This window comes from Aegilops tauschii, chromosome 3 (genome assembly GCF_002575655.3).
Source record: "Aegilops tauschii subsp. strangulata cultivar AL8/78 chromosome 3, Aet v6.0, whole genome shotgun sequence".
NCBI lineage: Eukaryota > Viridiplantae > Streptophyta > Magnoliopsida > Poales > Poaceae > Aegilops > Aegilops tauschii.
The window spans coordinates 393491569-393563657 of NC_053037.3; positions in this window are offsets into that span (position 1 = coordinate 393491569).

A 72089-nucleotide genomic window follows, 5' to 3' on the forward strand; every position below is an offset into this window, starting at 1 on the left:
ATAAAGAGACAATCATCCTACAGAGCACATCGATTTTTCCCATTATCTTCACAAGCTCTTTCTCTCCTCATTGTTGTCAAGGCCATTCAGCAGCTGTTGCTTGGCCATGATCAGAGGAACTGCATCTTTAACCTTCTGCTCTGCATCTTCCTCTTCTGTCGTTCCTTCAGTTACTTGTCCAACACCCCAACCTGCTGGTATTGGGATTCCTCGGCTAACCAAACAATCAACGTAGTTGCATTCCCCCACATCAGCAACTTCCCAGAAATACAAATCACATGAATCTTCCCTTTTCTGCATGAATCAAATTCGAAGATCATCAACCAAACTATTAAAAAAATCAGCAACTGAAAGCACCAGAACAACACTTAAACATATTATTACCCCATGATTTGGGCATTTGTAGAAAACTCGGCCAGGGTTGAGGATTGTGGTTGAGACGCGACGGATGACTCTGTGTGATTTGCAGCAGTGGCACTACACCAACGGCAGCGGGTTGCGATGAGCAACCGGCTGCGGTGCGTGTGCCGGCGGGGGTGTGATGAGACCCACAGGCGATGGTACGGGTGGCGACTTGGCGCATATCTGGTTGTTGCCTATTGAAGAGTAGGTGGACGAGCAGCCAATGGACATGGTTGCTGCGGCCAGAGCTTCTGATGCTAGGCAAAGTAAGTAGAGAAGAGGAGAAGCGAACATTGGATATGTCAGTTTCATTACTTGCAGAGTAGCATAGCACCATATATAGTCATAGTCTAGGTTTGGATTCGAACCAGTTACAGGAGCATGTCTCTCTTTTTTCTAAAACTCAGCAATGTCTCTTTACTGGTACACTAGCTTATTCTGTACGCCTTCTCAAGTCTTTGATTTTCTTTCTTTTTTTGCGAGGAAGGAAGGAGGACAAAATTGAGAGTTCCTGGGACTCGAACCCATGGCCTCTCGGTTGAATACCAAGGGTGCTAGTCACTTATGTGGCGAACGTTCCCTGGGAGGAGGACGGCAGACGAACGCACTTTCCTCGCAGTTTTAGTTGCGACGCAAGACCGAACGGTCGCAGTTTCGGGAATGTTACCAGGCGAACGAGCCCAGTTTTTCTTTTCTTCCTATATATAAAAAAGTATGCTACTTGGTGTGGGCTTAGTCAACAAACGATTGTGCCAACCTTGACCGTTGGATTGACATTCAACGTCTGTCGTGTTTCTTCAGTCTCTTCTTCCTCCAGCCGCCAAAGCCAAACCAGCGGCGGCGGGATGCCTGCTCCTGCCTCCCACGGGTGGTTGTGCTGCCGCGCACGCATCGTGGCCACATCGCACCCTAAAACTCTGCGCATCTTCCCCGGCTCCTGTTTGTTCCTGTCCGAGGCATCACCATCGTCCTCCGCCTTGGTTCGCTCACCGCGGTGCCGCCCTCAGGTGTTGTCAACATGGTCAACAACCGAGAGGAATAAGGATATGACTGTGCATGGTGAGGATGACAGTAGGGACCCAGCAGCGCGCACAGTAATTTTGTTTTTTCGGGACGGAGAAGGGAACTGGGTTATGCGGGAGCTGTGGCCCGTCTAGCCCAGGCTTTTATTTCATATGTTTAGCACATGACCAGCCCAGTTTGTTTTTTTCCTTTCTGAAAATGGCTAGCCCAGCTATTTTGTTTTTTGCAGAATTACCAACGTAGGCCTACTTGCTTTTCTACGCCCTGCTAGGACGGAAATCTTTCAAGACGAGGAGGGATGCATTTTGCCCAGAAAATGGGCTATCAGTAATAAGAAATGGGCTATAAGTAATAATAAATGGGCTATAAAATGAAAAATATAGCAAACAGGCAATTAGTTCCAAAATACTTTTTTCTTTTGGATTTTGATATTTTAAATTTCATTGTTTTTGTGTGGGTAAAATTTCATTGGATTTAAATTAAGGTATGTTTAGTTTTTAAATTAATTTGAATCTGGCTAGAAATTTCGGGTTGTATGCTGTTTGGGACAGATTTGGAGACTGACTTGTGGGTCTACTAGGTTGACGTGTACGAAAGGCTTTGTCAACTTAGTCCACAAATGATTCTAGCAGCAGTGACCGTTCAATGTTAATCCAACGGCCGTGCTGCTTCTTCAGTATCTGATCTTCTTGCTCCAGCCGCCCAAACCAGCGCCGTTGGGACTGCCTGCTCCCACCTCCCGTGGTCGGCTGTGCTGCCGCACTGGCCGCACCGCCCCACCCTACTCCATTGCTGGCCAGGCCATTCCTCTACTCACCCACACCTCCTGTTATTTTCCGGCGACAGCAGCCGGACCGGTAAACCCTCATACTCCCCACCGCATGGGAAACCACTGCCGAGTCTTCCCCGGCTCCGTGTCGTTCCCTTCCTAGGCCTCGCCGTCGTCCACCGCCCTGGTGCTCTCGGCGCGGCGTGGTCAACGAACGACATCCATCGCAAGTGGACTGTACGAGGAGAGGCTGACAGCTGGGTCCACGGTCGCACACAAGGAAATGCCTCCTTATTACGTGCAAAATAATGATTCCTCCACCTGACATCTGGGACCCACCGAAAGGGCCTCTGTATTTCACGAAAAAAATGTTCCCCCCGCTGACAGGTCGGACCCACCAACTATATCTTCACACACAAGGAAGTGCCTCCTTATTACGCACAAAAAAATGAATACTCCCCCTGCTAGCTGGGACCCAGCATAGTGGGAGGCTGACTTAGGCCTACTAAGTTGACGGGGACGGAGGGCTTTGTCAACTTAGTCAATATGAACGATTCTAGCTCCAGTGACCGTACGATGTCCATCCATCGGCCGTAGTGCTTCTTCAACCTCTGGTCTTCTCACTCCGGCCGCCCAAAGCAGCGCCGGTCACACCGCCTGCTCCTGCCTCTCGTGGCCGGCTGTGCTGTCGCGGAGGCCTCACCGCCCCCTACTACTCCCACCGCTGGCCAGGCCATCCCTCCACTCACCCACCCCCCTGTTATTCTGCGGCGACGGCAACCTCACACCGAAGCCGAACCAGTGAACCTCGCACTCCTCTCCGCGTGGGCATACACTGCCGCGTCTTCCCCGGCTCCACGTCATCCCCTTCCCAGGCCTCACCATCATCCACCGCCCTGGTGCTCTCGGCGCGGCATGGTCAACGTGGTCAAGGAACTACTTCCATCGGAAGAGTACTGTACGTGGAGAGGCTGACAGCTGGGTCCACGGCCGCAGCAAGGAAGTGCCTCCTTATTACGCGGAAAACAATGATTCCTCCACCTGACATCGGGGACCCACCGGACGGGCCACCGTATTTCGCGAAAAAAATGTTTCCCCCTGACTGCTGGGACCCACCAGCTACATCTTCGCACGCAAGGAAGTGCGTCCATATTACGGGCAAAAAAATGATTCGCCCCCTGACTGCTGGGACCCACCAGCTACATTTTCGCACACAAGGAAATGCATCCATATTATGGGCAAAAAAACGATTCGCCCCCTGACTGCTGGGAGCCACCAGCTAGATCTTCGCACGCAAGGAAGTGCCTGACAGTTGGGACCCACCCGGTCGAAGCGTACGTAGTGTTGTCATTCTGGTCGCAAACGTGTACATACATACTGGTCGATCAGGCTGTCTGTAGGCTGCAGTGATGAACCGTGGCCGTGCAAGGAAGGGCACGTGTCGTAGTAGAGGAGCGCACATGTCGTAGTACAGGCGCGCACGTAGCATGTACACGTACGTACAACGGCCAGGGTGCAAGAAAGAAAATACGGCCACGTACGTACATACGGGCGGTGTCCCGAACGCCTACTCGCGCATACATACGGCCAGGGCTCGTGTACATGGTTGGGTTGGAACGGAGAAACTGCGCCGTCGTCATGTTCATGGGGAGGCAACGGAATGCGCCGTGTTCATCGGGAGGCAACGGAACGTGTGCTGTTCATTGGGAGCCAACCGTCTTGGACGGAACAGGCGATGGAAACGAGGACTGGCGTACCGCGGAACGGAGGAAACGGCCTTGTGTTCGACCGGCCATGGTGGAAACGGGATCCTGTTCATCGGGAGGGGTCTGGCATACCACAAAACGGAGGAAACGGACCTCCTACGGTCGAAACGGGGTCCTGTTGATCGGGAGGGGTGCGGCATACCGCAAAACGGAGGAAACGGACTTGTGTTGGAGCGCTATGGTCGAAACGGGGGTCCTATTCATCGGGAGGGGTGTGGCGTACCGCAAAACGGGACTCCACGGGATACTGTTTATCTCCACCGTCGACCTCCTCCAGCCTCCACGGGCTCCTGTTCATCCACCGTCGACCTCCTCCAGCCTCCACCTGCGGCTGTTCATCCACGGGCTCCTGTTCATCCAGCCTCCATCGCATGCTCCTCCACCGGCTACTGTTCAACCAGCCCTCTCCACGGGGGTCCTGTTCAACCACCCCTCCACGGGCTACTGTTCATCCAGCCCTCCACCGGCTACTGTTCAACCAGCCCTCCACCGGCTACTGTTCAACCAGCCCTCCACCGGGTCCTGTTCATCCAGCCCTCCACGGGGTCCTGTTCATCCACCGGCTCGATTGATCAGGGTACTGTTCATCCAACGGCAACAACCTCTACTACCACGGGGTCCTGTTCATCCAACCCCCACTGGGAACTGTTCATCCAAACCCCCCAACAACGCTCACTGTTCATCAAGGGAAGGAGGCAGCAGTGTTCGATCGGCTTCAGTTAGCAGCAGTAGCGAAGGAATCACTCGGGTTCAGTTAACAGCAAGGGATCGATCGCTAGCTCGGGTTTAGTAACGCGTAGCCTGCAGTGCAATCGCTCGGGTTCAGTTAGAGCCCAACGCCTCGCTCGGGTTCAGTTAGAGCGCAACGCCTCGCTCACACGCGTGTATGTACAAGAGAAACGCGCATCGCTCGGCCCCCGACCACCCACCATAACCGGGAACTCGCCAGATATTTTCCTCGCCCTCGCTTCTACCACGGTTTTCTCCGTCATGGACGGCCCAAAGAATGTCATGCAGCTGCGTCTCCGGCCCGCCCAGGACGAAAAGCACATTTTCTGTCATGATTTTTTGTCATAGAAGTAGGAGCCCACCACATCTATGATGATACCGGGTTTTGTCACAATTATCGTCATAGAAGTGTCATAATATGACAGAAAAAAATTCGTTCGGCCCAAAATGTCACGGATGTGTCTTTTTTTTGTAGTGCGAGCACTACCTTGCTTTCTGCCCACATGCCTGACCCGTCAAGCAGAAAGTTAGGAAGCAAGCTTTGGAGCGACAACAGTTCATTGCCGAGGAGATCAAGAAGTTAGAGGCAGCTGGATTGGTCAGAGGAGTATTGCACCCTACATGGTTGGCGAACCCAGTGGTAGTTCGGAAGGCGAATGGGAAATGGAGGCTTTGCATCGATTTCACAGATGTCAATAAGGCTTTCCCAAAGGACCCGTTCCCCTTGCCGCGCATTGATCAGATTGTGGATTCCACTTCAGGTTGTGATCTGCTCTCCTTTTTGGATGCTTACTCCGGATATCACCAGATCTTCCTGTCCAAAGAGGATGAGGAGAAAACATCATTCATCACTCCATGTGGTACATATTGTTTTGTCTGCATGCCCTTCAGATTGAAGAGTGCCGGGTCTACTTTTGCAAGAGCAGTCCAGATCGGTTTTGCACCACAACTGCATAGAATCTTATATGGATGACATTGTGGTCAAGACCAAGGATAAGGCCACCCTTATCTAGGATTTGGAGGAGAGATTTTCTAATTTTTATAAAGATCAACTTGAAACTTAACCCGGAGAAGTGCGTATTTGGTGTTCCCTCCAGCAAGCTACTTGGATTCTTCGTGTCCCACAGGGGGATTGAAGCCAACCCCGACAAGATCAAGGCCATTGAGCAGATCCAAGCGCCAAGGACAGTCAAGGATGTAAGGCGCTTGACGGGATGCGTTGCCGCGCTAAGCAGATTCATTTCCAAATCCGCCGAGCGTGCCCTACCATTCTTCAAAATTTTGAAGAAGGCAGGGCCAATGAAATGGATTCCGGAAGCAGAAACAACCTTGCAAGAGTTGAAGGCCTACCTGTCATCTGTGCCCACCTTGGTTGCTCCCAAACCCCGAGAGCCGTTGTTGCTCTACTTGGCGGGAACCAACCAAGTGGCCAGTGCAGCCTTGGTAGCGCAGTGAGAAGCAGAAGATGTGGAAAGTGGACAGGTCACGGCAGAGTCAGCAGAGGAACAAGACAGCAGTGAGCACGGCAACGAGAGCAGCCCCAAGGACGCGGCAAGGAAGAAAGTGGTGCAGCGCCCAGTTTACTTCGTCAGCTCTCTGTTACAAAGAGCTAGGTCGAGGTACTCTGGTGTGCAGAAGTTGATCTTTGGCCTCATCATGGCCTCAAGAAAACTGCGCCACTACTTCCAAGCCCATGAGATCACGGTTGTTACTCATTTTTCCGTTGCATAGGATACTCCGAAACCCTGAGGCTACTGGTAGTATAGTGGAGTGGGCTTTGGAGTTATCCAGCTTTGGTTTGAAGTTTGAGAGCACTTCAACCATTCAAAGCAGGGCGCTGGCAGAGTTTATTGCAGAATGGACGCCAACCCTGATGACGAGGCAACAGAAACAGCTCTCCCCAGCAAGGAATCACCCCAAGAGTGGATTATGTATTTTGATGGTGCTTTTTCCCTACAAGGTGCAGGAGCTGGCGTGCTTCTTGTTGCCCCCTCCGGGGAGCACTTGAAGTACGTCGTCCAAATGCACTTTGCCCGGGAAGAAGCCACCAACAATACAGCTGAGTATGAAGTGCTCCTTGCCGGGCTCAGAATTGCAGCAAAATTGGGGAACAAGAAGTTGAATATCCGAGGAGATTCACAGTTAGTAGTGAGACAAGTCAATAACGATTACCAAAGCCCATTGATGGAAGCATACGTTGAGGAAGTGAGGAGATTGGAGGAGCACTTTGATGGGTTGCCAACAGAGCACGTACCTCGTGCGAAAAACAGCATAGCTGATCACCTATCCAAGTGTGCTGCGCAGAAGCTTCCTGTGGAACCAGGAACTTTTGTTCTCCATCTCTCTCGACCCTCCATATCACCAGCCACAATGGCCTGAAAAAGGAAAAAGTTGGACTACGGTAAGCCTCTCAAGATCGAGCCACCCGCTCCCGGCAGAGACCCTACAGGAAACAACTCCTCACATCCTATCGGACTGCCCCCTCCAGTCGGGCCTATGGACCCCGCGTACGAGGCTGGTACTCCCGCAGCCGAGGAGGTTCCGCTAGTCCTCGTTGCCAAGCCTCAGGCTCCAACTTGGGCAAGGCACATCGTCCGCTTCCTCCAAACCGGAGAACTCCTCGGCGACCCAGATGAAGCTGAGAAAGTAGCCCGAAGGGCCAGTATGTATCAGTTTGTCGATGACACTCTGTACAGAAGGAGGCCCAACGGTGTGAAATTGAAGTGTGTCTGCCGGGAGGACGGAAAGGAACTGCTGGCTGAGATTCACAGAGGAATGTGCAGCTCACACATTGGATCAAGGGCATTAGTTGGGAAAGCATTCCGGCAAGGATTCTATTGGCCCATAGCCATCCAAGATGCAGTTGAGCTTGTCACGACATGTGAAGCCTGCCAGTTCCATTCCAAGAGAACACACCTGCCTGCCCAAGCTCTACAGATAATCCCTTTGTCAAGGCCATTTTTGGTCTGGGGGCTCGATATCCTCGGCCCCTTCCCCCGAGCAATCGGGGGCTTTGAATTCTTGTTTGTTTCCATCGACAAGTTTACAAAGTGGCCGGAAGTGACTGCCGTGAGGAAGGTGACTGCCCAGTCAGCTATCAAGTTCTTGAAAGAATTGGTGTGTCGTTTCGAAGTTCCGGCAAGGATCATCACTGACAACGGCACCCAGTTCACGAGCCACGCCTCCATGCAATATGTTCAAGCCCTCAGATGCAAGATCTCATTCACTTCTGTGGCACATCCCCGGAGCAATGGACAAGCCGAGAGTGCGAACGCTGAAGTGCTTCGTGGACTCAAGACAAGAACTTTCGACGCTGCAGAAGCACAGGCGGTCGATCGAGGAGTTGCCGGTAGTTCTCTGGTCCCTCAGAACGACACCTAATCCAGCTACCGGGCAGACTCCCTTCTCCCTGGTCTACGGAGCAGAAGCAGTTATCCCCACAGAACTCATTTACGGGTCTCCTCGAGTGCTTGCCTACAATGAAGTAGAGCAAGATCAGCACTGGTGTGATGATGCTGTGCTACTCAAGGAGAACCGTCTCCGGGCCGCTGCGCGTGATGCACGCTATCAGCAAGCCCTGTGCCGCTATCACAGTCGCAAGGTTCATGCCTGGTGTTTTGAGGATGGTGACCTTGTCCTGAGGCACGTTCAATCTACCAAGGGTACACACAAGTTATCACCGAAGTGGGAAGGCTCTTACCGGGTAGTACGAGTCACTAGACCTGGCGCAGTCCGTCTGGAGACCAGAGATGGCACACCGTTGCAAAACTCATGGAACATTGAGTATCTCCGTAAGTTCTACCCGTAAGGAACAAAGGCTACCGGGCCCTGCCCGGCAGCCACCCATTGTACATGGCCTTGCCGAAGTTGCATGTAACCCATTGTACAAGCCGGGGCGATGACCCCGTGTAAGAGAAAATAAAGAAGCGCTGTAGGGGAGCCCCAACTAAGATTGCATGCATGCACAAGCACACCCAGATCACTGCATAAGCATTTCATGAGCATTTGCATATGCATATAATAGGATTGCATCATGCATTCATTCTCATCTACATGGAGTTGCAGGTACTTGCCGAGAACCTGGCTTCAACAAAGGACGAGAAGATTGCACGGCATGGCAATCCCCGGCAAGCCAAACAGATGAGTTCACCTCTTGTCCATTAGTATTCTGTAAAGCTATAACTTTGCATGAAGAAACCTTGCCTCTCTTTTTTGGAACTTAGGTGCTCCCATCCATGACTCGAACGTTGCTTCGGTCATGGTGGTCGCAATAACCTTTGGAAAGAAGAGGAGTTGGCGGGGGGCTGCCCCTCTGTCTGTTCCCCGGCAGACATGGCTCTCCGGCAGACAAAAGAGGTGCCGACAGGATATCTTGCCGGGGAAAACTCGTTTATTTTATTAAAGAGGCACTTTGCCTCTGCATGGGTATACACATGCACAGGTTCCTGGCAGGATTCATCCTTTTCATTCATATGCAGTTACAAGTACAAGCATTACAGAATACAAGGATGGACTCGAGAGATTACACTATTTGAATTAAAATTTGGCGATTGCCTACAAGTTTAAGATTGAAAAAAGATAAGTGCTCCGCAAACTCCTCTCCCTGTCCCCCTTATCCCAGGTATTGCGGTGGGAAGAGAAGAGGACGGGCGCCGCGCCGGCGCAACGCCACCCCCATCCTGGTCAGAAACTGGCATGACCAGTCTGACAGGATCGGGAGTGGCGAGGCTGCGAAGGAGGAAGACGTGCGGAGCGCCTCGACGGCCCCCTGGTCACCGTCTCCAGGACCGGAAGAGGGGCTCCAGCACAGGCACCAGCAGAGGAAGACACTGGGCCCCATTCAGAAGACCCCAGAGGGGAACAGGAGCACCAGGGGTACAAGCCTTTTCCCGACAGCCAGAAGAAACAATGATGACGGTGCCGGGAAAAAGGGGGAAGAGCCAGGCAGACGGGCAGCAGGTCGCCAGTACGACACGAACGCGTCGATGCGGTCCTGCTCCTACTGGATGGCCTACCTCCCGTCTTCTCCTTCTCCCCAGGCTTCGTCTCCATCAACCCCGTTCTAGGAAGAGGCCGAGACTCCAGTCCAGCGCTCTCCCTGAGAAGACGGCGAGCAGCCAAAACGGCCAGGGGACTCGAGGCGTACCGCTCCCCTCCTCGGCGGGTAGGAAGGTGCACCTCTCGTTGACAACGGCCCCAAGGCCTCCGGGAGGGGCAATGCTGGGTTTACCAATGATCTCCAGCCCCGCCTCCCGGCCTCGAAGAGTCCAAGAAACTCACCGCGCCAAGGACCAGGCTCACTCCCCAAGCATCAACATCGACATAAGGCAACAACTGCCTCGAGCAGGAGCCCGGGAGCCGGCCCCGAGCCCTTCCCTTCGACATCACCAGAAGAAGCAGCGGACTAGAAAAGAAGAAGAGGGATGCAGAGGTAGATGACTCCGCCTTCCTCTACCCTGATACGTCTCCAACGTATCTACTTTCCCAAACACTTTTGCCCTTGTTTTCGACTCTAACTTGCATGATTTGAATGGAACTAACCCGGACTGACGATGTTTTCAGTAGAATTGCCATGGTGTTATTTTTGTGCAGAAATAGAAGTTCTCGGAATGACCTGAAAATCTATGGAGACACGTTTTGGAAATAATAAAAAATACTGGCGAAAGAATCAGCATCAGGGGGCCCACACCCTGTCCACAAGGGTGTAGGGCGTGCCCACCCCCCAGGGGCGCGGCCCCTGCCTCGTGGGCCCCCTGGGACTCCACCGACCTCAACTCCAACTCCATATATTCACGTTCAGGGAGAAAAAACAGAGAGAAGGATTCATCGCATTTTACGATACGGAGCAGCCGCCAGGCCCTAATGTCTCTCGGGAGGGCTGATCTGGAGTCCGTTCGGGGCTCCAGAGAGGGGAATCCATCATCGTCGTCATCATCAACCATCCTCCATCGCCAATTTCATGATGCTCACCGCCGTGCGTGAGTAATCCCATTGTAGGCTTGCTGAACGGTGATGGGTTGGATGAGATTTATCATGTAATCGAGTTAGTTTTGTTAGGGTTTGATCCCTAGTATCCATTATGTTATGAGATTGATGTTGCTATGACTTTGCTATGCTTAATGCTTGTCACTAGGGCCCGAGTGCCATGAATTCAGATCTGAACCTATTATGTTTTCATGAATATATGTGAGTTCTTGATCCTATCTTGCAAGTCAATAGTCACCTACTATGTGTTATGATCCAGCAACCCCGAAGTGACAATAATCGGGACCACTCCCGGTGATGACCGTAGTTTGAGGAGTTCATGTATTCACTAAGTGTTAATGATTTGGTCCGGTACTCTATTAAAAGGAGGCCTTAATAACCCTTAGTTTCCAATAGGACCCCGCTGCCACGGGAGGGTAGGACAAAAGATGTCGTGCAAGTTCTTTTCCATAAGCACGTATGACTATGTTCGGAATACATGCCTACATTATATTGATGAACAGGAGCTAGTTCTGTGTCACCCTATGTTATAACTGTTGCATGAGGAATTGCATCCGACATAATTATCCATCATTGATCCAATGCCTACAAGATTTTCACATATTGATCTTTGCTTAGTTACTTTCCCGTTGCCACTGTTACGATTGCTACAAAACCTGCTAGTGCTACTTTTGCCACCGTTACCGTTACTTCCATACTACTTTGCTACTAAATACTTTGCTGCAGATATTAAGTCTTTCAGGTGTACTTGAATTGACAACTCAGCTGCTAATACTTGAGAAAATTCTTTAGCTCCCCTTGTGTCGAATAAATAAATTTGGGTTGAATACTCTACCCTCGAAAACTATTGCGATCCCCTATACTTGTGGGTTATCATACCCCTCCTTTTATAGGCAAGGTCGGGGAAGGGGAACGCCCCATCAATGAGCGACCACCGCTGAAAGCACAAGTGCTCCCTGGGTGATTTTGGTAATTAATGTCAACATATCTCTTATTGGACTAATGCTTTCATTTAGTATGCTTCAGATAAGTTCAACAATGGAGTGGCATGGACTAGAGGATGTGGAACCCCTTCGAGACAATAAGGACAAAGGATTGGCTCAAGCTCAAAGCTCAGGACTCTACATTATTCTTTTTAGTGATCCAAGATCACATTGAGTCCATAGGAAAGCCAATACCATTAAGAGGGGATGAGGTGTTGCTTAATGGCTTGCTTGCTCAAAGTGCTTAGTGATATGCTCCAAAGCCCTCAACCTTTTTCTCACATCCACATATCTCCCAAACCAAAAGTCAAACTCGGCTCCACCGAAACTTTCTATCCGGCGCCACCGAGTTCTCTTGACATAGCCACCGCCAGAAACCCTAATCAATTCGGTCTCACCGATAGGGATCTCGGTACCACCGAGATGGGATTGCAAACTCTTTGTTGCCTATTGCAATAATCTCGGTCGCACCGAGATATGCGATCGGTCCAACCGAGTTCTCAATGCAGACTCTCTGTCTCCCTTTCGTAATGTTTTGGTCCAACCGAGATGAGCGAATCGGACCCACCGAGTTTGCCTGACCAACTCTCTGGTTAGCTTATTACCAAAATTGGTCCCACCGAGTTTGTGTAATCGGTCTCACCGAGATTACGTTATGCCTAACCCTAATGAAATCGGTCCCACCGAGTTGACATGTCGGTCCCACCGAAAATCCTAACGGTCACATTATGAACTAAATCGGTCTGACCGAGTTTTCTGATTCGGTCCCACCGAGTTTGGTGATTTGTGTGTAACGGTTAGATTTTGTGTGGAGGCTATATATACCCCTCCACCCACTCTTCATTCGTGGAGAGAGCCATCAGAACATGCCTACACTTCCAACATACATTTCTGAGAGAGAACCACCTACACTTGTGTTGAGGTCAAGATATTCCATTCCAACCACATAAATCTTGATCTCTAGCCTTCCCAAGTTGCTTTCCACTCAAATCATCTTTCCACCAAATCCAATCCTATGAGAGAGAGTTGAGTGTTGGGGAGACTATCATTTGAAGCACAAGAGCAAGGAGTTCATCATCAACACACCATCTATTACCTTTTGGTGAGTGGTGTCTCCTAGATTGGTTAGGTGTCACTTGGGAGCCTCCGTCAAGATTGTGGAGTTGAACCAAGGAGTTTGTAAGGGCAAGGAGATCGCCTACTTCGTGAAGATCTACCCTAGTGAGGCAAGTCCTTCATGGGCGACGGCCATGTTGGGATAGACAAGGTTGCTTCTTCGTGGACCCTTCGTGGGTGGAGCCCTCCGTGGACTCGCGCAACCGTTACCCTTCGTGGGTTGAAGTCTCCATCAACGTGGATGTACGATAGCACCACCTATCGGAAACACGGATAAAAAATCTCCGAGTCTCCAATTGCGTTTGCACACTCCAATCCCATCTCTTTACATTCTTGCAATTTGCATGCTTTACTTTCCGCTGCTCTATACTCTTATCATGCTTGCTTGATATGTATTGTGAATGTTTAAACATGTGCTAAAACTCCAATTCAACTTAAAGAAATTAAAAACTGCCACTTTTCTTGCTAAGGGTATATTCACCCCCCTCTAGACACCTATTCTCGATCCTTTCAATTGGTATCAGAGCTTTGGTCTCCATTGCTTTGGTTTAAGCACCATTGGGGGAAGATGGATGAGTCTACGTTGGGGAGTCTTAGACATAGAGTGCCTATTCTTGATGGAGAGTTCTTTCATGAGTGGAAAAATGAGATGCTTGAGATTTTCAATGAATATCATTTGAACAAGTACATTACTAGCCCTTGTGCACCTCATGTTGATCCTTTGCATCCTACCCTTAATGAATCTATTGACATGATCCGCAACCTTAGAACTGTTAATCTTATCACTAGAGGCTTGCCTAGAAACTTGATTGGATGTTTGCCTACTCTTGATTGTGCCTACACTACATGGAGATTTCTTGATGTAAGATTTCCAAACTATTCCTTGCAAAACTTAGACGAAATTCTCCATAAGTCTATTGCCTTGAGTAAGATGAATTCCAGTGATCCTAAGTTTGGTGATTGTCTATTTGAGCTTACCAATCTCATGCGTGCCAAAGGAGATGTTGGAATCATTAGCAATATCATCTTCGAAGCTGTTAGAATTCATAAAGATGACCATTGTGATGATAATTTATCTAATGAATTACCCTCTCTAGGAACTAATCAAATACAAGACGATGTTGAACATGGATACTATGATGAGGATGATGATAGTGACTATGATCTTGATGATGCGATGAGACACTTTGGTCTTATGGCTAATCTTCGCGGCTACATGGCTGAAGGAAAGGAATGGGTCCTCAATAGTGGATGTACTGATCATATGACCAGAGACAAAGATATGTTTCGTGAGCTTACTGAATACGACGGCCCTCGAACGTTTGATATGTCTATGATGAGTGAACTCAAATTCTTTCTTGGTTTGCAAATCAAGCAAACTAAGGAAGGTACCTTTGTTTCTCAAACAAAGTACAGCAAGGACATATTCAAGAAGTTCAATATGCAAGAATGCAAAGGTATGAATACACCCATGCCTACTAGTGGACTTCTTGATTTGACCAAAGATTGTGAACCGGTTGATCAAACAGTTTACCGCTCTATGGTTGGTTGATTGTTATATCTATGTGCCTCTCGTCCCGATATTATGCTAAGTGTGTGCATGTGAGCACGATATCAAGCGGCCCCTAAAGAATGTCATCTTAAGGCTGTGAAAAGGATAGTGAGATACTTAATACATACACCAAATTTTGGCATTTGGTATCCTAAGAGGTCTTCTTTCGATCTTGTCGGCTACTCCGATTCGGACTATGCCGGAGACAAGGTTGATAGAAAGTCCACTTTGGGTACTTGTCAATTTCTTGGTAGATCTCTTGTGTCTTGGTCCTCCAAGAAACAAAACTCGGTATCCTTATCCACCGCCGAAGCGGAATACATTGCCGCTGGTTCATGTTGTGCTCAATTACTTTGGATGACCCAAACTCTTAAAGATTATGGGATATATGTGAAACATGTTCCATTGCTTTGTGACAATGAGAGTGCTATTAAGATTGCTCACTATCCCGTGCAACATTCTCAAACCAAGCATATTGAAGTTCGTCATCATTTCATTCGAGATCATGTTGCTAAAGGGGACATTGATCTTAAGCATGTTCGCAACGATAAGCAATCGGCGGATATATACACCAAACCGCTTGATGAGAAAGTTTTTTGCCGTTTGAGAGGAGAATTGAACATCATTGATGCTTCAAACTTGGAGTAGGAACTCCATTTGGATACATGCAAGGCAGGAGCCTTTGACTAATCCTTGATATTTCTTTCATGATGCTATTTATATGTCTTGGATATACTTGCACCCTTGCATGCTATCTAACCCTTGTAGGCACTTGGATGAATCTAAATCCATGAGATTGCAACTCACTCACATCTTGAGCAATCTCTACATCACCAAGTCTCTACACAATGGTGGTTGAAAACAAGGAAGCATAAAACTCTTCAAACATATCCTTTGACAAATTCTATATTAAGTTTTATGATTGTCATTTTGGATACACAAGTGCTCTTACTTGCAAAACTAACCCATGTAGGTAGATGAACTCAAATTCCAAGTGGTGCTCCCAACTCTTGATGAGCTACATCAACCTTGAGCAAACCACACAAGTTCAACTACATGATCAAGATCAACACCACCACCCAAGGTATGTTATTCCATCCTGGAGAAGCTTTACTCCAAGTCATGGGTCAAAGCAACTCAACAAGATGTGAATACATCAAGATGCTTAAACGAAAAATGGTAACCCCATTTTGAGCTTAAACGATGAGTATGACCTATGATCAAGTGCCCTCACTTGACTCCCAAGTCAATATACTCTAACATAGGTGACTTTGTCGCCGACCAATTCTAGATGAAGTTCTCTTGGGTTTCTCCGTGCTCTTGCATTTGTCTCATGCATATTTGTTTCCCGTTTCAAAAAAAACTTCATCTAGACTTCCTTTCTTTTTATTTTTGTTCTGCATACCCTGCATCCAATTCATTGCAAATCCTTCAGTTAATTCCTTGCAAATCCTTGTGAGATCTTATTTGCCTAGTGAGCTGAGGTGACAAGTGTTTTCTCTGTGATGAACTCGGTCCCACCGGTCTGTTGTTTTCGGTCCAACCGAATCCTTTCGGTGCAACCGAAGCACACAACTCGGTGCCACCGATTTCACTGCAGAAAAGACAACTCGCCACTTGATCCTGCATTTTTGCTCCAGCTCCACTCGATGATTCTTGTCCTCTACCAGCATCATGTTCTCTATGCTGCTTTGCTGTGTGTCTCAAGGACCAAACCTATTTTGACTCTCACTCTAGAAGATCCCTTCTTGTAAATTGATGTCAAAGGGGGAGAGAGAGATCACATCAAAGCTTAATCACTTTGACAGGGGGAGAGAATTCTTCAACAGGGAGAAAGAGGAATCACATCAAAGGCCCCAGATGCTTGGTGTTCAAGAGGAGAGAAGTCACGTGTCTTTAAGAGGGGAAAGACATGTTCATATTTGGTTGTTTGCATTTGCTCTGTTCCCTATCTTCTCCCAGTATCCCATGCAAGATTCTTGGGGAGCAAGACATCTGAGGGAAGGAAATCTTCGAATTCATTGCATATCTTTACCATTGGGGACATGTCTATATCCAATGGAGTACTCAGTACTCACTCTCTACATGTCATCCCAGTCTTGGTACTCTTGTGGTTTCTTTTGTTTGCTCTGGCTAGTAGATGTATCTGTGTTATCTAACCTTGTTTACTCAGGTTCAGTCCTTCCTAAGCCAACTAAAGACCACAAGGTAAGTATATGCATCACAGTCATGTGCATGAGGAGTTCTTACTGATATACATATTGTTTGCAACAAGGACTCATGAGCATGAAGGTACATTTCCTATACTCACATCATTTGCTCTGATGCATATAGCCAAGATACATGTTACACATTGCTTACTCTATCATGCTTATGCATTCACATGGTCCTATATTCCATATTTACTTGATTGCATACATGTAGGGGGAGCCTATGCATGTTACATGTCTTTCCAAAGCTTTACTTGTTATTCTCTATATCTTTATCTAAAGCTTTGATGTATGTTGTCATCAATTACCAAAAAGGGGGAGATTGAAAGCACAAGTGCTCCCTGGGTGATTTTGGTAATTAATGTCAACATATCACTTACTGGACTAATGCTTTCATTTAGTATGCTTCAGATAAGTTCAACAATGGAGTGGCATGGACTAGAGGATGTGGAACCCCTTCGAGACGATAAGAACAAAGGATTTGCTCAAGCTCAAAGCTCAGGACTCTACATTTTTCTTTTTAGTAATCCAAGATCACATTGAGTCCATAGGAAAGCCAATACTATTAAGAGGGGATGAGGTGTTGCTTAATGGCTTGCTTGCTCAAAGTGCTTAGTGATATGCTCCAAAGCCCTCAACCTTTTTCTCACATCCACATATGTCCCAAACAAAAAGTCAAACTCGGCCCCACCAAAACTTTCTATCCAGCGCCACTGAGTTCTCTTGACATAGCCACTGCCAGAAACCCTAATCAATTTGGTCTCACCGATAGGGATCTCGGTACCACCGAGATGGGATTGCAAACTCTCTGTTGCCTATTGCAATAATCTCGGTTGCACCGAGATATGTGATCGGTCCCACCGAGTTCGCAATGCAGACTCTCTGTCTCCCTTTCGTAACGTTTTGGTCCAACCGAGATGAGCGAATCGGACACACCGAGTTTGCCTGACCAACTCTCTTGTTAGCTTATTACCAAAATCGGTCCCACCGAGTTTGTGTAATCGGTCTCACCGAGATTACGTTATGCCCTAACCCTAATGAAATCGGTCCCACCGAGTTGACTTGTCGGTCCCATCGAAAATCCTAACGGTCACATTATGAACTAAATCGGTCTGACCGAGTTTTCTGATTCGATCCCACCGAGTTTGGTGATTTGTGTGTAACAGTTAGATTTTGTGTGGAGGCTATATATACCCCTCCACCCACTCTTCATTCGTGGAGAGAGCCATCAGAACATGCCTACACTTCCAACATACATTTTCTGAGAGAGAACCACCTACACTTGTGCTGAGGTCATGATATTCCATTCCAACCACATAAATCTTGATCTCTAGCCTTCACCAAGTTGCTTTCCACTCAAATCATCTTTCCACTAAATCCAATCCTATGAGAGAGAGTTGAGTGTTGGGGAGACTATCATTTGAAGCACAAGAGCAAGGAGTTCATCATCAACACACCATCTATTACCTTTTGGAGAGTGGTGTCTCCTAGATTGGTTAGGTGTCACTTGGGAGCCTCCGTCAAGATTGTGGAGTTGAACCAAGGAGTTTGTAAGGGCAAGGAGATCGCGTACTTCGTGAAGATCTACCCTAGTGAGGCAAGTCCTTCGTCGGCGACGGCCATGGTGGGATAGACAAGGTTGCTTCTTCGTGGACCCTTCGTGGGTGGTGCCCTCCGTCGACTCGCGCAACCGTTACCCTTCATGGGTTGAAGTCTCCATCAACGTGGATGTACGATAGCACCACCTATCAGAACCACGGATAAAAAATCTCCGAGTCTCCAATTGCGTTTGCACACTCCAATCCCATCCCTTTACATTCTTGCAATTTGCATGCTTTACTTTCTTCTGCTCATATACTCTTATCATGCTTGCTTGATATGTATTGTGAATGTTTAAACATGTGCTAAAACTCCAGTTCAACTTAAAGAAATTAAAAACTACCACTTTTCTTTCTAAGGGTCTATTCACCCCCCCCCCTCTAGACACCTCTTCTCGATCCTTTCAACCGCCCTCCTCTGCCAATTCAAGACAGGTGGGCCCTCTTCAAGTTGCTCGTCCACGACACGCGCCTCCATTACCTACCCCGCGCGATGCATGCAGCATACGTGGCCAAGGATAAGAGTGCGCCGTGGGAAGAGTAATTTGGTAGTTTCCACCCCGTGCGTTAAAGTCATTCACAGGTCGTCACTGCCACGGCCCCATCACTATCGGCTTTACATCACGCGCGGAGAAATTGGAAACCGCCCCAGAATCAAGACTACTGAAGCACCAACAGAGAACTTCAAGGGGCCAACCTCTTCAACAGCCCTGCCTGTGCACTTATGAGGCCCTACCCCTACGATGCTCCGCAGCGCGTTCGGGGCAGGCCCGGGGGCTTCTGTCGGTGCAACAGACCCTGGGTATGTTAACCAACCGTGCACAGGCACAAGATCAAGATTGAAGCACCAGCTCAAGCCAGAGATTGGAGAATCAAGAGATTTGAAGTACCAACATACAACCCAGAGAGACCAAGGACGAGCCTGGAGAACAAGATATCTACAGGGAAAGGGCCTCCCTCGCCAGGCAGGCGAGCCCGGCAAGGGGCCAGGCCACCACCAGAAGCAAGCAACCAAGACCCCCGGCAGGGCCTGCCGGGGCTTGCGGGGGGCTGAACCACCCCGCCAACCACGCAAGTATGACCCACGTCGTCAATCAGTGTGGTGTCAAGCCGCAAGATGATTAAGTGGCAACATTTGCCACATGGCAGCCGCCTCCTACAGAAGAAGCCCACAGGTGACACCCGTTCAGCGACGTGTCAAGAGCACAGATACGGAGCTGGCAAGATAAGCCCGGCAGGCCTTGCCGGGCAGCTAATGATGTGACACTGAGCGGTGCATTTAATGCACCCTGTCAGCCCACGGAGTTAGGTATGATAGCACTATTTGCTATCATATCAGTGGGTAATGACCATTTTGCCACTGTGGTGACCCCTTAATATATAAAAGGAGGCCCATGGCGTTCGTAGGAGGGGGCTAGAGGGTAATGACCATTTTGCCATTGTGGTGACCCTTAATATATAAAAGGAGGCCCATGGCGTTCGTAGGAGGGGGTTAGAGGGTTGGAAACTTGACAAACCCAAGCCACCACTTGGTCGTAGTCACCGTAGCCTAGAGGCAGCCCTTGCCGGGCAACTGTACTACGCACCACTACTTCCATTCCACCATCAATCCACCAAAGCAGGAGTAGGGTCTTACACCTCGCGGCGGCCCGAACCTGGGTAAATTGCTCATGTGCTCTCTGTCGTGCTGCCGTGCGCTGATATGCTCTTTGTGCAACGCGATGTCCCCCGCCGAACTAGCAATGGGTCGCGTGGTCCCGCGATAGCAAGCGACTCCAGCAGGCCTAGACTTCATCAGCAACCTCCCCGATGATATGTTGAGAGTCATCATATCCCTCCTCCCAATCAAATATGGGGCGAGGACAGCCGCCCTTTCCCGGCGGTGTCGCCCCCTATGACTCCTCACCCCTGTTGACCTCCTCGACGCCCACGAGCTCTGCCATGGCTATCGCAAAAGTTTGGATGCGTTCTCCCAGATCCTGGCAGTCACCATGGCCCAATCAGAGGCCTTATCACGGGCAAGTTCCGTTCCAATGGCAAGGACCGAGCCAAGCTTGATGAGTGGTTCCAATCCCCCACCATAGATCAGCTCGAGAAGCTCAGTTTTAATGATGGGCATATGTACTCGTTGCCAACGTCCGCGCTCCGCTTCGCGCCCATGCTGCGCCTCGGCAAGTTCATGAACTGCCATTCCCCCCGCCCTAATGATGCGCCCGCTCTTTTTCTACCACGACTGAAGCATCTCAAGCTCATCGTCATCTGCATCCCAAAGGATGACATGGAGCGCCTGCTCCACGGCTGTACTGCACTCGAGTTCCTTCATCTTCAGGCGATGAATTGGTCGAGTACCTTCCACATCACCTCCAAGACTTTCCGGACTATTTATGTGTGTTGCTCGTGCTGCAACGAGAGATCACAAAAGGTGGACTACAATATGGTCATTGAGGATACACCTTCACTTGAGAGATTATTTGTAGTTGATCAACAAGGTCCAACAAGAATCAATGTCATTTTTGCGCCGAAATTGACAGTGGTGGGTGTAACACCCCGCATGTAACTTGCCATATTTGTAACTCCGACTCTTGCCATTTCCGGCTATGTCATATGTTTTTCCCTCCGTTGTCGGGTTTTGTCTTTCGTTTTGTATTTTGTCATGTCATGCATTTTCATATCATGTCATCATGCGCATTGTATTCGCATACGTGTTCGTCTCATGCATCCGAGCATTTTCCCCGTTGTCCGTTTTCCAATCCGGCGCTCCTATCTTCTCCGGTGCACCCTTCTTGTTTTCTTTCGTGTGCGTGTGTCAAACTTTCTCGGAATGGACCGAGGCTTGTCAAGTGGTCTTAGTATACCACCCGGAGACTACCAGTCAAGTTTCGTTCCATTCGGAGGTCGTTTGGTACTCCAACGATTAACCGGGCCTCCGCTATGTCCATTTGAGTGTCCAGCAAAACCCCCCTCCAAAACCAGCCCAAAGCCCATCAAACTCTCTTCCATGCTCTAGGTCGTTCGATCACGATCGTGTGGGCGAAAACCGCACCTCATTTGGAGCCTCCTAGCTCCCTCTACCTATTTATATGTGGGCATCCCGAAAAACAAAATCTCAGACGAACCCTAACCCTCTCCCTCCGCGCCGCGCCGGACGCGTCCGCCCGCGCCAGACACGTCCGCCGCCGCGCCCCGGCGAATCTACTGCTGCCACGTGTCCCGCCGGTCTCTCCCTCCGCGCCGGCCCGCGGGCCCGCCCGAGCCCGCCGCCGCCTCCTCCGCGCCCGCACGCGCCCGCCACCGCCGCCTCCGCCGGAGCCGCGCCGCCGTCGCCGGCCGAGCTCGCCTCCGCCGTCCGTCGCTCCGGGCGCCGCCGCCCGCCGGCGCCACCGCCTCCGGCGACCGCCGCCCCCGCTGGCGACCGCCTCCTCCGCCGCGCCTCCTCCTCTCCTCCCCCGCCTAGCGCCGCCCGCCGCCGGTCCCTGCCTCGCCGCCGTCGGGCTCGAGCTCGAGCTCGGGAGCCGGCCGGATCCGATCTAGTAGAAACCGCGCCCGTTGACTTTTCTCCCCCTCGAAATTCTTCCAAGTCTTGGAGATTCATCAGCATATGCACTTGTTTCCGATGCGATAACTTTGTGCATATAGCTCCGATTCGCGCGTATAACATGTCAAATTGTTCGTCTCGTGATGCTCTTCATTTTGTTCAATTGCACCATGTTCATTAGAGGTCATATTGATGCCCAAATCTTCGTTGGAAGAGGGCTAGTTACTGTTATTCTCTGGTTCTTATCAGAACTTGGAGATTTTTCATTTTTGTATCATTTATTCTGTTCATCTGATGAGCATAAGCTCTACATATGTTTTGGAGTATGCCATGCCATCTTTGCAGTGGTATAGTCCATGTATTTTTGTGATCTATGTGGTGACTAGCACAAGCATACAAAGTAGGCCCCGTAATATTTCTGATTTCAGGGACTTTGTGAATTCTCTAAGTCATTGTCTGCTGTAATTTTGTTGCCATGTAAACTTGATGCTACAGAGAGATCCATACATGTTTTGGAGATGTTCAGTAAGGATGTTTTGTAGCTATAGTTGTAATTGATCCATTCCTGCAATTGTTTGAAATTTTAGAGCACCATAGCATGACTCAATCCTGCTCTACTTTTGCTATAAAATATTTCTGGCAGATTCTTAACATGACATGCATTTTCGCCAAGCTTATTGTAGTTGATCCATACATGCTATGTAATTGTTCTTGCCATGGATAGCTTCATAAACATGCCATCTTGCTGTAGGTATGCTTGGTTTGTTATGCATTGCTCTGTAGTGAGTGCATCAAGCTCACAAAGAGGCCTACATATTAATATTTCTGCCATGCTCTGTTTTCTGCTAAGTCTGAAACCTGATAACGAAACTTGCTATGTTTACATGCTTGCCATCATATCTTCTGGTCCTTTTTGGCTTATGGTCAGTAAGGGACTTTTGTCATGTGCATTTGGTAGAACACTACCATGCCTTGTTTCGCTATGTTAAGTTCCTGTAGCATGTTGATTTCGTGCTCTGAACTTTGCTACCTGATGCTGATTTCTGCCATGTCCAGTTTTTCACTAAGTCTGTGAACCTGTAATCTTTTGCACTTTTGCCATGCTTGTTTGAGCTTGATATGTTGTGAACTAGCCGTAGCTCAGTGTTCATTTTTTGTCAAGCATCTCCTGTAGATTACTGCCATGTGCTTTGTTGCTATATTGGGATGCTGTACCATTGTTGTTTGTTACATGTTAAGTGCTATCTTGCTGTTTATCGCAGATTAGTGTCATTCTTGTTCTGCTTGCCATTTGCAAACCGTGCATCCGATTCCGGTGATCTTTATATCGATTTCGACCGAAATCATCTCATCTTTCAAGTGGCATGCTTGGTTTGCCAAGTTACTTCCATGTTCATCATTTTCCTTCCGGAGCACGCATATGCATCGCATATCATATCTTGCATATCATACATGTTTTGCATCATGGTTCTTGCGCATTTCTCGTTGTTGATTGTGGTTCCGTTTGTTTGTGTGTCGTGGGTAGAGCCGGGAGACGAGTTCGTGAACAAGGAACCTGTCGAGTACGCTTACGAGGATCAAGCTTTCGACAACTCTGAGAATCTTGCAGGCAAGATGACCACCCCTCGAAATCACTTCTATCTTTGCTATGCTAGTTGTTCGCTCTATTGCCATGCTCGCTACCTATCACTTGCTATATCATGTCTCCTATTTCAGCCATGTCAGCCCCTAACCATCCTTTCCTAGCAAACCGTTGTTTGGCTATGTTACCGCTTTTGCTCAGCCCCTCTTATAGCGTTGCTAGTTGCAGGTGAAGTTGAGGGTTGTTCCATGTCGGAACATGGACATGTTGGGATATCACAATATCTCTTATTTAATTAATACATCTATATATTTTGGTTAAGGGTGGAAGGCTCGGCCTTATGCCTGGTGTTTTTTCCACTCTTGCCGCCCTAGTTACTGTTATACCGGGATTATGTTCCTTGAGTTTGCGTTCCTTACACGGTCGGGTGATTTATGGGACCCCCTTGACAGTTCGCCTTGAATAAAACTCCTCCAGCAAGGCCCAACCTTGGTTTTACCATTTGCGACCTATACCTTTTCTCCCCCGGGTTTTCTAGAGCCCGAGGGTCATCTTTATTTTAAACCCCCGGGCGAGTGCTCCTCTGAGTATTGGTCCAAACTGTCAGTCGCCGGTGGCCACCAGGGGCAACTTTGGTCTGGCCTATCGGAAGCTTGGACAATCCGGTGTGCCCTGAGAACGAGATATGTGCAGCTCCTATCGGGATTTGTCGGCACATTCGGGCGGCTTTGCTGGTCTTGTTTTACCATTGTCGAGATGTCTTGTAAACCGGGATTCCGAGACTGATCGGGTCTTTCCGGGAGAAGGTTTATCCTTCGTTGACCGTGAGAGCTTATGATGGGCTAAGTTGGGACCCCCCTGCAGGGTATTATCTTTCGAAAGCCGTGCCCGCGGTTATGAGGCAGATGGGAATTTGTTAATGTCCGGTTGTAGATAACTTGTCACTTGACCCAATTAAAACACACCAAGTGCGTGTGTAGCCGTGATGGTCTCTTCTCGGCGGAGTCCGGGAAGTGAACACGGTCTGTGTTATGTTTGACGTAAGTAGGTGTTCAGGACCTCTTCTTGGTCATTGCTAGATGACGTCCGTTCCTTTGCTTCTCTTCTCGCTCTCATTTGCGCAAGTTAGCCACCATATATGTTTTTGCCGCTGCAGCTCCACCTCTTTGCACCTCTTGTCCTATAAGCTTAAATAGTCTTGATCTCGCGGGTGTGAGATTGATGAGTCCCCGTGACTCACAGATACTTCCAACACCAGTTGCAGGTGCCGACGATGCCAGTGCAGATGATGGCGTCGATCTCAAGTGGGAGTTCGACGAGGAACGTGGTCGTTACTATGTGTCTTTTCCTGATGATCAGTAGTGGAGCCCAGTTGGGACGATCGGGGATCTAGCATTTGGGGTTGTCTTATTTTCATCTGGATTTTGGCCGTAGCCGGTCTATATGATTGTATTTCGGATGATGTATGATGATATTTTATGTATTGTGTGAAGTGGCGATTGTAAGCCAACTCTTTATCCCATTCTTGTTCATTACATGGGATTGTGTGAACATGACCCTTCTTGCGACAAAACCACTATGCGGTTATGCCTCTAAGTCGTGCCCCGACACGTGGGAGATATAGCCGCATCGTGGGCGTTACAGTGGGCTACTCTTCTGTCAAATACTACTACTTTCAGGTACAACAATCGCCATATACCTGTCCTTCTTGATATCAACATTATTTCTAGTTTTGAAGATGTATGTTTGTCTGTCATCCAGCAAAGCTTCACCCAGATTCTGGGCATAGTGAAGGTCTTGGCACTAGAATCTGTCGGCCCCAACATGGACCTAGTTGTCAGTTGCCTGAGATGCTTTCCGTGCCTGAAGAAGCTGTATATCGAGGTGATGTTCCTTTCCTATTAAATGTTAACCATAAGGGAGTTCAATTTTTTGCACCTTTTCCCAAGTTTACAATGACAATGTACTACGATTTCTAAAGGAATTTTGGAGGATTTCAGGACATACACCCCCACCCCACATTGGTTGCTTGATTCATATTGTTACAATTCATAAGCATTTCTCCTTTGGATTCATTTGTACTAGTTTTCTTAGGGAATTTTTCATCCAGTCCAACCTCTTGTGAAGAAGGCTACATGTTTCTAGATTGTAATCAAATGCCCATGTTAATCATGTCAGATTGAAGATGGCACGTTGATGCATTTTACAAATCCTACAAACCAAATAGGCATGTAGTAGTGTTCAAAACTGCATGTAGGCACTAACACGTTCTCTTATTTTGCAGATAATAATATGCCCGGAGGTGGATAATGTTTAGAACGACAATCACATTGAATGCCTGGATCTGCATCTCTCAAATATTACTTTGAACTCCTATCGAGGGACCTTACCAGAGATTACACTCGCCAGGTTCTTTCTTGCCAGAGCAAGGGTGCTGAGGGTATTGAGGTTGAACACGCATTTAATTAGGAAAGATGAATGGTATGTTGATCAAAGCCGGCAGGTACTGCAGAATGGAAGAGGCTCCAAAAAAGCTAAACTTCGTATTGGAAGAGCATATGACAAAGCAATTGGAAGTCATTGTGTCAAACCCAAACATGACTTGTCAGCGGCTGATCCCTTTGTAGAAATGACGAGGTTTGCAATGTTTGAATTTGGGCATTGTAATCTTTGAATTTGAACCTTGCAATATTTATGGTATTTGTTATATAACGTAATTGGATGTTTAATTTGGTATTGCAATCATATCATGTTACAAGTATATATATGTTGTTCTTCTGTACATCGAGCATAGATGTTCTGCAGACAGAGCATATCACAACACACACAGACCGCACTAGGTAACCCGTCAGCGATGAATTCATCAATCACAAACGGTTATATACCAGCAAGCGTTTGCCCACAGTTTGTCCTATTTGCCACATATCACTGTGCCGGCCTCCACTCGCGTCCCTCGGCAAGCAGTGCTCGCCGTTAGGCGGCGCGGCGCGCTCTCCTCACGTCCGTCGGCGCGCTCGGCTTGTGGACAACTTTTCCTTGAGTGTTCAACTGCTACATGCATATATATGATTGCTCGTCGTTGAGGCGACCGCGGAGCGCTCTGCTCGCGTCCCTCCGCGTGCGCTCTGCCAGCGGTTGGGCATGCGCACGATCACGTTGGGGGCCCCATATGCATGTGGTTGCGCCACGCGCGTTGCCACGTGAAGCAGTTACGTGCGGCACGATGGAGTTACGCGCTGCAAATTAGAACTGCCATCAGGGCCTGCCGATATTCCAGGCCGTCTGGCTTTCCCTTTAATTCCCGCGGCCATTATAACCTTAGTCTCTTCAACCTTTTGATCACTCCCCACAACACAACAAGCACACCCACAACGACACATAGAGAGGGGATGTCTAGTGGCGCTCCAATGGAGTTTGGAGAGTATAAAGTGGAGTCCCACGCGAGGGAGATGGATCTCTCGATGGTGTACACCATCTACCAGGCCATGGTGGACGACTACACCAACATCGTTGAGCAGTTGCTTGCGCGAGACAAGTACAAGGTGGTCGGCATCGACCTCCAGTACACCGCCGGTCGTCCCAACATAGATCAGAAGGTTGTCGTCGCCCAGTTGTGTGTGCGCCATCATGTCCTCATCTACCACTATTGCATGGCCATAGAACCTTGCGACCGTTTCAACAAGTTTGTCAACAGCACTGACTACAAGTTCACCATGGTGGAAACCACCGATGATGGAAAAGCGCTCAAGGTTACGGGCTTGGCCTGCCAGAACCTTGTCGATATCCGTGAGCACTACAGGGTCTGGGGCAGCATGAAGAAGGACTCCCTGGTTGAACTCGCCTCGGCCATCATTGACCCATACTACGAAAATATGAAGCAGGATGCCAACAGAACACGTCCCGTATCCTGGCATGGAGCCTGGATGCGGCAACTGGATGGACCTCACCTCAGGTTCGCGGCCAAGAGCATGTACACATGCTACGATATGCACACGCAGATCGTTGACATGAGGAAGTGCCTTCTTACGGAGATCAACGAGGCCGGATCGAGCCACAAGCAGAGCAAGCATCACAAGAAGTAGATGATGATCAGATGATCGTTTATCCCAGTTAATCATGCATGTAATATATAGTTTACTTTGGTGTGTGGAAATGTCATGTGTGTAGTAGCCACCTATGTAATTATGCATGTAATAGTTTACTTTGGTGTGTGCAAATGCCATGGTTGTAGTAGCCACCTATGTAAGTGGATGTTTAATTTGGTTATGCAACCATGTCCTTATAAGTGTGTGTATGTATGTGTGTGTGTGTGTGTGTATGTTGTTCTGTATGCAATCCCATCACACAACACACACATCTTGTTAAATTGAACCGTTTCTGTTCTCTTGGCTCAACACAAACAGTTCATCCGAGTGAACCGTATGCCGTATATCGCACACACCTTGATCTGGCTAACCGTTTCTTTTGTGTTGCCTAATCACAAACAGTTCATCCAAGTGAATCGTGTGCTGTATATCGCACACACCTTCATCTGGCTGCCCGTTTCTGTTCTTCTGCCTCATCGCAAACAGTTCATTGAACTGAATCATATGCCCCTCATCGCACACGCAACTAAATTCTGAACCATGTTTGATGCATCCGTCATCGCAAACGTTTTGCATCTTTTTTGACGGTTTTTTTACATCCCCGTTTGCGATTATTGCATCACACACAGTTTCGTCGAACGGTCTCTGATCGTAGTGTCGTGTTAGCAGCATCCTGCAGTAGTGCAGGGCGTGATCACCATCACTGGGAATAGGCAGAGAGTCGAAGAATGTCTTCAAAAGGGATCCTAAATTGCTGATGAGCAGATGGTTGTGGTGGAGTTGGAAGAGTACAAGAAGAACGCCGATCTGAGTGATTTGCTCCGCTTCTGAGTCTGCTTTTCAGTCAGCAGGAGAAACCAAACAAGTTCACATTCACCCGGAAGATCTCGTAGCCGCTCCGACCAATATCTCAATGACACATAGGAAGTCGCGCTCATCCAGTTCCTCCGTGAGAACTGGGTCATCTTTGCATGGAAGCCATCTGACATGCCAGGTGTTCCCAGGGGACTGGCTGAGCACCGTTTGGGGTCGACTCGAAGGCCAAACCTGTCAAAGAGCATCTCCGCCGCTCTGCTGCGGAAAAGAGGAAGGTGATTAGCGAAGAAGTGGCTCGGCTCCTGGCAGCTGAGTTCATACATGAAATATACCACTCCGAGTGGCTCGCCAACATCGTCATGGTCCCCAAGAAGGATAATTCACTCCGTATGTGCATCGATTTCAAACATATCAATCGGGCCTGCCCGAAAGATCACTTTCTGATCCCCCGTATCGAGCAAATAGTTGATTCGACTGCGGAACGCGAGCGCTTGTCTTTTCTTGATGCATATTCCGGATACCATCAGATCCGTCTAGATGGGCCGGATGAAATAAAAACAGCCTTCATCACCCCTTTCGGGTGTTTTTGCTATGTCACCATGCCATTCGGTCTCAAAAACGTTGGGACCACATTCATGCGTATGATTCAAAAGTGCCTGCTCACTCAGATCAGTTGGAATGTGGAGGCTTACATGGATGATATCGTGGTCAAGTCACGCAAAGGTTCCGACCTGCTGACTGATCTTGCTGAAACCTTTGCCAACCTGAGAAGGTACGACATAAAGCTGAACCCGTCAAAGAGCACCTTCGGTGTGCCTGGAGGCAAGTTACTCGGTTTCCTCGTTTTCGAACGAGAAATAGATGCCAATCCCGATAAGATCGGTGCCATTGTCCGAATGAAACGCCCCGAGCGTGTGCATGACGTCCAGAAGCTCACAGGTTGTCTCGTGGCACTGAGTCGGTTCATTCTCGTCTCGGTGAAAAGGCACTGCCTCTTTACCGACTGATGAAGAAGTCCAATAAGTTTAAGTGGACTCGCAAAGCTGAAGCAGCATTTGTTGAGCTCAAAGCCCTGCTCTCCACCCAGCCGATGCTTGCTGCTCCAAATAGCAAAGAGCCTCTACTTTTGTACATTGCGGCCACTGGTCAAGTTGTCAGCACAGTGCTCACAGTGGAACGAGAGGAAGAAGGCAAGGCCTACAAAGTTCAACGACCAGTGTACTATATCTCTGAGGTTTTGACTCCGTCCAAGCAGAGGTATCCTCATTATTAGAAGCTTGTCTATGGAATTTACTTAACAGTGAAGAAAGTCGCACATTATTTTCAAGATCACCTGGTTTCAGTCGTCAGTGACGCCCCGTTATCTGAAATCATGAACAATCAGGATTCAACTGGCCGAGTGGCTAAATGGGCAATTGAACTTCTCCCTTTGGATATTAAGTTTGAAGCAAAGAAGGTGATCAAATCACAAGAACTTGTAGATTTCTTGGCCGAGTGGATTGAACAGCAATAGCCGACTCCAGTTTACTCGGAGCACTGGACCATGTTCTTCGATGGATCTAAAATGCTTAATGTTTCGATGCCGGAGTAGTCCTGGTGTCTCCAAGGGGTGATCGGCTCAGTTATGTCCTCCAGATTCACTTTGGTTCCTCCAATAACGAGGTCGAGTATGAAGCACTCCTCTACGGGTTGCGTATGGCCATTTCACTCGGCGTCCGTCGCCTGATGGTCTATGATGACTCGGATTTGGTGGTCAATCAAGTGATGAAGGAGGGGGATGTCAGAAACCCTGCCATGACAGGATACTGCAATGTAGTGAGGAAGCTAGAGAAAAAGTTCGAGGGTTTGGAGCTTCACCACATTCCCCAAATCAAAAATCAAGCAGTCAACGATCTGGCAAAAATTGGTTCCACTCGGAAGCCTATCCCCAGTAATGTGTTTCTTGAGCACCCCCATTCCTCGTTAGTGCAAGAGGATTCTTTCACTGAAGAGCCTCCCCAAGCGATAAGTTCCTCAAACCCGACTGAAATCGAGGTCCCTGCAGTCATTGACTTGGTTATGGAGATTATGGTAATTACACCCGACTGGAAAGTGCCATATATTGCATATATGCTCAGGCAAGAACTCGCCGAAGATGAAGTTGAGGCACGTCAGATCGTCCGCGGATCCAAAGCTTTCACTGTGATGAACGGACAGCTTTACAGAGAAAGTGTCACTGGCGTAGCCCAACGATGTATTTCTCTAGAAGAGGGTTGACTGATTTTGGAAGAGATTCACTCGGGGACCTATGGTCATCATGCATCCTCTCGTACTATTGTGGCCAAAGCATACTGAGTCGAGTTTTACTGGCCGCGTGCCAATGAAGCTGCAAAGGAGATCGTTCAGCGTTGCGAAGGACGCCAGTTGTATGTGAACTTGTCCCATAAGCCGGCGTTGGCCCTGAAGACCATACCACTCATCTGGCCATTTGTGGTGTGGGGATTGGACATGGTTGGTCCACTCAGGACCGGCAGAAGCGGCTTTACTCATCTGCTCATAGCAGTCGACAAGTTCACCAAGTGGATTGAAGCCAAGCCTATTAAGAAGTTAGATTCAAGGACAACCACTAGGTTCTTGGAAGAGTTGATATTCAGATACGGAGTTCCACACAGTATCAACACAGATAATGGCTGAAAATTCAATTCGGAAGAGTTCAGAAACTTCTGCGCCACCCAAGGCACTCGGGTGGACTACGCATCCGTTGCCCACCCGCAGTCGAATGGTCAAGCTGAGAGGGCGAACAGCCTTATCCTTCAAGGATTGAAGCCATGACTCATGCACGACCTCGAGCATGCAGCTGGAGCCTAGGTGACTGAACTGCCGTATCTCCTGTGGGGTTTAAGGACGACTCCTAACCGGTCCACTAACCACACTCCTTTCTTCATGGTGTATGGAGCTGAAGTTGTGTTACCTAGTGATCTCTTCCATAATTCACCCGTAGTGGAACTCTACTCGAAAGCTGAGGCGGAACAGGCACGGCAGGACGCCGTTGACCTTCTGGAAGAACAACGTGAGATGGCCCTGATATGGTCGACTGTTTATCAGCAAGATCTTCGTCGATTCCATGCCAGGAATGTCAAAGGTCGAGCATTTCAAGAAGGAGATCACGTCCTCCGGGTGGATCAGCAGCGACCACACAAACTTGCCCCTGCGTGGGAAGGCCCCTTCATTGTCACCAAGGTGCTACACAGTAGGGCCAACCACCTCTATAACCTCACGAAGAAGATCGACGAGCCGGGCGCCTGGAATGCAGATCTTCTTCGTCGGTTTTATACCTAGCACTCAGATTGTCGAGATGTAATAAGATTACTTTAGATTGTTTATCAAGACAAGACTCATGCAGTCCCATGATGATTTTGCTCGCATAAGTGCATGTTCAAAACCCCCAGTGGGTGACTTAGCCACAAACTTGTTTTTGCCTAAGTTAAAAAACTACTCCAAGTGAGAGCATCCCTCCCACTCGGGAGCTTAGCCGTGAGCCAGTCCTCGCCTAAGTTAAAAAAAACTACTCCGAGTGAGAGCATCCCTCCCACTCGGGGGCTTAGCCGCGAGCCAATCCTCGCCTAAGTTAAAAAACTACTCCGAGTGAGAGGATCCCTCCCACTCGGGGGCTTAGCCACGAAACTGTTTTCGCCTAAGTTAAAAAACTACTCCGAGTGAGAGGATCCCTCCCACTCGGAGGCTTAGCCGCGAGCCAGTCCCCGCCTAAGTTACAAAACTACTCCGAGTGAGAGCATCTCTCCCACTCGGGGGCTTAGCCGCGAGCCAGTCCTCGCCTAAGTTAAAAAACTACTCCGAGTGAGAGCATCCCTCCCACTCGGGGGCTTAGCCGCGAGCCAGTCCTCGCCTAAGTTGAAAAACTACTCCGAGTGAGAGCATCCCTCCCACTAGGGGGCTTAGCCGCGAGCCAGTCCTCGCCTAAGTTAAAAAAACTACTCCGAGTGAGAGCATCCCTCCCACTCGAGGGCTTAGCCGCAAGCCAGCCCTCGCCTAAGTCGAAAAACTACTCCGAGTGAGAGCATTCCTCCCACTCGGGGGCTTAGCCGTGAGCCAGTCCTCACCAAAATTAAAAAACTACTCCGAGTGAGAGCATTCCTCCCACTCGCGGCTTAGCCGCGAGCCATTCCTCGCCTAAGTTAGAAAACTACTCCGAGTGAGAGCATCCCTCCCACTCGGGGGCTTAGCCGCGAGCCATTCCTCGCCTAAGTTAAAAAACTACTCCGAGTGACAGTATCCCTCCCACTCGGGGGCTTAGCCGCGAGCCAGCCCTCGCCTAAGTTAAAAAACTACTTCGAGTGAGAGCATCCCCCCCACTCGGGGGCTTAGCCGTGAGCCAGCTGTAACACCCCGGATGTAACTTTCCATATTTGTAACTCCAACTCTTGCCATTTTCGGCTATGTGTTATGATATTCCCTCCGTGGTCGGGTTTTGTTTTTCGTTTTGTATTTTTGTTGATGTCATGCATCTCATATCATGTCATCATGTGCATTGCATTTGCATACGTGTTCGTCTCATGCATCCGAGCATTTTCCCCGTTGTCCGTTTTGCAATCTGGCACTCCCACCTCCTCCGGCGCACCCCTCTGGGTTTCTTTCGTGAGTGGGTTTCAAACGTTCTCGGAATGGACCGAGGCTTGTCAAGTGGCCTTGGTATACCAACGGGAGACTACCGGTCAAGTTTCGTTCCATTCGGAGGTCGTTTGGTACTTCAACGGTTAACCGGGTAACCGCAATGTCCGTTTGTGTGTTGCAGAAAAACCCCTCTCTAAACAGCCCAAAACCCACCAAACTCTCTTCCATGCTCTAGGTCGTTCGATCACGATCGTGTGGGCGAAAACCGCACCTCATTTGGAGCCTCCTAGCTCCCTCTACCTATATATTTGCACCTTCTCCCGAAATCTCGGATCCCGAAACCCTAGCCCTCTCCCTCCGCGCGCCGGACGTGTCCGCCCGGCGCCGGACGAAATCGCGCCGCCGCCCTCGTCCGACCAGAACGTGCCACATCACCCCGCCGGCCACCCTCTCTCTCTCCTCCACCGCGCGGCCCGCCGAAGCCCGTCCCCGGCCCGTGCGAGCCCGCGGGACCCCGCCGCCTCGCCGCCACCGCAGGTCGCCGCCGGACCTCGCCGGCGCCGCCTCCGCCGGCGGCCCCACCCGCCGGACCCGGGCGCCGTCGTCCCCGACGCCTCCTCTCCCTCCGACGCCGGTCGCCGCCTCCCTCCCCTCTCCTGTCGCCGGCCAACGAGCCCCGGGCCCGATCGGATCTGGATCTGGCTGTGCGTTGACTTTCTCTCCTCCCCCGATTTTCCCCAAGCCTGATGATTTTTACAATATGTGCACCTGTTCAACGCATCATAACTCTCTGCATATAGCTCCGTTTTGCGCATGTAATATATCGAAATGTTTGTCTCGTGATGCTCTACATTTTGTTCCATTGCAACATGTTCATTTGAGTCCATCTTGAAGCCCAAATCTCTGGTGCAACAGTGCTAGTTGTTGTTATCTGCTGTTACTTAGCAGAACTTGAGGATTTGTTATTTTTGTTGCATTTAATCTGTGCATCTTATGGGCATGAGCTCTACATGTGTTTTGTTGTATGCCATTCCATCTTTCCAGTGGTGTATGCCATGTATTTTTGCGATCTCTGTGGTGACTAGCACAAGCATGCAAACTAGGCCCCGTAATGTTTCTGTGACTGCTGTTATTTTGTTGCTATGTATCCATGTGTCTACAGAGAGATCCATGCTTATTTTGGTGATGTTCAATAAGGATGTTTTGTAGATATTGTTGTAATGGATCCATTCATGCCCTTGTTTGCAATTATGGAGTGCCATAGCATGTCTCAATCTTGCTCTACTTTTGCTATAAAATATTTCTGGCAGATTGTTTACATGTTATTCAATTTTGCCAAGCTTATTGTAGTTGATCCATACATGCTATATATTTGCTCTTGCCATGGATAGCTTCATAAACATGCCATCTTGCTGTAGGTATGCTTGTTTTGTCCTGCATTGCTTTGTGGTGAGTGCATCAAGCTCACCAAGATGCCCTCTGCCATACTCTGTTTTCTGCTAAGTCTGAAACCTGTTAACGGAACTTGCTATGTTTACATGGTTGCCATCATATCTTCTGGTCCTTTTTTGGCTTAGGGTCAGTAAGGGACTTTTTTCATATGCATTTAGTAAAATACTGACATGCCTTGTTTTGCCATGTTAAGTTCCTGTAGCATGTTCATTTCGTGCTCTGAACATTGCTACCTGATGCTGTTTCTGCCATGTCCAGTAATTTCTCCAAGTCTGTGAACCTGTTATCTTTTGCACTTTTGCCATGCCTGTTTGAACCTGCTGTGGCGTGAACTAGCCGTAGCTCAGTGTTCATCTTTTGTCAAGCATCTCCTGTAGATTACTGCCATACGCTATGTTGCTACGTTGGAGTGCTGTAGCATTGTTACTTGTTGCATTCTAAGTGCTATCATGCTGTTAATTGCAGATTCGTGTCATTCTTGTTTTGCTTGCCATTTGCAAACCGTGCATCCGTTTCCGGTGATCTTTATATCGATTTCGACCGAAATCATCTCATCTTTCCAGTGGCATGCTTGGTTTGCCAAGTTACTGCCTTGTTCATCATTTTCCTTCCGGAGCACGCATATGCATCGCATATCATATCTTGCATATCATTCATGTATTGCATCATGTTGCTTGTGCATTTCCCGTGATTGATTGTGGTTCCATTGCTTGTGTTCTTGTCTTCGGTAGATCCGGGAGACGAGTTCATGAACGAGGAACCTGTTGAGTACGTTTACGAGGATCAAGCTTTCGACAACTCTGAGAACCTTGCAGGCAAGATGACCACCCCTCGAAATCACTTCTATCTTTGCTTTGCTAGTTGTTCGTTCTATTGCCATGCTGCGCTACCTACCACTTGCTATATCATGCCTCCCATATTGCCATGTCAGCCTCTAACCATCATTTCCTAGCAAACCGTTGTTTGGCTAAGTTACCGCTTTTGCTCAGCCCTTCTTATAGCGTTGCTAGTTGCAGGTGAAGTTGAAGTTTGTTCCATGTTGGAACATGGAAATTTTGGTATATCACAATATGTCTTATTATATTAATGCATCTATATTTTTGGTAAAGGGTGGAAGGCTCGGCCTTATGCCTGGTGTTTTGTTCCACTCTTGCCGCCCTAGTTTCTGTCATACCGGTATTATGTTCCTTGAGTTTGCGTTCCTTACGCGGTTGGGTGATTTATGGGACCCCCTTGACAGTTCGCCTTGAATAAAACTCCTCCAGCAAGGCCCAACCTTGGTTTTACCATTTGCCACCTAAGCCTTTTCCCCCGGGTTTTCGCGAGCCCACCGTGGGGCTCGCGCACGGTGGATTTGAGTTCTTGAAGGGCAGCTTCGAAGGGCTCAAGGGATACGCTGTGGGCCGGATGACCAAGAGTCGTCGCGGCAAGCTCTACATCGACGATGCGGACTGGGGCCCCGACGCCGGCTCAGTGGAGTACGGGTACCGGGTCCCCTTTGGTGGAATTCATGTCTTCATCAGCAAGATTGGGGAGCCGGGCCCCGGGCCGGATCTCCGCGCCGGTCTCGTCTAAACGGCTCAGCGCGCACGACCCGCCCGGGCCCGGCCTGCCTTAAGGCGCGCTTTTGTGGGATGCGTCCACGGAGGGCCCTCTGATCCATCTGGGTCTGGGGATGAGGCGGCCGCCGGCTCTGACGGCGAGTCGGCCGCTGATGAGTCAAACTCGTTGTACCAACTTCAAGATGGCAGGCTCATGAGTTATTCCGATGGCAACAGTATTCCGGACCTTTTTGAGCCGCCAAGTCAGGTCGGAGTTTTCATGGCTGGTGCGCGGCCTGTTCAGAACCCCGCTGCCGGATCGGAGAACCCGGTGCCTTCCCCGGCTCAGGTGCTGATGGATCTCACGGATAAGATGACGGCCCTGTTAACCGCCACGGTCGACCCGGCGGATCAAGTTCAGCATGATGCGGAGGTGGCACAGTTAAAATTGGATCTGAGGAAAGCTAAAGAAGATCTTGCAGCAGAAGGGATCAGGCTGGCGGCAGAGCAGGCGGCTCTCGACGCCCGGACTCAGTTGATTCAGGCGCAGTCCTTCCAACTCACGATGGATCAAAACGCGGCCAACGAGGTCATGAGAAGGAGGCATCAGAAGGCCCAGTCTCGACTCCCGCCGGTTTACGATCCGCGCAATCTCTTCAACACGCCGGGTGCGGGATCCAGTAACCCACCAGGAGTCATTGCGCCCGGGTCAGGACCCCTTATTCAGCCACGAGTGATGGGGCCTCCCCAGGTGCCCCCTGCCCCGCCTCAATATGTGCCAATACCCCCGGGCCATTATAATAACCCGCTGGAGAACATGGTCGCCGCGGCGGCACGGCTGGCGGCTCTGCCCGTTGATGGCGACTCTCCGACGGCTATTGAGACCCGCCGGGTCAGAGAACTCCTTCATACAGCACTGGCGCAACAAGAGGCGTACTCCTACAGCCGGGATAGGATCCACTCAACCCCTCGTCCAGGACAGAGCCCGAGTTACAGCCGGCACATGGTCTCGGCGACCGGCTCAAGTAATGTCCAACGCCATGACCCGCCCCCTGGTCATGGCCCGGCTCATAAGGGAGCCTTCTACGTAGCAGACCAAACACACCAGGAGGCGGAGCAGGCTCCTCAATTGACGGCTTACCAGACCCCCCCCCGGCTTATCCGGCGACGTCCGTTCATGCGGGTATCCCTACCAGAACCGGGGGTGTCCCTTGTTTGGTGCCAGCTATCCATAATGAACGTCTACCCAAGGACTTCAAAGGACCTAGGAAGGTGCCTAACTATACAGCAGACTTACAGCCTGCAGCCTGGATTGAGAGTTATGAGATGGCTATGGAATTACTGGAAGTCAGTGAGGCGGCCATGGCCAAATATTTCACCATGATGTTAGATGGAACTGCCCGCACGTGGTTGAAAGGGTTACCGCCGAACTCCATTGGGTCTTGGGCTGAGCTGAAAGCCCGGTTCATTCAAAACATCAAAGATACCTGCAGGCAATCTATGTCAATCGTAGATCTGACTAACTGTAAGCAGCAGGAGGGTGAATCCACGACCCATTGGGTTCGCCGGGTCAAGGAGATCATACATTCATCGGATAAAATGGATGCCGGCTCTGCAGTCTTAATGTTGGAACAAAACTGTCGCTTTGTGCCCCTAAAGATGAAACTCGGGCGGCTTAAGCGTGACTGTATTGATATGGGTACACTGATGGCGGCTCTTGTCAAGTACGCCGACTCTGATGGTACCAAGGATCCCCCTTCAGATGATGAAAGGACAGGGAAGGGAAAGAGGAACGGCAATGGCAAGAGTCCTCAGTTTAACCCGGGGAATCAAGGAGGAGGCAAGCGCAAGGCCGATGGCATCCTAGAGTTTGTAGCCAGCACCAACTCTCAAGGTAATAACCAGCGACGCAAGGGGAGGCCCCCTCCCCGAGGCGGCGGGTCAGGACCTTCTCTGGAACAGCTGTTGAATGAACCTTATCCGAGACACGGTTCTAGAGAGAAGCCAGCGACTCATCTGTGGAAGGATTGTGCTATCATGAAGGCCTTTAAAAACTACAATGGTCCGGGTGGCGGTTCAGGCTCCGGCGGCTTCCATGGCCCGGGCGGCGGGTCAAATTCCGGTCCTCAGAACGGTCAAGGGGGCTTTAATCAACAGTCTGGTCAGGGTCATCAACAGCAACAGGGGGGCTATCAGACCAACCCAAAGCAGCTTAGCGGTGGACAGTATCACGTGTTCACCACTAGTTTGTGCAAACGAGACGAGAAGCTTCACAAGAGGGCTGTTAATGCTATTGAGCCGGCGGTTCCACGCTACTTACGGTGGTCGGAGCAGCCCATAGTGTGGAGTAGGGAGGATCACCCTCCCCGGGTGGATAACCCGGGCCACCTGGCCTTAGTGGTGGCTCCTCAAGTGGGAGGCTATAAGTTCACAAAGGTACTCATGGATGGAGGCAGCAGCATCAACATCCTCTATTATGAGACTTTCCGTCGTATGGGACTAGTTGATAAGAACCTCAGCCAGTCAAATACTATCTTCCATGGTGTGGTACCCGGTAAATCGACTTATCCAGTTGGCAAGATCGAACTGGAAATGGCCTTCGGTGATGAGAACAACTACAGGGTGGAGAAGTTGACCTTTGAGGTGGTCAAGATAAGAAGTCCTTACCACGCCATATTTGGACGGCCGGCTTACGCCAAGTTCATGGCACGGCCGTGTTATGTGTACTTACAACTCAAGATGCCGGGTCACAACGGGACCATTACGGTTCATGGCAGCCGGAAAGTGGCTCTGGAGTGTGAGGAAGGTGACGCGGCTTATGCAGAGTCTGTTTGCGCCACAGAAGAGTTGAAATTTTATAAAGACAATGTCGACCCAACAGATATGACCTCTCTGAAAAAGCCAACCACGGAGAATGAACCAGCAATGAAGTTTAAATCAGCTGATGAGACTAAACTTGTTGATTTTGTTCCAGGTGACTCGTCTCAGCAGTTCAGCATCAGTGCAAATCTGGACCCGAAATAGGAAGGCACGCTCATCGAGTTCATCCGTGAGAATAGGGACATCTTCGCATGGAAACCTTCTGACATGCCAGGTGTACCTAGAGAACTCGCTGAGCACACTCTCAATGTGGATCCAAAATTTAAGCCGGTCAGACAGTTCCTTCGACGGTTTAACGAAGAGAGGCGGAAGGCTATTGGTGAAGAAGTGGCCCGGCTTTTGGCAGCCGGGTTCATTGTTGAGGTTTTTCACCCAGAGTGGTTGGCTAACCCGGTGCTTGTACTTAAGAAGAACGGCACCTGGCGGATGTGTGTGGACTACACGGACTTGAACAAGGCGTGTCCGGCTGATCCTTTTGCTCTCCCCCGTATTGATCAGATCATTGATGCCACGGCAGGTTGTGCACGCTTAAGTTTCTTGGATGCCTATTCCGGGTATCATCAGATTAAGATGGCAGTTAAGGACCAGGAGAAGACGGCGTTCATCACTCCCTTTGGAGCCTTCTGCTATGTCTCTATGCCCTTTGGGCTCAAGTGTGCGCAGGCGACTTACCAGCGTTGTGTACAGAATTGTCTCCATAAACAGATCGGGCGCAATGTTCACGCTTACGTGGATGATATTGTGGTTAAGTCCATCAAGGAGGAAACCCTGATAGATGACTTAAGGGAAACCTTCGATAATCTCCGGGTCTACAAGATGATGCTTAACCCGGCCAAATGTGTTTTTGGTGTTCCTGCAGGCAAGCTATTGGGCTTCTTGGTTTCCGACAGAGGAATTGAAGCTAACCCGGAGAAGATCAAAGCTATTACTTCTCTAGCTAAACCGGCATGTATAAATGATGTTCAGCGTTTGGCGGGTCGTATCGATGCTTTAAGCCGGTTCATAAGCCGCTTGGGTGAGAAGGCTATGCCCTTATATCAGTTGATGAAGAAAACTGATAACTTTGTCTGGAATGACGCAGCTAATACCGCCTTTGAGGATTTGAAAAAGCAGCTGGCAGAGCCCGCCGTCCTTGCTGCTCCGGTTGATAAGGAGCCCTTGCTACTGTATGTGGCGGCAAACACACGAGCTGTCAGTGTGGCGATGGTGGTGGAGCGTAAGGAGACGGGTAAGGAGCATCCGGTTCAGCGGCCAGTTTATTATGTCAGTGAGGTACTTATTGAGTCCAAGCAGCGATACCCGCACTGGCAGAAGCTTATATATGGTGTGTTCATGGCGAGCCGGAAACTCAGGCATTATTTTCAGGGTCATCCCATCACTGTGGTCAGTTCTGCCCCTCTTGGGGATATTATCCAGAACCGAGAGGCTACAGGGAGAATTGCTAAGTGGGCTATCGAGCTTGGGCCTCATGGCCTCAAATATGTGCCACGCACCGCTGTTAAGTCTCAGGCTTTGGTGGATTTTATTAATGATTGGACAGAGTCGCAAGTGCCTGAGCAGAAGCCGGATAACACCTATTGGACTATCCACTCTGATGGATCCAGGCAGCTGGAGGGCTCGGGGGCTGGTGTTGTATTGGCTTCCCCTAGGGGTGACAAGTTCCAGTATGTGCTACAATTGATGTTTCCTTGCACTAACAATGCGGCTGAATACGAGGCCTTACTCCACGGTCTTCGGGTGGCTAAGGAGATGAGCTTAAGCCGGGTACGGTGCTTTGGGGACTCAGATTTGGTGGTTCAACAAGTATCAGGCACTTGGGATTCTAAGGATCCCCTCATGGCGGCTTATCGCCGCGAGGTTGATGCCATTGCTGGGCACTTTCAGGGGTACCAAGTGGAGCATATTGATCGCCGGAGGAACGAGGCGGCGGATGCGTTAAGCCGGCTAGGCTCTCAGCGAAAGCTGGTGCCGCCTAACACTTTCCTGGATGTCCTGTATAATCCTTCGGTCAAGTTGCCTACAGAAGAAGATTTGGCCGTCCCTGACCCGGAGGCGCAACTGGTGGCAGCTCTTCATGTCATACCAGACTGGACAATGCCATATCTGGCTTATATAACCCGAGGAGAATTGCCTGAAGAGGAAATTCTGGCCAGGCAAATAACCCGGCGGGCTAAGTCAATGATTGTTATCGATGGCGAGTTGTATCATCGCAGTGTTTCAGGGGCATTTCAGCGTTGTATCTCCCCTGAGGAAGGTCAAGAGATCTTGCGCGAGATCCATGAAGGGGATTGTGGCCATCATGCCGGTTCAAAATCTCTTCTGGCCAAGGCTTTCCGTCATGGTTTTTACTGGCTGACGGCTCACGCTGATGCAGAGGACTTGGTCAGTAAATGTGATGGCTGCCAAAGGTTCTCACGACGGGCTCATGTGCCGGCTCAGGAGTTGAGGATGATTCCAATCGCCTGGCCCTTTGCGGTCTGGGGGCTTGATATGGTTGGGCCTTTTAAACGGTCCAAGGATAAGAAGACCCACCTCTTGGTGGCAGTGGACAAATTCACGAAGTGGGTGGAAGCTGAGCCAGTTAGCAAGTGTGATGCAGCCACGGCGGTTCAATTTATGAAAAAGGTGATCTTCCGCTTCGGCTTTCCGCACAGCATCATAACAGACAATGGCACTAATCTGTCCAAAGGCGCTATGGAGGAGTTTTGTCAACAAGAGCATATCCGGCTTGATGTTTCTTCAGTAGCTCATCCCCAGTCTAATGGTCAAGCTGAGAGAGCTAACCAGGAGATTCTGAAGGGCATCAAACCCCGGCTTTTGGTCCCTTTGCAACAGACGCCGGGTTGTTGGGTGGAGGAATTGCCCTCCGTCTTATGGAGCATCAACACTACTCCTAACAGGTCTACAGGCTTCACGCCTTTCTTCATGGTTTATGGAGCAGAAGCGGTTCTCCCCAGCGACATCCGTCATGATTCACCTCGTGTGGCGGCTTATGTTGAGACGGATAATGAACAGGCGCGCCAAGATGCTCTGGACTTGTTGGACGAACAGCGTGATGTGGCAGCCGCCCGTTCAGCGATTTACCAACAAGACCTGCGCCGTTATCATAGCCGCCGGGTCAAGTCACGGGTCTTTCAGGAAGGCGACCTGGTGCTCCGGCTCATCCAGGATCAAACAGATGCACACAAGTTATCCCCACCTTGGGAAGGGCCTTTTTTGGTCAGTAAGAACTTGCACAACGGGTCATATTACCTCATTGATATCCGGGAGCATAAAGACTCGCGTAAATCTTAGGAGGAGACCCGTCGGCCGTGGAACATAGCTCAGCTTCGGCCTTACTACACTTGAGCTACCGGCTCTTGTGGTGTGTATATTTATCTCAGCCATGTATATATTATGATAAGCAATAAAGCAGGACCTCTGTCCTTTTTTCTCCTCCAAATATACGTGTCATACTAATTTGAAAGGAGGATCCGGCTTATGATCGCATTCGAGTCTAGCCATAAGCAGTAAGGTCACTTGGGGGCTTCCTGTTCAAACATGGGTCGTATTCGAACCAAAGAGAACATAGCTGTCGATACCCATTTGATTGGCAAAGTGCCGAGCTCATTGGGAGGTTGCCTTTGGTCATATTTGAATCATAGTGTAACCCCTCTGAGAACCAACGTGGATCGTATTCGAATCAGCGTCGTTAAACAATTTTCAGAATCACTTGGGGGCTTCCTGTTCAAACATAGGTCGTATTCGAACCCAAGAGAACATAGCTGTCGGTACCCTCTTGATTGGCATCGCCACACCCATTGGGGGCTATATGATCGTATCTGAATCTTGGCTTAAACCCCTCTCGGGCCGGATCTCTGGTCGTATTCGAACTGGAAGCCCCTAAGTGTCGATTTATCGCAAAGTCTACTTTGATTATGACAACGTGTGCATGGCCGGGTTTTCACTTGCCGGCTTAATTTTGGTTTATCTTGTTAGTTGAGCATCATGGATGTCATCAAGACAAGTAAATTCGAGCTAAGATACCAACCGTTCTACCCGGGTTATTTAACCCGGAAGTATGCTTACAGGCTGTTGAGTGTGTTATCACGACTGTGTTCAGACTATAGTTAAGGACCAGTCTTTTTGGTTTGTATTCCGGGTTATCCATCTCAAACACCTGATTCTCAGGGCGGTAAGCCGCCTTGCGACTTGTGATTTGCCTTTCTATGCAGATACTTAAAGGCACTTTTTAAGGTTGAGAAGGACAAAGGGATAATTACGACCCGGAGGAACACAAAGGATAATTTCAAGAGTTTCCAGCATTCATTACGTACATGATGGCATGGCAGAGATAAAATGTTGCACCTAGTCTATTACAAAATTCTTCAAGTCTCAAGGTTGGAGCGTTGTTCGGTGAACCGCCAGCCGCTTTATGATGCCTGCTGGGTTGAAGTCCCCGGCTCGTCTTCTGCTCCGGTTGATCCCAAGACCTCGAAGATTGACGACTTCCAGTCGATGCCGCTGAGAGCTTCAAACTGGGCTTCTTCGTCAATTAACCCGGCCGGGTCAATCTCGGGGGCGAAGGTGTGCTGACGAGCCGGAGGAATCAGACTAAGAGCTTCATAGCGAGGGGTTGGAATCCTCTGATTCTCCGCGTTGTACCCCGGCTGATACTTGGTTAAGTCGGTGTCGTTCCCGATGATGATGGCCACCGGGCGTACAGCCTTAACACATGCCGCGAAGTCCTTCAAGCTCGGGTAACCCAGTGCGATGTCTGCCGGGTCTAGCTCCGGCAGGAATGCTTTGGCCCGGCTCAGCGCGGCAATTGCTCCGGATCTTGCGGAGGCTCGGCGTAGCTCCTGGATCCGCTGTGGCAGAACAGCAAGCCGGCGCAGGACTTCGGCCAGATGGGTTGGCACCTCGTTGGATAGGGCCACCACAGCTAAAGCGCGCTGTGACCCGGTGTAGAGTTGTTCCACCAGGGTGTACACGGCCTTTAGCTTGGTGACCACGCTCTGGTTCAAGTTGGCGCTTCTGGAACCTGTTTAACAACATCAGATGACCCGGTGAACAAGGATGAATCAGGAGATGTAAACATTCTAACATGGATGAAAGCCGGTGAGGCGACTTACCTAAGATGGCAGCTACCATTTGGGACACTGGGCGCTTTAGGCTGGAGAGTTCGGCGGTTTTTTCAGAGAGTGCCTTCTCCGCCTGTTCCGCCCGGGTCATCAGTGCGGCTTTCTCCTCAGCCCAGGCCTTCCGCTCAGCGTCGAATTCAGTCTTCAATTTCTCCTGAGCGTCGATGCTGGAGACAAACTTGGCATTCGCCTTCCGGGTCTCCATCTCTTGAGTCTTTAACCGGCTCTTGAGATCCGCCAGGTCCGACTCTAATTTCTTGCCAACAGCCTGCATATATTTCTGGGTTATTGACAGTCATTCTATAAAGTCCCAAGCGTTTTCCAAGCAAAGACACTTGGCACTTGGGGGCTAATGCATATTGAACGTATCTATCTATGTACGGCCGGCTCAGTTCAGTAAGCCGGATCTAAGTCTACAACATATTCAAGTATAAGTGCTAGACTTGGGGGCTAGGATGACAAGGATCACTATGCAGAAATAAGAAAACAGCAGAAGGTTACCTCAGATTTCTGTTGGATCTGGTTGACCATGGCGATCTCGGCGTCTCGGCTCTTGTAAACCTGGCTGATGTAGCCTGAGACAAGCTCTCCAATGCTTAAATCGGTGTAGCTGGAGAGATCCAGATTCACCCGATGGGGTTGCAGCAACTCTCCCTTCGCGGAGCATTTGGCCAGTGCGGTCGGCCTCCCCGGCTCAACATACTCCGTCCGGGTAATTACCACGTCCGGGTCGTTAGCTGGTGGGGCTGAGCCGGACGCCTCCGGATTAGCTGACGCTTCGGTCGTTGTCTTGGTGGTCGGGGCAGGGGCTTCAGGCGCCGTATCCATGGGAATGGTGGCATCAGAGGTGGCTGGCGGATCTTGAGCCGTCGTCTCCGGCTCAGGCAAGTCCGGCACTCCGGCTGACCTGGTCTTCTTTGTTCTTTTGGTGAGCTTTGCCTGGGCACTGAAAAGACAGAAGTGTTAGGCATACAAAGAGTAAATACAGACAGATAATGTAAGGTGATTGTTATTACCCGGGTGCAGTCTTGAAGGCCGGCAGACTTGATTGCAGGGAGTCACCCGAAGAGGGGGAGGTCTCCTGGTAATTGGAGTCAGAAGAATTAAGTGGTTGACGGATAACACCCGCTAACGGATGAAAAGGGTACAAGTGAGAAAAGACCTCGGTGCGACGTTTCTTTGTTGCGTCGGGTAACCCGGCGGAGAGGTCGGTGTCCTTGCGGGCCCGGGTGAGACGCCGGCTTTCATGAACCTGCTGCTTCAAAAGAAATTGAGGATCTTGATGAGCTAATGGATGAGAAAAGCTTACTTTCCGGGTTACCCTCCGGACTTTCAGCTGTGGCAAAGGCTCCGAGTCGGAGGGGAGTAATGTTACCTCTTCAATCACCGGGTTACAGGCGCTGGTGTCATCCTGTCAATAAGCAAAATGATGGTAAAGTGGACAGCAGCAACCAGTAAATACGGCAAGAGCTTAAAGGGTTAAGGGTTACCTCTGACTCGGAGCTATCGCTTAATTGCAGCAGCTCCGAAGCAGTGGGTCTGTTTCCCTTTTTGCGAGGGGCGGCTCTCTTGGCGGCTTTCTTCGCCTTCCTGGCCTCCTTGGCCGCCTCATGGTCATACTTGACCCGCCAGAATTTATCATCAGCCTGAAAAATACAGTAATGAGTTTTTAGTAAGATGACAGGTAAAAAATGGAAAGGTTAAAGTCAACGGCTTACCGCTGGGGCTGGATTGGTCTTGCAGAACGGGGCTAGCCCGGTTCTTCCACAGTCTACCAGGCTCTCGTTTAACAGAGCCTTGGTCTCATCTTCCGCAACGTCTTCTGGAAGATCATTGCGACTGTGCCTCTGCGGGTCATCCTTTCGCCCGGTGTACTCACACATTAAGCCGGGGCGGCGGCTCAATGGGATCACCCGCCATGAGATCCAGACCCGGACCAGATCAATTCTGTTCAGACCATTGCCTAGCAGGGCCTTGATCTTGTTGATCGTTGGAAGCAAAGGTTGGCGTTCCGTGACAGTAAGTTTGTCGGATAACGGGTGAGTCGGCTCCAGGCGTGTTGGGCGAAAGCCGGGCAGTGGATTCTCGTCAGCCGGGGATGTATCTTGGCAGTAGAACCAAGTCATATTCCAGTCCTTAGGGTGGCTCGGCGGCTCTGTGTAAGGGAATAGACAGTACCTACGTCGCTGGATGGAGATGCCGCCTAACTCTAGACTTGGCCCGTTGGCACACTCATTTTGGCGGTTCAAATAAAACAGCTCTCTGAAGAGCAGTAGACTCGGCTCTTCTCCAAGATATACTTCACAAAAGACTTGGAAGTTGCAGATGTTGGATATGGAATTGGGTCCTATATCCTGAGGTCGAAGGTCGAAGAAGTTGAGCACATCCCGGAAGAATTTTGAGCCGGGCGGTGCAAAGCCCCGGCTCATATGGTCCGCAAAGATCACTACCTCCCCCTCCCTCGGCTGTGGTCTTTCTTCGGACGGATCAGGGGCACGGTAGGACATCACTTCCTTCCTGGGCAGATATCCGGACTTAACGAAGTTGGCCAGGGTCTCATCAGTGACGTTGGATCTCATCCAGTTGCAAGTGATGGGAGCTTTGGGAGGCATGGTGACGGTTGGTGATCTATGATAAAGAAGAAGGTCTCCGGGTTAATTATAAGCCGGAGTTTATCATTCAAACTACAATGACGGCTTATGAAGGGGACTAATGGTATGTATTGATACGGTGGGTTATCTAAGCCGTCGGGGCATTCAGGATGAGTTGGTCATCTACGGCTTACTGCGGTTAAGTCGGAAGATACTACAGAGCATGGTTCTCTTTTAAACCGGAAAGTTCTACGGCGCGTGTTTTCTTTAAGTCGGAAACATAAGCCGCCAAGATTCAAGGGCTGCAGTTTTTACTAAGTGTGGTAAAACAGATTTCATATATTACAGTAACTTTTTCGGATCAAAATGGTCGGGCAAGATGAAAATTTTCTAGACCTAAAGAAACAGAAATAGGAGAAGTTCTTAAGGTGGAACATGGTCTTTAAGCAGTAAAAAGAGGATTTTTTGCAGATGGAATGGATCTCGAACATTTACCGCAAGGGTTCTACGAAGAGTTAAGATCAACGGGGGCAGTGACTACAGGGGTTACTGAAACTTGCGGCAAGGGTGAAGAACGCGAAGAACACAAGATGAACCCTACCACAGATTCGTTCTAGCAAGGCAGGGAAGACTCACCGGAGTTGAGGAAGAGCGACGGTCGCCGCCGTTATCTGGTCCGGGTCAGGGTCATGCAGCGGCCGGGTCGATGATGATCAGGGGCGCGACGGCGGCGGCGGCGGCAGAAGCTCGGGCAGAGGAACGACAGCGCGAGGAAGAAGAAGGAGAGTGTGAGAAGAGAGTGCCGGGCCGGTCTATTTATAAGGCAAGTCATAAGTGGGCGCGATATTCAAGGAGACCACGGCGTGGTTATCTCCCCCTCACGGCGCCTCGATTTTCAGAAAGACAGTAACAGCAGAGATCCGTTGCGGATCTGGCGGAGTAAAAAACGGACTTAATGGAGGATGACGTCACGGCGGATTATCCGGAGTCCGAAGAATGACGTCACACCGGGTTATGGCCTTCACACGAACGGTAAGCTGGAGATTTTTTCTGTCGGCAGAGTTGAAGATTGACACGAGCCGACTCAAGTCAATCTGGGGCCTAATGTTGAGGATATAGACCTGGGAGTCACCCTCCAGGAGGGCCGGGTTACACTAAGGGTCATTGCCAGAAGCCCGGAGCTAAGTTTCAAGATAATGGGCCAGAGATGGGCTGAGACCCGGAGATGGCTTAAAGCCCGTAGTACAATCTTTATTGTTATAGTAGACTTGTAGTGTAAGGCAAGTATTGTTTAGAGTCCGAGCCGGACACTCTTATGAGCCGGCCGGGACTCTAAGGGCCGCTGGGCGTCAGCCTCCCTATATAAAGGGACGACCCGGCAGCGGTTTAGGGGCGACAACAATCTGATCGAGAACCGGGCAAAGCAGTTTAGCTCCCTGGTTATCGAAACCCTAATCAGTAACACCTCGAACTGGACGTAGGCTTTTACCTTCACCGTAAGGGGCCGAACCAGTATAAACCCCCGTGTTCCTTGTCCCACTTAACCCCTTCAAGCTTCCCAATTGCGATGGCTCCACGACTAAGTCCTAACCCGAGGACATCTGCCGTGACAATTCCACGACAGTCATCTTTATTTTAAACGCACGGACCAGTGCTCCTTCGAGTGCTGGCCCAAACTGGGCAATGTCCGGCGCCCCCTGGGCAACCAGGGTCTATGCCAACCCGACGTCTTGCCCATCCGGTGTGCCCTGAGAACGAGATATGTGCAGCTCCTATCGGAATTTGTCGGCACATTCGGGTGGCTTTGCTGGTCTTGTTTTACCATTGTCGAAATGTCTTGTAAACCGGGATTCCGAGACTGATCGGGTCTTTCCGGGAGAAGCTTTATCCTTTGTTGACCGTGAGAGCTTATGATGGGCTAAGGTCGGACACCCCTGCAGGGTAATATCTTTCGAAAGCCGTGCCCGCGGTTATGAGGCAGATGGGAATTTGTTAATGTCCGGTTGTAGAGAACTTGTCACTTGACCCAATTAAAATACATCAACCGCGTGTGTAGCCGTGATGGTCTCTTCTCGGCGGAGTCCGGGAAATGAACACGGTTTGAGTTATGAATGACGTAAGTAGGAGTTCAGGATCACTTCTTGGTCATTACTAGATGAGACTGTTCCATTGCTTCTCTTCTCGCTCTCTTTTACGTATGTTAGCCACCATATATGCTTAGTGCCTGCTGCAGCTCCACCTCATTACACCATCCTTTCCTATAAGTTTAAATAGTCTTGATCTCGCGGGTGTGAGATTGCTGAGTCCTCGTGACTCACAGATTCTACCAAAACAGTTGCAGGTGCCGACGATGCCAGTGCAGATGACGCAATCGACCTCAAGTGGGAGTTCGACGAGGAACGTGGTCGTTACTATGTTTCTTTTCCTGATGATCAGTAGTGGAGCCCAGTTGGGACGATCGGGGATCTAGCATTTGGGGTTATCTTATTTTCATTTGGATTTTGACCGTAGTTGGTCTATGTGTGTATTTTGGATGATGTATGGATTATATTTATGTATTGTGTGAAGTGGCGATTGTAAGCCAACTCTCGTTATCCCATTCTTGTTCATTACATGGGATTGTGTGAAGATGACCCTTCTTGCGACAAAACCACAATGCGGTTATGCCTTTAAGTCGTGCCTCGACACGTGGGAGATATAGCCGCATCGTGGGCGTTACAAGTTGGTAATCAGAGCCATCCCCGACTTAGGAGCCCCCTGCTTGATCGAACCGCTGGCGTTGTTGAGTCTAGAACAAAAATGTTTTGAGTCTTAGGATTATATATATCGGAGAGTAGGATTCTTTTTACTCCCCAGTCCCTTCGTCGCTCTGGTGAGGTCTCCTGACGTAGAAGTTTTGACTCTTCTCTCCTCAAATTTCACTAAAAAAAAAATTTAGGATCACGCGGGTATCTTAGAATCGTTCTGATGGTTTTGTGACGAGAACATTGTTCTTGGTGCCTCCTGACATTTAGGGGTTGTGGCAGTGTCCCGGGGAGTTGAGCTCCGAGGTGTTGTCGTCACAATTTTATCGTTGCAGTTCTGGAATACCTGAGTTTCGCCGACATCGAAATCTCTTTTATGCAGTTGTTGGTGAGATCACCTCAACGCCACCCAGTACTGGAGCGGGAGTTCGGGAGTATTGCCATAACTCGTATAACGGATGCTTTTCGAAGGTTGAGGTACACGATTTCCGAAGGTTTCTTGGTTATGTGTTGACGGATGGAAACAGCTGGATCTAGGGATTGCTAGTTTGGGTGATATATTTTGTGTCCCCTGTATCCCCAACACCAGATTGCATAACCAGAAAATTTTGGGAGTTTATAAGTGGGAATTCAAGTAGCTCCTAGGATATCTTTCCGACAGACGCATGATATGAGATTGGGGTTCGACGTCTAGTGGTCCGCCTTTCCACGGTTGGTTTTACAGTGGTCTCGTAGTGTCTTAAAGAGTCCTTGGCTATGCCGACTCGGGGACGCTTCGTATGTCATGTGCACTGCCTTGTACATGATGGTGTTGTACGATCGAGCCCGTGTGGGCCCCACCACGAAAACTTCGGATGAAATCTCTATCATATGTTTGTTTCGGCTTATTCTGCAAGCCAATACTTCATTTTGTTTTGAATTGTGGTATCCGAGTTGCTTCGAAGTTTAATGTTGATTCCATATCTTTTTTTAAGTGGCTTCTCAACTTATGGAAGTGTGATGATTTACTATGGAATTCATTCGTTCATCCTCGTTCGAATGTTTATTGTGAAGACTATATGTTGCAATTTCTATCCGTTGATTCTACTTGTCTATTTGTCTATCAAGATGCTAACGGATGTCACCCTCTTCAGGATGGCTCCGCCAACGCGTCAGAATCCGGAACGCAATGATGGGAGTCAGGCGAACCCTCCGCCTCCGGCGGCATGGCAAGCTATCATGGCAGCCACCAACGCCAATGCTCAGATGATTCTGCAACTCTTGCAAGAACGCACCCAAGGGCAAGGCAATCAAGGAAATCAAGGTCAAGGCAACAATCAGCCTCATTTCACTACCTGTCGTGGAATTGTCACGGCAGATGTCCTTAAGCTAGGACTTAGTCGTGGAGCCATCGCAACTAGGGAGCTTGAAGGGGTTATGCGGGACAAGGAACACGAGGGTTTATACTGGTTCGGCCCCTTACGGTGAAGGTAAAAGCCTACGTCCAGTTTGAGGTGATATTGATTAGGGTTACGATCGCCAGGGAGCTAAACAGCTATGCCCGGCTCTCGATGAGGTTGTTGTCGCCCTCGAACCGCTGCCGGGTCGTCCCTTTATATAGGGAGGCTGGCGCCCAGCAGCTCTTAGAGTCCCGGCCGGCTCATAAGAACGTCCGGCTCGGACTCTAAACCATACTTGCCTTATACTACAAGTCTACCATAATAATGATTGTAACTACAGGCCCTAAGCCATATCCGGGTCTCAGCCCATCTCTGGCCCATCGTCTTGAGACTTGGCTCCGGGCTTCTGGCAATGACCATCCGAAGAGTAACCCGGCCCCTCCTGGCGGGTGACTCTAAGGTCTATATCCTCAACATTAGGCCCCAGATTGACTTGAGCCGGCTCGTGTCAATCTTCAACTCTGCCGACAGAAAAAATCTCCGGCTTACCATTCATGTGAAGGCCATAACCCGGAGTGACGTCACCCTCTGGACTCCGGATAATCCGCCGTGACGTCATCCTCCATTAAGTCCGTTTTTTACTCCGCCAGATCCGCAACGGATCTTTGCTTTTACTGTCATTCTGAAAATCGAGGCGCCGTGAGGGGGAGATAACCACGCCGTGGTCTCCTTGAATCTCGCGCCCACTTATGACTCTACCTTATAAATAGGCCGGTCCAACGCTTTCTTCTCACGCTCTCCTTCTTCCTCCTCGCGCCGTCGCTCCTCTGCCCGAGCTCCGCCACTGCCGCCGCCGTCGTGCCCCTGGTCTTCATCAACCCGGCCGCTGCATCACCCTGATTCGGACCAGATTCACGGCAGCGACCTCCTCTCTTTCCGTCTCCGGTGAGTCTCCTTTGCCCTGTCAGATAGATCTACTTTAGGGTTCATCTTGTGTTCTTCGCGTTCATCACCATTGCCGCAAACCTCAGTAGCTCTTGTAGTCACTGCACTCGGTTGATCTTTAACCTCACATAGAGTCAGTGCGGTAGATGTTTGAGATCCATTTCACCTGCAAAAAACCCCCCTTTTACTGCATAAGAACCATGTTCCACCTCAAGAACTTCTCCTGCCTCTGTTTTTTAGGTCTAGAAAATTTTCATTTCACCCGACCATTTTGATCCGAAAAAGTTACTGCAATATGTGAAATCTGTTTTACCACACTTAGTAAAAACTGCAGCCCTTGAATCTTGGCGGCTTATATTTCCGACTTAAAGAAAACACGCGCCGTAGAACTTTCCGGTTTAAAGAGAACCATGCTCTGTAGAATCCTCCGGCTTAACTGCGGTAAGCCGTAGATGACCAACTTATTCTGAATGCTCCTACGGCTTAGATAACCCACCGTATCCGAATATATATCATTAGTCCCCTTCATAAGCCGCCATTCTAGTTTGAATGATAATCTCCGGCTTACAATTAACCCGGACACTTTTCTCTTTACCATAGACCACCAACCTTCACCATGCCTCCCAAGGCTCCCATCACTTGCAACTGGATGAGATCCAACGTTACTGACGACACCCTGGCCAATTTCGTTGTCCGGATATCTGCCCAAGAAGGAAGTGATGTCCTACCGTGCCCCTGATCCATCCGAAGAAAGACCACAGCCGAGGGACGGGGAGGTAGTGATCTTTGCGGACCATATGAGCCGGGGCTTCGCACCGCCCGGCTCAAAGTTCTTCCGGGACGTGCTCAACTTCTTTGACCTTCGGCCTCAGGATATAGGACCCAACTCCGTATCCAACATCTGCAACTTCCAAGTATTTTGCGAAGTGTACCTTGGAGAGGAGCCCAGTTTGCTGCTTTTCAGAGAACTGTTCTACTTAAACCGCCAAAACGAGTTTGCGAACGGGCCAAGTCTGGAATTAGGCGGCATCTCCATCCAACGGCGCAGGGACTGTCTATTCCCTTACGCAGAGCCGCCAAGCCACCCCAAGGACTGGAATATGACTTGGTTCTACTGCCAAGATACGTCCCCGGCTGACGAGAACCCGCTGCCCGGCTTTCGCCCGACACGCCTAGAGCCGACTCATCCGCTATCCGACAAACTGACTGCCGCGGAACGCCAGCCTCTGCTTCCAACGATCAATAAGATCAAGGCCCTGCTAGGCAACGGTCTGAACGGAATAGACCTGGTCCGGGTCTGGATCTCATGGCGGGTGATCCCATTGAGCCGCCGCCCCGGCTTAATGTGTGAGTACACCGGGCGAAAGGATGACCCGCAGAGGCACAGTCGCAATGATCTTCCAAAAGACGTTGCTGAAGAAGAAACCAAGGCTCTGTTAAACGAGAGCCTGGCAGACTGTGGAAGAACCGGGCTAGCCCCGTTCTGCAAGACCAATCCAGCCCCAGCGGTAAGCCGCTGACCTTAACCTTTCAACTTCTTTTGCATGTCACCTTGCTCTGAACCATTTTAAGAATTCATTACTGTATTTCTCAGGCTGATGATAAATTCTGGCGGGTCAAGTATGACCATGAGGCGGCCAAGAAGGCCAGGAAGGCGAAGAAAGCCGCCCCTCGCAAAAAGGGAAGCAGACCCACTGCTTCGGAGCTACTGCAACTAAGCGACAGCTCCGAGTCAGAGGTAACCCTTAAACCTTTAAACTCTTGCCATATTTGTTGTTTGTTGTTGTCCGCCTTATCAACATTTTGCTTATTGACAGGATGACACCGGCGCCAGTAACCCGGTGGTTGAAGAGGTAATGTCACCTTCCTCCGACTCGGAGCCTTTGCCACGGCTGAAAATCCGAAGAGTAACCCGGAAAGTAAGCTTTTCACATCCATTAGCTCATCAAGACCCTCAATTTCTTTTGAAGCAGCAGGTTCACGAAAGCCGGCGTCACACCCGGGCCCGCAAGGACACCGACCTCTCCGCCGGGTTACCCGGCGCAACAAGGAAGCGCCGCACTGAGGTTTTTTCTCACCTGTACCCTTTTCATCCGTTGGCGGGTGTCATCCGTCAGCCACTCAACTCTTCTGACTCTAATTATCAGGAGACCTCCCCCTCTTCGGGTGACTCCATGCAGTCAAGTCTGCCGGCCTTCAAGACTGCACCCGGGTAATAACAATCTCCTTACATTATCTGTCTGTATTTACTCTTTGTACGCCTAACACTTCTGCCTTTTCAGCGCCCAGACAAAGCTCACCAAAAGAGCAAAGAAGACCAGGTCAGCCGGAGTGCCGGACTTGCCTGAGCCGGAGGCGACGTCTCAAGAGCCGCCAGCTGCCTCCGCCCTCGAAGCCACCATTCCCATGGACACGGCGCCTGAAGCCCCTGCCCCGACTACCAAGACAACGACCGAAGCGTCGGTTAACCTGGAGGCCTCCGGCTCAGCCGCACCAGCTGACGACCCGGACGTGGTAATTACCCGGACGGAGTATGTTGAGCCGGGGAGACCGACCGTGCTGGCCAAATGCTCCGCGAAGGGGGAGTTGCTGCAGCCCCACCAGGTGAATCTGGACCTCTCCAGCTACACCGACTTGAGCATTGGAGAGCTCGTCTCTGGCTACATCAGCCAAGTTCACAAGAGCCGGGACGCCGAGATCGCCATGGTCAACCAGATCCAACAAAAATCTGAGGTATCCTTTCGCTGTCTTCTTACTGTCTGCATAGTGACCCTTATCATGCTAGCCCCCAAGTCGACAATTTATACTTGAATATGTTGTAGACTTAGGTCCCGGCTTACTCAACTAAGCCGGCAGTACGTAGATAGATACGTTCAATATGCATTAGCCCCCAAGTGCCAAGTGTCTTTGCTTGGAAAGCGCTTGGGACTTATAGAATGACTGTTAATAACCCGGAAATATATACAGGCTGTTGGTAAGAAATTAGAGTCGGACCTTGCGGATCTCAAAAGCCGGCTAAAGACACAAGAGATGGAGACCCGGAAGGCAAACGCCAAGTTTGTCTCCAGCATCGCCGCTCAAGAGAAGCTGAAGACCGAATTTGATGCTGAGCGGAAGGCCTGGGCTGAGGAGAAAGCCGCACTGGTGACCCGGGCAGAACAGGCGGAGAAGGCCCTCACTGAGAAGACCGCTGAGCTCTCCGGCCTAAAGCGCCAGGTTTCCCAAATGGTGGCTGCTATCTTCGGTAAGTCGCCTCGCCGGCTTTCATCAAGTCTGTATATGTTATAATTCATCCTTGTCACCGGCTTATCTGATCTTTATTAAACAGGTCCCAGGAGTGCCAACCTCAACCAGAGCATGGTCACCAAGTTAAAGGCCGTGTACACCCTGGTGGAACAACTCTACACCGGGTCACAGCGCGCCTTAGCTGTGGTGGCCCTATCCAACGAGGTGCCAACCCATCTGGCCGAAGTCTTGCGCCGGCTCGCTGTTCTGCCAGAGCGGATCCAGGAGCTACGCCGAGCCTCCGCAAGAGCCGGAGCAATTGCCGCGCTGAGCCGGGCCAAAGCATTCCTGCCGGAGCTAGACCCGGCAGACATCGCCCTGGGTTACCCAAGCCTGAAGGAAGACGGCTCAGCCTTCGACCAGAAGGACTTCGCGGCATGTGTGAAGGCTGTACGCCCGGTGGCCACCATCATCGGGAATGACACCGACTTAACCAAGTATCAGCCGGGGTACAACGCGGAGAATCAGAGGATTCCAACCCCTCGCTATGAAGCTCTCAATCTAATTCCTCTGGCTCGTCAGCACACCTTCGCCCCGGAGATTGACCCGGCCGGGTTAATTGATGAAGAAGCCCAGTTCGAAGCTCTCAGCGACATCAACTGGAAGTCGTCAACCTTCGAGGTCTTGGGATCAGCCGGAGCAGAAGACAGGAATGAGCCAGGGACTTCAACTCAGCAGGCGTCATAAGTTAGCGGGCAGCTTCTCAAACATTGTTCCATCTTTTAGACTTGAAGAATTATTGTAATAGAATAGGTGCAACAGTTTATCTCTGCCGTGCCATCGTGCACGTAATGAATGCTGAAATCCCTTGAAATTATCCTTTTGGTGTTCCTCCGGGTCATAATTATCCCTTTGTCCTTCTCAACCTTAAAAGGTGCCTTCAAGTATCTGCATAGAAAGGCAAATCACAAGTCTCAAGGCGGCTTACCACCCTAAGAACCAGGTGTCTGAGATGGATAACCCGGAATATGAATCAAAAAGACTGGTCCTTAGTTATACTCTGCACATAGCCGTGATAACACACTTAACGGTCTGTAAACATACTTCCGGATTAAATAACCCGGGTAGCACGGTTAGTATCTTAACTCTAATTTACTTGCCTTGATGACATCCATGATGTTCAACTAGCAAGATAAACCAAAATTAAACCGGCAGGTGAAACCCGGCCATGCATACTTTGTCATAATCAGAGTAAACTGGTGATAAATCAGAACTTAGGGGCTTCCAGTTCGAATACGACTAGAGACCTGGCCCAAAAGGGGTTAAGCCAAGATTCGGATACGATCATATAGCCCCCAGTGGGTGTGGCGATGCCAATCAAAAGGGTACCGACAGCTATGTTCTCTTTGGTTCGAATACGACCCATGTTTGAACAGGAAGCCCCCAAGTGATTCTTGAAATTGTTTAACGACGCTGATTCGAATACGATCCACGTCGGTTCTCAGTGGGGTTAAACTGTGATTCAAATATGATCAAAGTTAACTTCCCAACGAGCTCGGCACTTTGCCAATCAAGTGGGTATCGACAGCTATGTTCTCTTTGGTTCGAATACGACCCATGTTTGAACAGGAAGCCCCCAAGTGACCTTACTGCTTACGGCTAGACTCAAATACGATCATAAGCCGGATCTTCCTTTAAATCAGCATGTAAAAAGTAACACACGCATAATTGGGAGAGAAAAAAGGACAGAGGCCCTGCTTTATTGCTTATCATAATATATACATGTCTGAGATAAAATGTACACCACGAGAGCCGGCAGCTCAAGTGTAGTAAGGCCGAAGCTGAGCTATATTCCACGGCCGACGGGTCTCCTCCTCAGATTTACGCGAATCTTTACGTTCCCGAATATCAATGAGGTAATATGACCCGTTGTGCAAGTTCTTACTGACCACAAAGGGCCCTTCCCAAGGCGGGGATAACTTGTGTGCATCTGTTTGATCCTGGATGAGCCGGAGCACAAGGTCGACTTCCTGGAAGACCCGGGATTTGACCCGGCGGCTATGATAACGGCGCAGGTCTTGTTGGTAAATCGCTGAACGGGCTGCCGCCACATCACGATGTTCGTCTAACAAGTCCAGAGCATCTTGGCGCGCCTGTTCATTATCCGTCTCAACATAAGCCGCCACACGAGGTGAATCGTGACGGATGTCGCTGGGGAGGACTGCTTCTGCTCCATAAACCATGAAGAAAGGCGTGAAGCCTGTAGACCTATTAGGAGTAGTGTTGATGCTCCATAAGACGGAGGGCAACTCCTCCACCCAACAACCCGGCGTCCGTTGCAAAGGGACCAAAAGCCGGGGCTTGATGCCCTTTAGAATCTACTGGTTAGCTCTCTCAGCTTGACCATTGGATTGGGGATGAGCCACTGAGGAAACATCAAGTCGGATATGCTCTCGTTGACAAAATTCTTCCATAGCGCCCTTCGATAAATTGGTGCCATTGTCAGTTATGATGCTGTGCGGAAAGCCGAAGCGGAAAATCACCTTTTTCATAAATTGAACCGTCGTGGCTGCATCGCACTTGCTAACTGGCTCAGCCTCCACCCACTTCGTGAATTTGTCAACGGCCACCAAGAGGTGGGTCTTCTTATCCTTGGACCGCAAAGGGCCAAGTGATTGGGATCATCCTCAACTCCTGAGCCGGCACGTGAGCCCGTCGTGAAAACCTTTGGCAACCATCACATTTACCGACCAAGTCCTCTGCATCAGCGTGAGCCGTCGGCCAATAAAAACCATGACGGAAAGCCTTGGCTACAAGGTATTTTGAGCCGGCATGATGACCACAATCCCCTTCATGGATCTCCCGCAAGATCTCTTGGCCTTCCTCAGGGGAGATACAACATTGAAATGCCCCTGAAACGCTGCGATGATGTAACTCGCCATCGATGACGATCATTGACTTAGCCCGCCGGGTGATTTGCCTGGCCAAAGTTTCATCCTCAGACAACTCTCCCCGGGTTATATAAGCCAGATATGGTATTGTCCAGTCTGGTGTGACATGAAGAGCCGCCACCAGTCGTGCCTCCGGGTCAGGGATAGCCAAGTCCTCTTCTGTAGGTAACTTAACCGAGGGATTATACAAGACATCCAGGAAAGTGTTAGGCGGCACCGGCTTTCGTTGAGAACCTAGCCGGCTTAAAGCATCAGCCGCCTCATTCTTCCTGCGATCAATGTGCTCCACTTGGTATCCCTGGAAATGCCCAGCAATGGCATCAACCTCGCGGCGATAAGCTGCCATGAGAGGGTCCTTAGAATCCCAGGTGCCCGATACTTGTTGAGCCACCAAGTCTGAGTCACCAAAGCACCTTACCCGGCTTAAGCTCATCTCCTTAGCCACCCGAAGACCGTTGAGCAAAGCCTCGTATTCGGCCGCATTGTTAGTGCAAGGAAACATCAACCGTAGCACATAATGGAACTTGTCACCTTTAGGGGAAGCCAATACAACACCAGCCCCCGAACCCTCCAACTGTCTGGACCCATCGAAGTGGATAGTCCAATAAGTGTTATTCGGCTTTTGCTCAGGCACTTGAGACTCCGTCCAATCATTGATGAAATCCACCAAAGCCTGAGATTTAACAGCAGTGCATGGCACATATTTGAGGCCATGAGGTCCGAGTTCTATAGCCCACTTAGCAATTCTCCCTGTAGCCTCTCTGTTCTGGATAATATCACCAAGAGGGGCAGAACTGACCACAGTGATGGGATGACCCTGAAAATAATGTTTAAGCTTCCGGCTTGCCATGAACACACCGTATACGAGCTTCTGCCAATGCGGGTACCGCTGCTTGGACTCAATGAGCACCTCGCTGACATAATAAACCGGCCGCTGAACCGGATGCTCCTTACCCGCCTCCTTGCGCTCCACCACAATAGCCACGCTGACGGCTCGTGCGTTTGCCGCTACATATAGTAGCAAGGGCTCCTTATCAACCGGAGCAGCAAGGACGGGGGGCTCTGCCAGTTGCTTTTTTAAATCCTCAAAAGCGGTATTAGCTGCATCATTCCAGACAAAGGTATCAGTTTTCTTCATCAACTGATATAAAGGCATAGCCTTCTCACCCAAACGGCTTATAAACCGGCTTAAAGCAGCGATGTGACCCGCCAAACGTTGAACGTCATTTATACACGCCGGCTTAGCCAAGGAGGTGACGGCCTTGATCTTCTCCGGGTTAGCCTCAATGCCTCTGTCAGAAACCAAGAAGCCCAAAAGTTTGCCTGCAGGGACACCAAAAACACACTTGGCCGGGTTAAGCATCATCTTGTAAACCCGGAGATTATCGAAGGTTTCCCTTAAGTCATCTATTAGGGTTTCCTCCTTGATGGATTTAACCACGATATCGTCCACGTAAGCATGAACATTGCGCCCGATCTGTTTATGAAGACAATTGTGTACACAACGCTGGTAAGTTGCCTGTGCACACTTGAGTCCAAAGGGCATAGACACATAGCAGAAGGCTCCGAAGGGAGTGATGAACGCCGTCTTCTCCTGGTCCTTGACTGCCATCTTAATCTGATGATACCCGGAATAGGCATCCAAGAAACTTAAGCGTGCACAACCTGCCGTAGCATCAATGATTTGATCAATACGGGGGAGGGCAAAAGGATCAGCCGGACACGCCTTGTTCAAGTCCGTGTAGTCCACACACATCCGCCAGGTGCCGTTCTTCTTGAGTACGAGCACCGGGTTGGCCAACCACTCCGGGTGAAAAACCTCAACAATGAACCCGGCCGCCAAGAGCCGGGCCACCTCTTCACCAATAGCTTTCCGCCTTTCTTCGTTAAACCGTCGAAGAAATTGTTTGACCGGCTTAAATTTTGGATCAACATTGAGAGTGTGCTCAGCGAGTTCTCTAGGTACACCTGGCATGTCAGAAGGTTTCCACGCGAAGATGTCCCTATTCTCACGGATGAACTCGATGAGCGCGCTTTCCTATTTCGGGTCCAGATTTGCACTGATGCTAAACTGCTGAGCCGAGTCACCTGGAACAAAATCAACAAGTTTAGTCTCATCAGCTGATTTAAATTTCATTGCTGGTTCATTCTCCGTGGTTGGCTTTTTCAGAGAGGTCATATCCGTTGGATCAACATTGTCTTTGTAAAACTTCGACTCCTCTGTAGCACAAACAGACTCTGCATAAGCCGCGTCGCCTTCCTCGCACTCTAGAGCCACCTTTCGGCTGCCGTGAACCGTAATAGTCCCGTTGTGACCCGGCATTTTGAGATGTAAGTACACGTAGCACGGCCGTGCCATGAACTTGGCATAAGCCGGCCGTCCAAATATAGCATGGTATGGACATCTTATCTTGACAACCTCAAAGGTCAGCTTCTCCACCCTGTAGTTGTTCTCATCACCAAAAGCCACTTCCAATTCGATCTTGCCGACTGGATAAGCTGACTTACTGGGTACCACACCATGGAAGATAGTGTTTGACTGGCTGAGGTTCTTATCGACTAGCCCCATACGACGGAAAGTCTCATAGTAGAGGATATTGATACTGCTGCCTCCATCCATGAGTACCTTTGTGAACTTATAGCCTCCCACCTGAGGGGCCACCACTAAGGCCAAGTGGCCCGGGTTATCAACCCGGGGAGGGTGATCCTCCCTACTCCACACTATAGGCTGCTCAGACCACCGCAAATAACGTGGAACCGCCGGCTCAACAGCATGAACAGCCCTTTTGTGAAGCTTCTCGTCTCGTTTGCACAAACTAGTGGTGAACACGTGATACTGTCCACCGCTAAGCTGCTTTGGGTTGGTCTGATAACCCCCTGCTGCTGTTGATGGCCCTGACCGGACTGTTGATTAAAGCCCCCTTGACCGTTCTGAGGACCGTAATTTGAGCCGCCGCCCGGGCCATGAAAACCGCCGGCGCCTGAGCCGCCGCCCAGGCCATTGTAACTCTTAAAGGCCTTCATGATCGCGCAATCCTTCCACAGGTGAGTCGCTGGCTTCTCTCTAGAGCCATGCCTTGGACAAGGTTCATTTAACAGCTGCTCCAGCGTTGGACCTGACCCGCCGCCTCGGGGAGGGGGCCTCCCCTTGCGCCGCTGGTTATTACCTTGGGAGTTGGCGTTGGCTACAAACTCTAGGCTGCCATCGGCCTTACGCTTGCCTCCTCCTTGGTTCCCCGGGTTAAACTGAGGACCCTTGCCGTTGCCATTCTTCTTTCCCTTCCCTGCCCTTTCATCGTCTGAAGGGGGATCCTTGGTACCATCGGAATCGGCGTACTTGACAAGAGCCGCCATTAGGGTACCCATATTTGTGCAGTCGCGCTTGAGCCGCCCGAGCTTCATCTTAAGGGGCACAAAGCGACAGTTCTGTTCCAACATTAAGACTGCAGAGCCGGCATCCATCTTATCTGATGAATGTATGATCTCCTTGACCCGGCGAACCCAATGGGTCGTGGACTCACCCTCCTGCTGCTTATAGTTAGTCAAATCCACAATTGACATAGATTGCCTGCAGGTATCTTTGAAGTTTTGAATGAACCGGGCTTTCAGCTCAGCCCAAGACCCAATGGAGTTCGGCGGTAACCCTTTCAACCACGTGCGGGCAGTTCCATCTAACATCATGGTGAAATATTTGGCCATGGCCGCCTCACTGACCTCCAGCAATTCCATAGCCATCTCATAACTCTCAATCCAGGCTGCAGGCTGTAAGTCCGTTGTATAGTTAGGCACCTTCCTAGGGCCCTTGAAGTCCTTAGGTAGACGTTCATTACGGATGGCTGGTACCAAACAAGGGACACCCCCGGTCCTGGTAGAAATTCCCACATCAACAGACGTCGTCGGATAAGCCGGGGGGTCTGATAAGCCGTCAATTGAGGCGCCTGCTCCGCCTCTTGCCGCGCTTGGTCTGTTGCGTGGAAGGCTCCATTATGAGCCGGGCCATGGCCAGGGGGCGGGTCATGGCGTCGTACATTACTTGAACCGGTTGCTGAGACAATGTGCCGGCTGTAACTCGGGCTCTGGCCTGGACGAGGGGTCGAGTGGATCCTGTCGCGGCTATAGGAGTACGCCTCTTGCTGCGCTAATGCCGTCTGCAGGAGTTCCCTGACCCGGTGGGTTTCGATGGCCGCCGGAGAGTCGCCCTCAACAGGGAGAGCCGCCAGTCGCGCTGCCGCAGCTACCATGTTCTCCAGCGGGCTATCATAATGACCCGGGGGTATTGGCACATACTGAGGCGGGGCAGGGGGCACCTGGGGAGGCCCCATCACTCGTGGCTGAATAAGGGGTTCAGACCCGGGCGCAATGACCCCTGGCGGGTTACTAGACCCTGCCCCCGGCGTGTTGAAGAGATTGCGTGGATCGTAAACCGGCGGGAGTCGAGACTGGGCCTTCTGATGCCTCCTTCTCATGGCCTCGTTGGCCGCGTTCTGATCCATCGTGAGTTGGAAGGACTGTGCCTGAATCAGCTGAGTCCGGGCGTCGAGAGCTGCCCGCTCCGCAGCCAGCCTGATCCCTTCCGCTGCTAGATCCTCTTTAGCTTTTATCAGATCCAATTTTAGCTGTGCCACCTCCGCATCATGCTGAGCTTGATCCGCCGGGTCAACCGTGGCGGTTAACAGGGCCGTCATCTTGTCCGTGAGATCCATTAGCACCTGAGCTGGAGAAGGCACCGGGTTTCCCGCTCCAGCAGCGGGGTTCTGAACAGGCTGCGCACCAGCCATAAAAACTCCAACCTGACTTGGTGGCTCAAAAAGGTCCAGAATACTGTCACCGCCGGAACAACCCATGAGCCTGCCATCTTGAAGTTGGTACAACGAGTTTGACTCATCAGTGGCCGACTCGCCGTCAGAGCCGGCGGCCGCCTCATCACCGGACCCAGATGGATCAGAGGGCCCTCCATGGATGCATCCCACAAAAGCGCGCCTTAAGGCAGGCCGGGCTCGGGCGGGTCGTGCGCGCTGAGCCGTTTCGATGAGATCGGCGCGGAGATCCGGCTCGGGGCCCGGCTCACCAATCTTACCAATGAAGACATGAATTCCGCCAAAGGGGACCCGGTACCCGTACTCAATTGAGCTGGCGTCGGGGCCCCAGTTCGCGTCGTCGATGTAGAGCTTGCCGCGACGACTCTTGGTCATCCGGCCCACAACGTATCCCTTGAGCCCTTTGAAGCTGCCCTTCAAGAACTCAAATCCACCGTGCGCTGGCCCCACGGTGGGCGCCAACTGTCGTGGAATTGTCACGGCAGATGTCCTTAAGCTAGGACTTAGTCGTGGAGCCATTGCAACTAGGAAGCTTGAAGGGGTTATGCGGGACAAGGAACACGAGGATTTATACTGGTTCGGCCCCTTACGGTGAAGGTAAAAGCCTACGTCCAGTTTGAGGTGATATTGATTAGGGTTACGATCGCCAGGGAGCTAAACAGCTATGCCCGGCTCTCGATGAGGTTGTTGTCGCCCTCGAACCGCTGCCGGGTCGTCCCTTTATATAGGGAGGCTGACGCCCAGCAGCTCTTAGAGTCCTGGCCGGCTCATAAGAACGTCCGGCTCGGACTCTAAACCATACTTGCCTTATACTACAAGTCTACCATAATAATGATTGTAACTACAGGCCCTAGGCCATATCCGGGTCTCAGCCCATCTCTGGCCCATCGTCTTGAGACTTGGCTCCGGGCTTCTGGCAATGACCATCCGAAGAGTAACCCGGCCCCTCCTGGCGGGTGACTCTAAGGTCTATATCCTCAACACTACCCTCAACCAGTTTCTCGCAAATCAGCCCAAGTCTTTAAGCTACTGTGCCGAGGCCACGGATGCCGATGATTGGCTCGTGGACATCAACAAGCATTTTGAATGTAGCAATGTCAGGCCTGAGGACTATGTCAAGTTCGCTTCTTTTCAACTCAAGGACCAAGCTGCTGATTGGTATCAACAATACAAAGATTCCAGAGGAGGTCGTGTGATCACTTGGACTGACTTCTGTCGGGACTTCAAAGCGCACCACATTCCACAAAGTGTTGTTGAGAGCAAGCGTGAGGAGTTCCGCAATCTCAAGCAAGGCAGCATGTCTATGTATCAATTCAACATCCAATTTCAGAAACTTGCTCGCTTCGCTAAACAAGACATTCCTGATGAAAAGAGCATGATCTATCACTTCAGAGGTGGCCTTAGAGAGGATCTGCAGTTAGCTCTCGTTCTTGTTGAGCCTACTCAGTTTGATCAATTCTACAACATGGCACTGAAGCAAGAGGCTGCTCAGCTCAAGTGTGAGGCTTCTAAGAAGAGAGTCAGGGACGCAGTTCAGTCTTCTTCTTCCTCACTTGTGTCTGCTAAGCAACAGAAGTTCTGGTTGCCTCCTCCTCCTCCGTTTCGTCAGCCTTACCAGCAGAAGAACAAAGGTGGCCATGGATCTTCCCACTCTTCCAACTCTGGCTATCAGAACAAGTCTCAGAATCAAGCTCCAAAGTCCAATGCTCCTTATCATCGTCCACTCTCAGAGGTGACTTGCAACAAGTGTCAGCAGAAAGGTCACTATGCTAACAAGTGCTTCAACCAAAGGCGCCTTCCGTCTCCTCCTCCTGTGAGATCTTCCAGCAATGCAGTGGTCAAGCATATTCCCAAGTCTGCAAAGGTGAACATGATGAATGCAGCTCAAGCGGAGGAATCTACTGATGTGATAATGGGTAATCTTCCTGTTAATGATATTCCTGCAAAAGTCTTGTTTGATACTGGTGCATCTATTTCTTTCATATCAAGACCTTTTGCATCCATGAACAATTTGCATACTCTTGATCTGCCTAAGCCGATAGCGGTTTCCTCTCCGGTTTTATTCATGAATACCAAAATGATGGCTCCGGATGTTTCCATCAAGATGGGCAACTATAAATTTCTGTCTTCTCCAATGGTTCTTGGTGACTCGGATATTGATCTTATTCTCGGGATGGACTGGCTTTCTAAGCACGAGGCTCAACTTGATTGTGCTGCCAGGGAAATTCAATTGACACACTCTTCTGAGGATGTTATTATTTATGCCGCTCGTGATGAAACCATTCGGTTATTTTCTCTCAATGAGAAGGGCGAATTGAATGCCATCTCTCAAATTCCAGTCGTTTGTGAGTACCAAGATGTCTTTCCAGAAGAGCTTCCGGGTATGCCTCCTCACCGGCCAGTTGAGTTCGTCATCGATCTTGAGCCCAGCACTGAACCCGTTTGCAAGCGTCCATACAAGCTTGGAACCAAGGAGCTGAAGGAATTGAAGAAACAGCTCAATGAACAAGATCGTCTGGGTTTGATCAGACCGAGTTCTTCTCCATGGGGTTGTGGTGTTCTTTTTGTCCAGAAGAAGGATGGCACGGAACGACTTTGTGTCGACTACCGTCCATTGAACAAGAAGACAATCAAGAACAAGTATCCACTTCCCAACATCAATGAGCTATTCGAGCAACTCAAAGGTGCTAAAGTATTCTCCAAGCTTGACCTTCGTATGGGTTATCATCAGATTCGCATTCATGAAGAAGATATTCCCAAGACAGCATTCAGAACAAGCTTTGGTTCTTATGAATATACTGTCATGTCTTTCGGCCTTGTCAATGCTCCTCCAACATTCTCTCGGATGATGAATTTCATCTTCAACCCCTATACCAATGAATTCGTCCTGGTGTATCTCGATGATATCTTGGTCTTCTCCAAGAATAAGAAGGACCATGCCAAACATTTGCGATTGGTGCTCGACAAGCTCAGAGAGTATCAATTCTATGCAAAGTTCTCAAAATGTGAGTTTTGGCTTGATGAAGTTCTTTAACTTGGTCACATCATCTCTGCCAAGGGCATCGCTGTTAATCCCGAGAAGGTGTCCGCAATTGTGAATTGGGAACCTCCTCAGAATGTCAAGCAGCTTCGCAGTTTTCTTGGTCTTGCAAGCTATTGCCGAAGATTCGTTGAGAATTTCTCTAAGATTGCAAAGCCTCTTTCCAACCTCCTCCAGAAGCATGTGAAGTATGTCTGGTCTCCTGAGTGTGACGTTGCTTTCAACACTCTCAAAGAGAAACTCGTCACAGCTCCTGTCTTAACTCCTCCTGACGAATCCAAGCCATTTGAAGTTTTCTGTGATGCTTCTCTCCAAGGTCTCGGTGCTGTGTTAATGCAAGAGAAGAAAGTTGTGGCCTATACCTCTCATCATTTGAAGCCCAACGAAAAGAACTACCCCACTCACGATCTTGAGTTGGCGGCAGTTGTCGATGCATTAATAACGTGGAGACATCTCTTGTTGGGAAGAAAAGTGGACATATTCACCGATCACAAGAGTCTCAAGTACATCTTCACCCAGCCCAACCTCAACCTCAGGCAGACTCGATGGGTTGAAATGATTCAAGAGTACAATCCAAGTATTGAATATACTCCAGGCAAGGCCAATGTCATTGCAGATGCTTTGAGCAGGAAGGCTTATTGCAACAACTTAATTCTCAAGCCATTCCAACCGGATCTTTGTGAAGCTTTCCGCAAGCTGAATCGACGAGTTGTTCCTCAAGGCTTTCTTGCCAACCTCATAGTCTCTCCTACTTTGGAAGATCAAATTCATGAGGCACAACTCCTGGATACCATGGTGAAGAAGGTGAAACGTGGTATCGACAAGGGTCTTTCCAAATACAAGTGTTATCGCATTGATGACAGAGACACTTTATTCTTCGAGGACTGGATTGTGGTTCCTAAAGGTGATCTAAGGAAAGTCATAATGAACGAGGTGCACAATTCTCTTCTTTCCATTCATCCTGGAAGTACGAAGATGTACCATGACCTCAAGCAGTCGTATTGGTGGACTCGAATGAAGCGAGAAATCGCGCAATTCGTGAATGAATGTGATGTCTGTCGAAGAGTGAAAGCAGAACACCAACGACCAGCTGGTCTCCTCCAACCTCTTGCTATCCCAGAGTAGAAGTTTGATCATATCGAAATGGACTTCGTGACTGGATTTCCTAAGTCCAAGCATGGAAATGATGCTATCTTCATTGTCATTGACAAGCTTTCTAAAGTGGCTCATTTCCTTCCAATCAAAGAATCTATCACAGCAGCGCAGTTGGCAGAGCTATACACCTCCGGGATTGTCTCCTTGCACGGCATTCCACAATTGATTTCTTCAGATCGTGGAAGCATCTTCACTTCTAAGTTCTGGGACTCTTTCCAGAAGGCCATGGGCACTAACATTCGCTTCAGCACAGCTTTCCATCCTCAAACTAGTGGCCAAGTCGAGCGAGTCAATCAAATTCTTGAAGATATGCTCAGGGCTTGTGTCATTTCCTTTGGCATGAAATGGGAAGATTGTCTTCCATATGCCGAATTCTCCTACAACAACAGCTTCCAAGCGAGTTCGGGCAAGGCCCCATTCGAGATTCTCTATGGCAGAAAGTGCCGTACTCCTCTCAATTGGTCAGAGACTGGTGAACGCCAACTTCTTGGCAATGACTTAATCACAGAGGCTGAAGAAATGTGTAAAGTCATCCGTGAAAATCTCAAAGCCGCGCAATCGTGCCAGAAGAGTTAATATGATAGTAAGCACCGTGATGTGGCTTTCGAGATCGGAGACCATGTCTACCTCCGCGTCTCTCCAATGAAAGGCACTCGTCGCTTCGGTATCAAAGGGAAGCTTGCCCCGAGATACGTGGGTCCTTTCAAGATCATTGGCAAAAGAGGCGACCTCGCCTATCAACTTGAGCTTCCTTCCAACTTCGCGAACGTGCACGATGTGTTCCACGTGTCACAGCTTCGTAAGTGCTTCAAGACGCCTGAGCGCACCATCAACTTCGAAGAGATTGACCTTCAAGAAGATCTGTCTTATCATGAGCACCCCGTTGCTATTCTTGAAGAAACTGAGCGCAAGACTCGCAACAAGTCAATCAAATTCCTGAAAGTGAAGTGGTCGCACCATTCCGACCGAGAAGCCACCTGGGAACGCGAGGACCACCTCCGTTCCGAATATACGGAGTTCTTTCAGTCCTAGATCTCGGGACAAGATCCTCTCGTAGTGGTGGAGTGTTGTAACACCCCGGATGTAACTTTCCATATTTGTAACTCCTTCTCTTGCCATTTTCAGCTATGTGTTATGATATTCCCTCCGTGGTCGGGTTTTGTTTTTCGTTTTGTATTTTTGTTTATGTCATGCATCTCATATCATGTCATCATGTGCATTGCATTTCCATACGTGTTCGTCTCATGCATCTGAGCATTTTTCCCCGTTGTCCGTTTTGCAATCCGGCACTCCCACCTCCTCCGGCGCACCCCTCTGGGTTTCTTTCGTGAGCGGGTGTCAAACGTTCTTGGAATGGACCGAGGCTTGTCAAGTGGCCTTGGTATACCACCGGGAGACCACCGGTCAAGTTTCGTTCCATTCGGAGGTCGTTTGGTACTCCAACAGTTAACCGGGTAACCGCAATGTCCATTTGTGTGTTGCAGCAAAACCCCTCTCTAAACAGCCCAAAACCCACCAAACTCTCTTCCATGCTCTAGTTCGTTCGATCACGATCGTGTGGGCGAAAACCGCACCTCATTTGGAGCCTCCTAGCTCCCTCTACCTATATATTTGCACCTTCCCCCGAAATCTCGGATCCCGAAACCCTAGCCCTCTCCCTCCGCGCGCCGGACGTGTCCGCCCGGCGCCGGACGAAATCGCGCCGCCGCCCTCGTCCGACCAGAACATGCCACGTCACCCCGCCGGCCACCCTCTCTCTCTCTCCTCCACCGCGCGGCCCGCCGAAGCCCGTCCCCGGCCCGCGCGAGCCCGCGGGATCCCGCCGCCGCTCGCCGCTCCTTCCCGTCCTCCGCCCGGCGCCGCCGCGCCTCCGCGCCGGCGACCGCGCCGCCGCCTCGCCGCCACCGCAGGACGCCGCCGGACCTCGCCGGCGCCGCCTCCGCCCGCGGCCCCACCCGCCGGACCCGGGCGCCGTCGTCCCCGACGCCTCCTCTCCCTCCAACGCCGGTCGCCGCCTCCCTCCCCTCTCCCGTCGCCGGCCAACGAGCCCCGGGCCCGATCGGATCTGGATCTGGCTGTGCGTTGACTTTCTCTCCTCCCCCGATTTTCCCTAAGCCTAAAGATTTTTACAATATGTGCACCTGTTCAACGCATCATAACTCTCTGCATATAGCTCCGTTTCGCGCGTGTAATATATCGAAATGTTCGACTCGTGATGCTCTACATTTTGTTCCATTGAAACATGTTCATTTGAGTCCATCTTGTAGCCCAAATCTTTAGTGCAAGAGTGCTAGTTGCTGTTATCTGCTGTTACTTAGCAGAACTTGAGGATTTGTTATATTTGTTGCATTTAATCTGTGCATCTTATGGGCATGAGCTCTACATGTGTTTTGTTGTATGCCATTCCATCTTTCCAGTGGTGTATGCCATGTATTTTTGCGATCTCTGTGGTGACTAGCACAAGCATGCAAACTCGGCCCCGTAATGTTTCTGATTTCAGAGTTAGTATTTTCTCTAAGTCTGTGGCTGCTGTTATTTTGTTGCTATGTATCCATGTGTCTACAGAGAGATCCATGCTTATTTTGGTGATGTTCAGTAAGGATGTTTTGTAGATATTGTTGTAATTGATCCAGTCATGCCTTTGTTTGAAATTATGGAGTGCTATAGCATGACTCAATCTTGCTCTACTTTTGCTATAAAATATTTCTGGCAGATTGTTTACGTGTTATTCAATTTTGCCAAGCTTATTGTAGTTGATCCATACATGCTATGTATTTGCTCTTGCCATGGATAGCTTCATAAACATTCCATCGTGCTGTAGGTATGCTTGTTTTGTCATGCATTGCTTTGTGGTGAGTGCATCAAGCTCACCAAGATGCCCTCATAATGTCTGTTTCTGCCATACTCTGTTTTCTGCCAAGTCTGAAACCTGTTAACGGAACTTGCTATGTTTACATGGTTGCCATCATATCTTCTGGTCCTTTTTTAGCTTATGGTCAGTAAGGGACTTTTGTCATATGCATTTAGTACAATACTGACATGCCTTGTTTTGCCATGTTAAGTTCCTGTAGCATGTTCATTTCGTGCTCTGAACATTGCTACCTGATGCTGTTTCTGCCATGTCCAGTAATTTCTCCAAGTCTGTGAACCTGTTATCTTTTGCACTTTTGCCTTGCCTGTTTGAACCTGCTGTGGTGTGAACTAGCCGTAGCTCAGTGTTCATCTTTTGTCAAGCATCTCCTGTAGATTACTGCCATATGCTTTGTTGCTACGTTGGAGTGATGTAGCATTGTTACTTGTTGCATTCTAAGTGCTATCATGCTGTTAATTGCAGATTCGTGTCATTCTTATTTTGCTTGCCATTTGCAAACCGTGCATCCGTTTCCGGTGATCTTTATATCGATTTCGACCGAAATCATCTCATCTTTCCAGTGGCATGATGGTTTGCCAAGTTACTACCTTGTTTATCATTTTCCTTCCGGAGCACGCATATGCATCGCATATCATATCTTGCATATCATTCATGTATTGCATCATGTTGCTTGTGCATTTCCCGTGATTGATTGTGGTTCCATTGCTTGTGTTCTTGTCTTGGGTAGATCCGGGAGACGAGTTCGTGAACGAGGAACCTGTTGAGTACGCTTACGAGGATCAAGCTTTCGACAACTCTGAGAACCTTGCAGGCAAGATGACCACCCCTCGAAATCACTTCTATCTTTGCTTTGCTAGTTGTTCGGTCTATTGCCATGCTGCGCTACCTACCACTTGCTATATCATGCCTCCCATATTGCCATGTCAGCCTCTAACCATCATTTCCTAGCAAACCGTTGTTTGGCTAAGTTACCGCTTTTGCTCAGCCCTTCTTATAGCGTTGCTAGTTGCAGGTGAAGTTGAAGTTTGTTCCATGTTGGAACATGGAAATTTTGGTATATCACAATATCTCTTATTATATTAATGCATCTATATTTTTGGTAAAGGGTGGAAGGCTCGGCCTTATGCCTGGTGTTTTGTTCCACTCTTGCCGCCCTAGTTTCTGTCATACCGGTATTATGTTCCTTGAGTTTGCGTTCCTTACGCGGTTTGGTGATTTATGGGACCCCCTTGATAGTTCGCCTTGAATAAAACTCCTCCAGCAAGGCCCAACCTTGGTTTTACCATTTGCCACCTAAGCCTTTTCCCCCGGGTTTTCGCGAGCCCGAGGGTCATCTTTATTTTAAACCCCCGGACCAGTGCTCCTTCGAGTGCTGGCCCAAACTGGGCAATGTCCGGCGCCCCCTGGGCAACCAGGGTCTATGCCAACCCGACGTCTTGCCCATCCGGTGTGCCCTGAGAACGAGATATGTGCAGATCCTATCGGGATTTGTCGGCACATTCGGGTGGCTTTGCTGGTCTTGTTTTACCATTGTCGAAATGTCTTGTAAACCGGGATTCCGAGACTGATCGGGTCTTTCTGGGAGAAGGTTTATCCTTCGTTGACCGTGAGAGCTTATGATGGGCTAAGTTGGGACACCCCTGCAAGGTAATATCTTTCGAAAGCCGTGCCCGCGGTTATGAGGCAGATGGGAATTTGTTAATGTCCGGTTGTAGAGAACTTGTCACTTGACCCAATTAAAATACATCAACCGCGTGTGTAGCCGTGATGGTCTCTTCTCGGCGGAGTCCGGGAAGTGAAGACGGTTTGAGTTATGAATGACGTAAGTAGGAGTTCAGGATCACTTCTTGGTCATTACTAGATGACGACCGTTCCATTGCTTCTCTTCTCGCTCTCTTTTACGTATGTTAGCCACCATATATGCTTAGTGCCTGCTGCAGCTCCACCTCATTACACCATCCTTTCCTATAAGCTTAAATAGTCTTGATCTTGCGGGTGTGAGATTGCTGAGTCCTCGTGACTCACAGATTCTACCAAAACAGTTACAGGTGCCGACGATGCCAGTACAGATGACGCAATTGACCTCTAGTGGGAGTTCGACGAGGAACGTGGTCGTTACTATGTTTCTTTTCCTGATGATCAGTAGTGGAGCCCAGTTGGAACGATCGGGGATCTAGCATTTGGGGTTATCTTATTTTCATTTGGATTTTGACCGTAGTCGGTCTATGTGTGTATTTTGGATGATGTATGGATTATATTTATGTATTGTGTGAAGTGGCGATTGTAAGCCAACTCTCGTTATCCCATTCTTGTTCATTACATGGGATTGTGTGAAGATGACCCTTCTTGCGACAAAACCACAATGCGGTTATGCCTCTAAGTCGTGCCTCGACACGTGGGAGATATAGCCGCATCGTGGGCGTTACACCGGCCCTCACCTAAGTTAAAAAACTACTCCAAGTGAGAGCATCCCTCCCACTCGGGGGCTTAGTCGCGAGCCAATCCTCGCCTAAGTTAACAAATCCGTTCACTCGGAACATGCAATAAACTGGAAAGCAACGGTTCAGATTAATTCACAACCACAAGTTCAGAAACGCAGGCAAAAGTACTCG